Source organism: Sander lucioperca, chromosome 23 (genome assembly GCF_008315115.2).
Source record: "Sander lucioperca isolate FBNREF2018 chromosome 23, SLUC_FBN_1.2, whole genome shotgun sequence".
In the NCBI taxonomy this organism is placed as follows: domain Eukaryota; kingdom Metazoa; phylum Chordata; class Actinopteri; order Perciformes; family Percidae; genus Sander; species Sander lucioperca.
In genome coordinates this window covers 9,689,606-9,761,694 of record NC_050195.1, presented here as the reverse complement: position 1 = coordinate 9,761,694, position 72,089 = coordinate 9,689,606, and the positions used below count along the sequence as shown (strand labels likewise).

General features: G+C 39.1%; 1 protein-coding gene across 1 annotated transcript; it reads left to right on the top strand.

Annotated features, from left to right (window-relative positions):
- Positions 1 to 19,537: 19,537 nt before the first annotated feature.
- cdh10a (cadherin 10, type 2a (T2-cadherin)) lies at positions 19,538 to 50,649 on the top strand. Its single transcript, XM_031285287.2, has 12 exons — positions 19,538 to 19,811; positions 25,413 to 25,754; positions 32,601 to 32,895; positions 35,622 to 35,741; positions 38,797 to 38,964; positions 39,128 to 39,309; positions 40,228 to 40,481; positions 41,554 to 41,690; positions 41,806 to 41,927; positions 43,940 to 44,048; positions 45,135 to 45,386; positions 48,376 to 50,649. Exons 2-12 carry the CDS (start codon positions 25,545 to 25,547, stop codon positions 48,864 to 48,866), a joined length of 2,340 nt encoding a protein of 779 aa, XP_031141147.1. The 5' UTR covers positions 19,538 to 19,811; positions 25,413 to 25,544; the 3' UTR covers positions 48,867 to 50,649.
- The last annotated feature ends 21,440 nt before the right edge of the window (positions 50,650 to 72,089 follow it).

Sequence of the window (72,089 nt, the reverse complement as noted above, 5' to 3'; positions counted from 1 at the left end):
TTCTACACATTTTCTTCAGCTAACCAATGCAGCAATTTTAGGTAGGTCTTGCACCTTGCCTTGCTTCTACAATGACTCTAAGTGCTCTATTTTTCAGACACACGTTGCTCCTAGAAATCAAAATCACAAATGTATGAATCTCATCCAGCCAAATCATTGACTTCAATATGAATAATGCAATTTTACCATGTATTTTGGTGTTAAGTAGAATGTATCATAATACTGCCTTTGTTGTCCTTGTGTCTTTCCCAACATAGCAGAGGAAGTGCAGTTTGACCTTAAACTACTACTACTACTACTAACTTAACTTAACACCTTAATCGCAATGCGAGGACCGAGCATAAGGCGTACATTTTTTTTTAATCGCATGCCGCCATTTATTTATTTACACACACACATTAACAGGCTACTATTTTGACCCTTTGGACACCTTTACTTATCATCAAGCTGCCATACTTCGTCGTAACACATCCTGCTGCTGCAGGCATGATGGAGAAAGACAGCAGAAAACACAATTCTGAATGGTGCTTTTTATTTTCCAAAACTCCCAGACGGCTCATTAGACAAGCCGAAAGCCATATGCACATTGTGTAAAGCCGAATTAAAATATCACTGAAGCACTTCAAGCTTGAGCTAGCACCTACGAGCTAATTAACGTGACTCAGGTTTATGCTAGTGGGCTCAGGCAAAGCACTATTTTGGAAAGTGCTACTCGCTGACCTGTTGATGAAACCAAATCCAAAAAACATTACTACAGCTCTTGCGAAATGGGTGGCAACTAACTGCAGACCTGTCAGCATCGTAGAAGACTTGAGTCTTAAAGACGTACTACGGTTGGCATGTTCTGTCTTATACATTGCCGTCGAGGGGGACAGTAGTTTCACGCATACACAGCCTGTACGACACGGAGAAAGCAGCCCAACTGGAACTGCTGCAAAATGCAAACTGCACACTATATTGACTCTGGTTAGGATAGGGATTTTTAGTTTTTTAGTTAGGTATTTGGAGGAATTGTGCAATAATGACATAAAGTAACTTTCTTTGCATTCATTTGATTCCCAATCAAGATACACTGGTAAGAATTGCTTTCCATTGTTAATATGTACTTAAAAACTGTTCTGAAATGCAAAATAATAGAATTTTAATCATGTGATAAAACATGCGATTAATCGCTTTTAACTATAGAAATTTAGCGATTAATCACTTTTAAAAAAAATGTATCGTTTGACAGCCCTAGTTGTACTTTCAGCTTGTATTTTGGAGGAGGCTGCAAAAAAGATTGTTGATGTTGCTGTCCAACTAGAAGAGCATGACATTCTGCACAAGCCAATATCTTTGCAACGTTGATAGGTCTTCTTTGCAACAATCTCTTTTGCATTATCTGCACTGATTCCCATTAAGCAGCTGCAGAATCACCATTAGTCTGTGAATGATGTGGAAGATGATTATAATTAACATTGCCCTGAGCAACTGCTCTGCTCTATGTTATGGATTTCTATGCATTTCAATCAATGTTACACCTGTTGGAATAATGCATCCTTATTTCAAGCCAATATGCTATGATTACTTCACTTTCATTTGTTAGATAAACAAGGATCAATACAGATTTGTCTGTTTCAGTGTAGGGTCAACATTAAAATAGTTTGTAACCAGGGGTGCCCAAATAGTTCAGAGAGAGGCGCCCATATATGGAGGTTTACTCCTTGACGCAGCGGGCCCGGGTTCAACTCCGACTTCTGCCCTTTGCTGCATGTCATCCCCCCCTCTCTCTCCCTCCTTTCATGTGTTCAGCTGTCCTGTCAAAATAAAGGCCTAAAATGGCCAAAAATAATCTTAACCTAACTAATTTCCCCCCCCCAAAACATTGATTTTCTTTTTAAAACTCAAACAACATGACAGTGACTTTACAGTGTGATGGTGGTACTTTGTACGAACATTTTTACCTCCTAATTAGAGCGTGAATGTACTCTATTGCATTACTGATCTATGACTTAGAGCAACCTGATGCTGAAATACTAACATCCCAGCTGTCATCTTAATTACACTTCAGTGTAATTTCTCTGCTTCAGCTGTGTAATGATATGTTTTCCTATTTTGTCAGCAATGGGTCTTTTTTTGTCACTTTCCCACCAAAATAAATGTCAGTTCTTGTTTGATGTCAGTTACATTTCTCCCGTTTTTAATCATCGAGTTCTCAAGGGTTTTTCTTTAACTCAAAATTATAATGAAATGAATACATTTAAAAAAAAATTACTTTCCCAGACTGTGCATCATTATGGTGAACTGTGCTAACACACCAGGCGCATCGCCACCAAAATTGCCCTTGAAAATTAGATGTTCTGTAATTTATCCTAAAAGAAAAGTCATGTAACAGGCTAAAACCCCTTGCCTGAAGAGTATCTACCCTAGGAATACTCCAGAGCCAGGAAAGCATCTGGTTGAGGAGTTAAATCCATCCAGCAGCCACTGTCAGTGCCGGTCCCAGGTGGGCCATGTGGAAGCCAGTGAGAGACATCCACAACTTGAAAACACCTGGGTTCTTCCTGTCATTATTCACAAATTTACCCAAAATCAAATTTTGCTAAAATTAATTAAAAAAACAATTTGGTTATTAAAGTAAACAAAAAAACTGGATTACACTGGTCTGTCTTGTTTTCTAATCTGCTGAAAAGTTATTAGTACCAGCATGCTTATAATATTGTATTATAATTGCAAAACATGTACATTTATTTTGCTTCTACTGAACCTATGAGTTATAAAAGCATATGCTGAGTCAACGCTATTGTTTTTACTTCGTCATACTTTCACATTCACTTCCTAATTAACATTTGTCTTCCTTGATGAAGAGACCACCGTTACAAAACGCAACCAGGAAACATCTTCATTGCACCACATTGATTGTTGTTGTCAGAATGTCTTGTCCATTGTGTCATCAGAGGATACAGTATTTTATTACCTGTATTATTCAAATGTATGCATTTGAAATGCAGTCTCTGCTGCCTTGAATCTCTTTGAAAAATACTCAAAACAAACGATCCAGACAGATATCTTTTTTTTTTTTTCTTGTGGCATTTGTTTAAAACTTTATAAGCAATGGCCATAAATCTAAAAGCAGTGTAGCAGAGTGAATATATTTTTACACCTGAGCAGTCACTATAATGATTTTTTTTTTTCTTTGCTAGATAACAGGCAGCAACCACAAGTAACAATACACCATACCAGAGATCCAAAGTTGTCTCCAACGTTGTTAGAGAAGCCCACTATTTGAGAACAGTGCTGTCCGATACGTCATGATTTGATTTCTCTGAGTATGGCAAGTTTCAAAGAGAAATACTGAGACAGAGAAGAATGTTGGCAGCCTGGAGCAGAGAAATGTGAAACCTCCACCTTAATGGAGGAGGAAAGATCGACAGTTACTGTGTCACCACTTGTCAGAATAGAGGAGTGGAAGTATACCATGGAGCTTGAGTTGTTCTGAAAGTAGTTTTACATGGTACCTTCTGCTAGCTGTCGGAGGAATGCTTGGGGAAAGCGGGACTTCAATAAAGGATGTAGACTGTTGGCCACAGCAACTGATAAAGTCAGAAAACTGAGTTGCGGTGGTGTGTCAGACTAAAATTAATTATTTCAGCAGGAATTTATTTCCTATAGCTGCAATGAATGGACCACACTTAGATTAGTCTTTTGTTGACTCAAAACTGATATTTTGTACAGGATACAGGATCCAAACTTTTACATCAATGTGTCTCGGACTGCCATGACAATCATCACTCATTTGTATGTGGACCCACATAATTGTCACTCGGCTGTGCAGTTCCTGTCAGCTCTACGGGAGCTTTATAGTGTTTTTCAGCTCATTGTTTTGGTCTCCCACAACTAAACTGGTTTGGTTCACTCTCACTGCTCTTGGTTGCATTGTTTGCAATGAAAATGCTCCAAAAACCAACTGTATGCCTCCTGCCCAGCACCATAGGGCATCTGGTGAATATAGTAAAAATAAAAAAACCTTTTTATTTGGAGGCACTTTTCAAAACACCCAAGGTCACCTTCCATTAGATAAAAACATAATGAAACAGCAAGACAGGCAATGACAAAGAGAAGACACAACATAACATGTGAAAAATGTGACAATAGTTTAAAAAAAAAATAATAATAATAATAATAATTTGGTTGTGGAAAGGGAATCAATGCATTTCATAAATTATAAGTTATAGGCTTATATGTAAGCCAGTTTAAACAGGTGGGTTTTGAGGTAGGATTTGAATGATGTTATGGTGTCAGTCTGACAGATGTAGCACATTAAGCAGTAGCAGGGCCGTTTGAAGGAATTTGGGGGCCCCAAGCAAAATGGACATGGAGGCCCCCCCAACCCGCACGCACGCAAAGCCTACAGGAACCACAGCATAGCCATAACGTTTAAGTTCACCCACACTTTATATAAATAAAAAAAGGTTTACAGTGCATAAACAGCTGTTGCATAAACTGTGCATAAATAAAACATGTTTAAAGTGCAAATACTCGTGTTGCATATAATGTGCATAAAAGTTGAAAATGTTCAACAATTGAACATTTGCAAAAAACACCACTGTACCATAAATGTCCATGGGCAAAAGTGACTGGTATTTACACAGTTTGGTGGGAATTCAATAGTGATTTGCACTGTTTTTTTTTTCTAACAATATGACAGCACACACTTAGTTTAAACTCTGGGCTGTGCAGGATATCAGCTATAATTATAGAGCTTGTGGTGGTGGTACCTTGTGCTATAGAGGAAACATCAGCACTGAGAAGTGATGCATCTGTTGATGTTGAGGATGAAGTTGATGGTGTAGCTGGGAAAATAATTGAAAAAAAAATCTGAAATTAACTGTGAAGTACGTTTTACCATTTCACTGTTAGCATATTGAAAGAGGTCACTACTAACAGCTCAGCTCAGTGAGAGAAATTCACTCTACCTTCATCAGTGGAGGTATCCTTAGGAAGAGCCTGAGGGCTGAGAAATTTAAGCAAAGCACCTTGAAGGAGAAAGAAAAGATTGTAACACTTTATAATAACAATCATTAATAGATGGTAAATTGATAGTTAATTAATCTTTAGTTGATTGTCATTTAACTGTTAGCAAACAGTCTTTTTACTGTTAACAAACAATGAAATTATAATGAAATGTTTACTAATTATTAGTAGTGCTGTAAATTAACAGTTTATTGTAACACACATATCTATCTAATATATTAGGTATCGGGTAATGATTAAACATTTTTTGTAAACCTTTAAGAAACCATTTTTAAAACATCTATAAACATTACATAGCTAGACGGACCAGATATTCCTAACACTTTGTTAAGGGTTACTAATGCTTATAAACATCCCAAGCTAATGTTTGATGCACGGAATTTATTGTGTGGTTTTCCTAACCCCCATTTGGTAAATAGATTATCACGGTGGAATAGTTAGTATAGCATGCTAACGTTATGCCACTTTCATCAAAACCTATTACAAAGCTATAGCAATGTCATGTCATTAAATACGTTAAACAGTGATTCTGGAACAGATCTGCGTCTTCCTTATCCCGTTAAAAAACATATAACAGTAGTATGTAACCATATTCCGTCCGTTCGAAAAAAAAGTTGCACCAACTGTTCGTTACAAGCAGCATTTGCCGTCAGGCAGGTTACAGGTAACGTTAGCTAACAAACATATTTTTGCTAGCCTACCTGCTGCAAAATTACACCAAGACAAGTAGAGCTATTTTATCCAGTGTAATTTATCACTTACCACTATCTTGTTTTTTCTTATCCTCTTCTTCCTTTCTCTTCTTCCTTTTCTGGCTTCCTGAAGCATAATTCCGCTTCATGATGACTGCCGACCGAGGAGGTTTTGTATTTTGCCGGCAGCAGAGATCACAAGAGGGGCCCCTTGAGGGGGACCCCAACAACAGTGTCATTGCACTTTACTGACTATCAAAGGGGCGCTCACACAGTTTGTCGTTGCATTTTATTCTTAACCAGTCGTTGTCTTGGGGCCCCAGGCCAGCTTGGGGCCCCAAGCAATTGCTTGGTTTGCTTGCCTTGTCGCGACGGGCCTGAGCAGTAGGAGACCAAAAGCTGAGCTAAAAGGAAGGTGGATGTTGGACTTAAAATCACCAGGTGGCTAGCAACATAACTCCAAATTAAATATTGATCCATATCTGCTGCATGCGTAAATAGGCAACTCTTTGCAAACACCATATACACAAAATGTTGTGTTTGCACCTTATTTCTACTGCCCCCATGTAGCCAAAATAAACCAGTGTTTTATATTTTTAGTATTAATTGAGATGAACGTCTGGTAGAAGTTATGCTTCACAATGGTACACGAATAACTGGCTGACTCACTACAAACACTGACCTCTTTCATAAATTAAGTCAACTATAGATTTGATGGAACTTCTGCATTCATTTTCACTTGTAACTGTTGAAAAACCACACAGCAAAAATCTGCTACACTATAGTATATTTTGACAGATATTACTTGCACATCGCCCAATTTCTACTAGACTTCTATGACAGCAGCAAATGTGGTTACTAGCATATGTGTGTGTAATGCCTCAATACAATTGAAGAAACTATTTCACAGCATGACAATCTGTTTAGAATTCTACCATTCGTTACTAGGCTTCCTTTTTGCCTTATGTCCAGATATACAACCCAGTCTCAGGGCAGTTTGTGATACATGGCTTGACTGTGTACAAGTCCTACTGCATGTATACATGCTGAATGATGGTGTTGTTGTTCTGCCACATCCCGAGAGAAAATGTTGGACAAAAAGGGTAACTTTGCCATTTTTTTTTTTACTTCTAGAGGTTAAAAGGTGTCCCATAAGTGTAAAGTAATGTTAGTGGAAAGACATTGTCCCGGTATTTTACAATATATTCATTAGTTTTAGTGTTTACTGTCCTTTTATGGGAAAAATACATTCTGATGAGGTAACAGTGGCTTCTAAACAGACCGTTTTTGGTTTTTAATGGATCAAGGGTTTGAATTAGAAGATGTAACTGGCTGCTTACGGCATCATATTGTGGTGATGATCAAATTATGTGGGTTTTTTTTATCTTGCTCTATCTGGCAGAAGGCAAGGTTACCAAGGAAGGAAAGTGGATCTTTTGAAAGGTTGGACTGAAGGTCATCATCATTGAATTGCCTGGAGCTATAACAATTGTGCCCTTAAGTAATGTTAGGTTATCAAGCTTTATTATTCTGTTAAAAGCTTATATTCTTCAGGCAAAATCTGCATGCGCGTACGTATCTGTAGAATATGTTGTAAACAGTTACTTGTAAATTAGGACTGACATATGCGTGTACGGCCAAAAACAAAATCGACTATTTTTATTGTCCAAATAAGTTTTCCACCTATGTATGTCGTGAAATGTTAAGACACAAAAAGAAATCTAGATGTCAACATTTCACAGACAAATATCCCTACAGAACATTGTTTTTTCTTTTCAGTTGGTGAAATAGGATATGCTATTGCATGTCTTTGTTTTCCACAAAATACCAAAGGAATAGGCCTCAGAATCCATAATCATTTAATTTCATGTACTTTAACCTCTCCAAATTGTGCCATGGCAACACTGTTTCCATGTAATCCTCAAGGGAAAACGTGGAGCATAAAAAAAGCATAAAAACAGGTTGGATACTCTATAATGTTGGACCAGGGGTTCTTGTCATAATGTTATTTTGGATGTATAGTAACTGAACACATTAGTCCCTCATATCACCATGTGCATGTGGTGATTACGGTTCAACATTAAATTGGTTGAGGAGAATTACAGAATTAATTAGAAAATGAATAACCTGTAGAGGGAGAAATGTCTGTCACATGTTAGTGTCAAAGCCTTACATGTTAGACTCTTTTAGAGAATTGTGGGTAAACAAAAGGAACCAGCCACGTGTATGATGTCAAACCCAAAGAGTGATGCACACCGACTTCTGTAAAACAAATAATTGTTTGCTGAAAAAAAAAAAAAAGAAAGATGAATGGTTTTATTTATAATAGCCTCCCACCACATTTGCCGCATGCAGCCTGTCCATGCACACAGTTTTCCACAAAAAGAAGTTATGTAACGCAAAATCCACTTGATGAATAATAACAAATAAAACGATATGTGGGTCACCCAATGCAGAAAGCAAAGAAAGGGAAGAACACCAGTGTCCTCTATATTATGTATTCATACATGGACAAGCTAGGGCATAAAGCAAACAGACACATGGGTAGTCATAATGTTAGAAAAGGATATTTGCATCATTATTCAAGCCTGGAGCAATAGTTTTGTGAATTTAGTTAATATAAAGATGAAAACTTTGTAAGCCCAGTGAATTTGACACAACAGCTCTGTTTATCCATACATGTCAACATACATGTTCATATGTTGACATTAAAGGTTCAACCAACATGTTTTCTAAAACTATTGATAGGATAGTGGGCTGAGTCTTAAGTGTAAAATCAGAATGTGCGCCACAATGTCAACCACAAAAGTATAACACGATGTCTATACGACAAATGTGAAGCATACAATGTTGAATTGTTGATAAAAGCTATTGATTTCATCCATCCAACCATCCACTTTCCAGTGCTTATCCAGGACTGTGGTGTGCTTTCTCCCTAGGTAGAACCTGTAGCCCTTCTTAAAGATCCTGGTCTATTCCTGGCCTAGATGGGATATAAAATATAATCCATCCAGTGCTATGGGCTTTTAACAGCCTCTCTTCCCATTTGGACACTCAGGATACCTCCCAGTGGAGGATGAATACCTGAGAACCATCTGAACTGGCTCCTTTAAAGCGAAGGTGTAGCACTGAGGCCCTTGTAGATCTTGTTTAAAGACTGCAACAAATAATTATGTGTAAAATTGTTCAATTAGTTCTTAGAATTTCTATTCAAAAAGTACCAAAGGAAACTTTTATTTTTGTTCAGTTGAACTAGCTTACAATGTTTTACAGTTTACAAAGTTCATCTCAGTCATTGTCTAAATAATTGAAATATGTGATCCCTCACTGCAATCAGTGTGTATGTGAATTAGAGTGCGGATTGGGCCACATTTTTCTGTCCGAGCCCAACCCGTGTCCAACAGAGCGGTAACCAAACTCGACCCGAGCCCGACACAGTTAAAATCTCATTTTTTTCTCATACTAATGACACGTGTACATTTGTTTGTGTGGAAAGCCCGCTTTTATTAAGCATCTGTAGGAAGGCATTCGGAAATGTCAACAGATGAGCACATCAGCGCACACGGGGCAACAAGTGCATTGTTTCATGTATATGGTTGAAATGACAATAAAACAAACTTGAGTTGCGTTGAATGCTGCCTCACTGTCTGTCTGTCTGTAAACGGTAGGCGTGACTTGGGAGTGGGTTCTAAAACAGCGAAGCAAGTGCATTCTGGGATTTAGTGTCTTTCATCCATATTAGCCAAAAACACATTTTCTGGCTTATCTCAGCCTAGAAGGCACCTATTTCTATAATCTTTCCACATTTCTACTACATAAGTGACCCAATTTAAAGACGTATTCGTCTTTCCAACGGTGAAATATCCCTTTAATAAGCTGTTTAAATTAAAATGTTCAATGTGTTAACCTTTCCTGATTGCCTCGTTTCCGAGCGTGGTCAGAAAACTAGGGGAGACTCGTTACCTCGAGGGACGACGTTATAAAATAAATAACGTTGGGGTTAAAATCTCGTTTCTGGAGAGCAGATGAATGAACTTGGCTTTCAGTCTGGGGTTTATTTCGGACATCGCACACACTGTGTACAAAACTTAAACTTATTCCACCAACTCTGCTCCGGTCGCATCTACATGTCTGCTTCCTCTATCTCTCTTCTGCCCACTTTCCAAACACACACACACACCCCGTCCCAGCTGGACGTGCCTGGAACACCTCCCTATGGAGGCGCCCAGGGGCATCCTTACCAGATGCCCGAACCACCTCAACTGGCTCCTTTTGACGCGAAGGAGCAGCGGCTCTACTCCGAGCTCCTCACGGATAACTGAGCTTCTCACCCTATCTCTAAGGGAGACGCCAGCCACCCTCCTGAGGAAACCCATTTCGGCCGCTTGTACCCTGGATCTCGTTCTTTAGGACATGACCCAGCCTTCATGACCGGTGAGGGTAGGAACGAAAACTGACCGGTAGATCGAGAGCTTTGCCTTCTGGCTCAGCTCTCTTTGTGTCAAAACGGTGCGATAAATTGAATGTAATACCGCACCCGCTGTGCTGATTCTCCGACCAATCTACCACTCCATTGTCCCCTCACTCGCGAACAAGACCCCAAGGTACTTGAACTCCTTCACTTGGGGTAAGGACTCATTCCCTACCTGGAGACACACATAGTGCGTTTCACTATCCTTGTGGGGACCCATCATTGACATAATGCATTCCCTAGCCCCTTACCATAACCTTAACCATCACAACTAAATGCCTAACCTTAACCCTTACCCTCACCCTAACCATAACCTAATTCTAACCCTAATCCTAAAACCAAGTCTTAACCCTCAAACAGCCATTTAAAGTTGTGGGCAGCATTTTGGCCCGACTAAGCTGTCCGGACCCCACAAGTATACTGGACTCCCGGTTTTTGGACCCCACGAATATAGTTAAACAAGAACACACGCACGCACTGAGGTCTCTTAAAGGAGCCGCAGCAACATTTTACAACAAATGCCTTATTGCATGTGTGTGCGTCTTATGCATGTGACTGAGCCCGACACAAACCCGAACATCATTTCTAAATATCTGTCCGAACCCGGCCCGACCCGTCGTGACCCGTCGGGCTCGGGTCGGGTATCCATCCTCTAATGTGAATGAAGGAGATTCTATACATAATGTTGAAGCTTATTGTATGTATTGCAGCACTTGGAACGTTATTCTTAGTCAACATGGAGTAGAGAGGAAGGCATCCATGGCGAGACCTCCAGGAACATAAAAGTGTTTGTAATAGTGACTCAAATGCACCATGTACATATGTTCAGATAACACACTGCAATGTAAGTCATCCTTTCTACCGCCAACTGATTGGTGATCAAAAACCTTTAGGGGCACTTGGGGCTCTCCACTGGGGTGGTAAAGACTGCAATTCTTTCTGAGTTTACCCCTAAGGCCTGCAACAATTTGCAGTCCACAACCATTTGCAGCTTGTATATTATTTGGATGTCTGTCTTTCTGGCATGTGAACCTGTAACTGACAATATAGTCTGACAGTGATGCAGTGGGAAGAAAATAATCATATTGGTTTTTGAAGTTGTTCTTTTCCCACTTGTTTAGACCACTTTCCAGTTACATAATGTGTCTTCAAACTTGGGCTGAATTAAGATACAGTCAAATATGCCTATGATTTACTCATGATGAGAATAAAGTATGCCAGCCACAATTATTTGAGCTAACCGTGATCATTTTGCATAATCGTTTCCACAATCAACAGATTTAAAGACAATGTTACCAATGTGGCAACAAATAGAAAGTGAATTAGGTGCATTTCTATCAGCTGGGTAAATATGCTGTCTACCTGAGCACAATGTTCCAATGTCATGGCAAAAAAAACATTGAAAAGAGAGAGCTTGGCTGCTAGATTGTACTGCTGTCTGATCTGTTGTATTTGTTGCTTTCTGAAGCAAGATGATGGCAGAGATGTGTCAATATTGGATCTCTTAGTTTATATTGGAGAGCCCTTACCCTAGCACTGCATTTGGCAGCTCTGGGGAAAGTTATGCTGGAGCGGTCACTTCCACCCAGCTTTTTTAATTATATGACTCACGTAAAAATGTTTTGATGGAAACACGGTGTTATAAGAGTTGAAAGATTTGTGTTTCCCCATCGCATAAGCCATGAAGTCTTGCACCACTTTTTATTTTACATTAAGTCGGCCTACACAACTGTTTCAGAACAAGCTATTTAAAATAAAGTAAAAATAATAAGCAGAGGGAGAGGTGAAACAGTGTTTCAGCAAACTTTTCAAAGATGAATTGACTCCCCAAAAATTGCATAATTTCGATGACCATTAAAGTTAATAACAAAGATTTAGGCCTAGTTTCAAAGCCAAACAGAACAGCACCGATGTGTGGCATAACATGAACAGAAAAATGCAATGAAATCATTTTTTAAAACAATTAATTGCTTAACTTAAATTTCATAATTGAAATGCTTTACTTAGAACATACAATTTACTTGTCATTTGTCAGATCAAGTTTTGTATGCGGTTATGTTGTCCTGATCAGAAAAAAACAAAAAAAAACTGTCTATGTGCAGATCTCAGTAGGAACAGGGGCGCAAACAAGACGTCAGTGAAACATAATTATCACAATTGAGACAATTTTACTTGCAGTGTTAATGGAGCCTGATTCCCCTTAGGCTTAGGACTGATGCACACAGCTCGCAGCTCAGAGTCCGGTCAAGAGGTGTGTGGTGTAATGGCAGCACAGTTGGAGACAGTGAGGTGGAACACATGACTAGTGGCAGTTATAGAGGCAAGTATCAGTCATGACTCATCAAATTGCTTCTTTCCTTCCCTTTAAAAGCAGTCCTTAGGGCTCCAACAATTTGAGTCAATTTTGATGGAGAAAATGGTCTTGAGTAGATCTGCCAAAAAGGTGTCTTCAAAGATGAAAACGATGTCTGTGGTGGGAGGTGTAAAATCCCCAGAATGATTGCAAAGCGCATTTAATTCAATTTTGTTGGAAATCAATTAACACATTTGTTTACCATTGGTCCAAGGAGATTCTCTGCCCAACACACAGAATAATTCATGAAATAGGGCTAACAGCCCATAAAGAACTTGTGGCGGTCTCCATGGACAGTTTTGACCAGTCCTCACATCTATATAGTTTAGGATACAACCTCCTCCATAGTTCACACTTAATCCTTCTCCTACACTTAATACTTCTACTACAAACAACTAACAACTCTCAAACTGTAACAACATAAGTAATCCCACACACAGACACACACACACACACACACACACACAAACACACTCTGCTTTATTATTGGTTTTCTACACCTTAGCAAAGCTTAAACACCACAACAGAAAGTTGAAAGCATGTCTTTAGAAAAGAGTGTTGGTTTTAATGGATATGGACAAATCAAGTTACGCCAGGGAGTTGTGCTCACAGAGTAAACATTGTTTAACCTTGTTAAAATCACAATTTCTTTTTTCAATTTCTTATAGCAGCTGCAAAAACGGATCTCGATTTGTCTTACAATATGCAGTAAACAAAGACAGATATACTGAATAAGAGATTGCATTGAAATAGTGAGGTCACTAGTGGAACGGATGCTAGCCTAGAGATGGCTAGGGTTGGCCATCGTTTGGATTCCGATTCCAATTCCGATGGAATCGTAATTTCTGGAAGGATTACAAGTAGGAATCAGTTCTTGATGCCCAATCCTAGAGATGGCGCCATGACTTCGGCCCTCTAAAGAATTCTATTCTCTAAATCTCTATCTTGGATTGATCTTTGGACTTAAAATAGCCTATTCTCCTAAATTACAAACTGCATGGGGGATTTAAATGAGGTGGGCTTAAAGTAGAACTCCGGGCAATTTTTACGTTAATCTTGATCGCTATAAGTATGTGAGTACTGTCGATAGCAAAAACAACGAGCCGAATCGGTGCTAGCAACATGGAGCTGCTGCAGCTAATGCTGAGAGCTCCCACTTAGCTAAGACGGCAGTTTTGGGGGCATATCATAAAGAGTGCCTTTGTGCCTCTTAACAGACACAAAATGCAATTAAAATGTCTGTACAACATGAACAGGGCCCTTACATGACAACAAGATGCGTTTTCAACTCAGACATTGTTTAAATTTACCTACCCTGTTAGCTGCTAGCTGCCGTCTGGGATGAGTGAGTGTGTTCAGCCAGGCTTTGGTAATAATCATCAAGCAGCAGTTCTGTGTGTATTTGTAGCATATATATCCATTTTGTGTGCAATCCATCTGGCGTTGGTGAATAGTAGTCTCTGCAGTGGCGAACTGTGTGTTAGTTGCCTTAGCCAGGCTAGCATCCTTCTACTTTACTACTCTACCTTCCTCACCTGCCGCGGCCGACAACAATCCACGGGCGCCCGCTGGTCTGGTGGATGTCCTCCAGAGGACAGTTCATGCTTTCGTGGTGAAATTTTTGTGGTGAAAAAAGTGTATTTCCCCCTCAAAAATAGGTAATTGAGCACTGTAGTGGTTATGATCATATCAGTGACTATGTAACTACATGGAAACGGGCCAAATGATGCCTGTTTCTTGTAAAATAACAGCGTTACAGAAGGCTGGCTGTAGTCTTGCACTTAAGTCCTGTGGGAATTCAGTTGTAGCAGGCAAAGCAGTGTGCAGATCGGAGCGTAGTGTGTGAAGAGCGGAGGTGTGCACAAGGGAAGAAGCTTGGAGTAACGTAACTATGGAGCTAGAGCTAGCCTTCAGTAACGCTATTACTGTACAAGAAACAGGCATCAATGTCGTAACTCAAATTCTCTTTTATTCTCAGTCTGCTTCTTTTGCTGCAGTATGTTCACATAACAGTTTAAGAATGACCTTGTACACAAAATCTGATTTGTGTATTTAGACAGGGAGCCATTTTATTCTCTCTTGCAATGACAATGGTTGTCATAGCAAGGTACTGTAAGTTCAATCAAACAGATTTTTTTGCATTGGGTGCTGCAGTGAACTAGTAGCATAAGAGTTTTACTATTGATTCTCACAGTTTAAATGACTGCATTTTCCAGTACAGAACATATTTGTAGTAATAGCTAGCATGTATACTCACATTTTTCTCAATACTTTTGACATGAAATATGTTGCATATGGGAAGTCATAACATTGCCAAAATCGTATTGTTCTTCTTGTTTCTGCATTCTTTTAGCTTCAACTACATGTTGTTATTTTCTTACTCACAAGAACAAGAAACAAAAATGACGTAAAAATGCATTAAAATTAAGAGATATTACGCAAAGAGACACTTAGCATAATTATTTCTATAGTAATAAATTAATTATTTCACCAGCTGAGCACTGCACTACAAACTCTGGTTAATGCCTACGAGGGGGGATAGGACTGTGAAATTTTTTATGATAGTGGCAATTTAGTCAATAAAAGCAGATGTACCGCCTGCTGAGCACTTCCATGAGTAAGTGTTCACAGTCTGAGTGAAGTGTCATCACTTTGGCTGGGACAGGAGCATCCTCAGGGCTTTTCTTGTGAAACCGTCATCAAGCACTTCTTCCTACACACCAGCTCACTCCACACGATTGTCACTGTACATTAGTGGGGATTTGTGCACACCAGTGATGGAAGTTTCTCTCCAAAAGTAACATGAAACACATTTTGTGAACTTAAATCAATTGCTCTGAGTTACATTATATTTAAACAATATTTGCTAGTTGGTTTTATGTAGCCTACAAACACATTTGGCTGAAATTAATTAATTTGGTCACTGGAACACAATAATATATTAATGTAGGTAACATTGTAGCTGTAAAGAACAGATGCTCAAAAATAGAAACATGTAAAGAGTCATTTTTGTTGGCGGCTAACCTAGATTAAAAAAAAGAAAGTTTTATCCAATGTAATAATGAAAGATTCACTAACTGGAGAGCATAGCAGCGAGCAACTATAGGGTTTAAAATGAATCTATTATATATATATATATATATATGACTATGCCTTATTAATAGGAAGCCTACAGACACCCGAAGAAATTGCCATTGCTAAAAAAAAAAGAAAAATACAGCAATGTTTGTGAAGTTAGTGAAGAATAACTGTAAGCTAAAGAGAACATGCAATTTATCGAATTGGGAATTATTTTTTAAATCAGAGCCCAGGTCATAATGAAATACTAATCAGAATAAGAAATGCAGATGACTTCTGAATAACCTTTGATTTAAAAAAAGAAAGCATTGCTCAAGCTCCAGGCTGGGCCAGTGATCATACTGTAGAACCAATATGTTCACAGGTTCAGTCCCTCTAATAGCCAACATGTGTCCATTAACAGATGTGTAAACTGTCAAAGTGTCCTTGAGTGAGGAACTGAACCTTACCCTGTACCCTCTCACCCAGTGTTAGTTGGTCTGGGGTAAGAGCTTCAGCTGCAGTAAATCTGTAAAATGTATGCAAATGTAAGTCATAATGGATCAGACTCTACCCTCCAATTCTGCCAACCTTGGGGGTGTAATTACAGTATGGCGTAATTTTCGGAAAGTCTTATGAAGAGAAGGGTACAGGTACTGGCCAATGCCTGACACCTTTGATGTGGACGGAGTCACACTGAACGACTCTCGGTTTTGGATGACATTTCTTCATCTTTATCGGGAAAACTGCTGAGAAATCTACTTTGGTGAGGATCACACCGTGTGTGCTGAATCAAACGATGGTATAGGGTATGGTGTTTACGTGCTCCACAATATGTAATCAGAGAGAAAGGATTCCCTATATAATAGCCCCGCACTGCAACATGGACAATCTTCTGAAAAAGATGTAGCGCCGTCAAATGAATGAATTTAATTATTCAATTAAATGTTATTTATAGTATCAAATCATAAGTTATCTCAAGACACTTTACAGATAGAGTAGGTCTAGACCACACTCTATAAACCCAACAATTGCAGTAATTCCCCCAAGAGTAAGCATTCAGTTGCGAGGAAAAACTCCCTTTTAGGGTGAAAACACGTGGCATTATTAAAGTACTGCTGTGTTTTCTACTGCAGCAACGGTTTTGTTAAAGTATTCCTGCAGCTATGAAATGGGAGGAATTGAAATACCCACTGCACTCAACAACAATTAAGAATCCCCTAGAAACAAGCAAATGTCACTTTGTAAGACTTTTTTTTTTTTTTTTTTTTCGCAGATGTTATACCAATACTAGCTGTATTTTCGAAAGCTAAAGTATTTACTCACTCAGTTCTGGCCTTGACAAAACTTTTTTTTTTTTCGACTGACAGTCAATCTTGTATTTGATTCAGCTATTCCAACACTATACAGTTCTCACTGCAAACAATTCAGTCAGAGATGAAGCCAACCCCAAAATCCCAATGCACAGCTGTACATATGGCAGCTAAGTATAATTTATGTAAAGGAATATTGACTTAAATAAACCATACTGTACTGTTTTTCTTAATGTGGTTTATTTAGCAAAGTGAATGACCATCCTTCGAAAGATTGACATATTTTCACCATGTGATCTATCATCAATGAAACTCTGGCACTCACAGATAAGTAGTCTTCTTAAGTAATATAGGCAAAAACAAACATGTTTCAGCTAAAAGCCATCATCAGTGTAAGTGATGACGCTGATGATGGCTTCCAGCTAAAAATATGTTCATTTTTTTATGCCTACCTGTACAGCCTTTGTTAGTTTGTAAGGGATCTTGTGGCTGCGTACAATGCTAAAAGCAGCAACAGGAGACAGGATTTGAGTTTTCATTGCTCAGCTAATGTGGTCTTGTCATTGCCATACAGAGAGCTATATCAATAACCTGCCAGCACCTGCGGTTGTTATGCTAGCACAGAAAACAGTGGGTAGACATCCGCACTTGAGCGTTCCTTTGAGAAGGCAAGGGAAATCAGAGAGCTAATCAGCGGCAGCTAGGACTGTGGAGGTGAATACAAGTGCAACAAGAAAGTGATGCTGATGGGAGCCGACACACAGAATTGGGAGAGGATCAGGAGACACCCTTACTTAAGGAAGCTGTTTCCTCAGCCTGGAAAACTTTGATTTAATGTAATGGAGTCCTAATCATGAGGGTAGTAAGAAAGCAATGGGAATTTGGAATTTTTTTGCCCAGAAAACGTGTGAAATAAAAATGAGAAAATTGGAATTTTTGTGTGTATAAAGTATTTGAGAATGCTGCCTCTGACAGATAAAATGTTTCTATATATTTCCTGATACAGTTGTGTACAATGCTCGTTCTCGTTTTCTGTCGAGTTGTTTGGGCTGCGTAACAACAGAGTTATTAATGTCCCAGGGGTGTAGATAGCAGGTAAATTAATACTAATTCTATGCAGAGATGTACAAATTAGCCTGTTTTTTTCCCAGTGGCTTGTTAGTAAGGAACCACACACACACACACACACACACACACACACACACACACACACACACACACACACACACACACAAACAAACAAACAAACATCCCGTACACACATGGGTATAAGTGAACATGATAAACCTCCCCTCCTAAAGTCATACATACAAACACAGTACACAAGCCAACATATGCACACATGAAAAAAAAAAAAAAAATAGAAACACACACCTACTTCTTAATCTCCCAGCACCATAAACACAAAGAGGGAGCAAATTATGGTGTGTGAGGACTTGGCTTGGTATCAGAGGGAGGCTACCTCGCCGCTTGTTTGGATGTTAATTAGTTTGGCCTGTTTGCATTTTTGTTTATCTGGTGCAGAGAGCTTGAGCTGATAATCTATTCACAGTGATATTGAGAGATAAAACTTGAGAGAGATGAGGTTGGCCAGTGAAACTGCTGCTTTTCTTAAATTATTCATCAACAGCGCAGCTCTTAGTGGCATCCCATGCATTTCAAAGTCACTTCCAGCGACCGTTTATCTGCTCAAGGTACATGTTGAGGACGTATATCGGCATCTAAGGACGCATCGCGGCCCGTCCCTCTCCGTCTCACCCCTCAGCATCTCCATGATAAATTATGCCCCACTCCATTCCCTTCAGTTGAATTAAAATGCTGTATCACTCAATAGGCACGTACTATATGGAGACCTATTGATATGCATCCAACATGGAGCATGTAATGAGACGAGATGACAGAGTGCCTGGACTACATGTGCACCTGTCACACACTGCCGGCCAAGTCAGCGGGGTAAAAGACGAAGATGAAGATGAACAGAGCAACACACACATACACACACACATCTCCCTCGCTGTGTGGCTGATTTACAAGTTATGGCCTTTTTCTCCTTCATTCCACTGTCATTGAAAGAAGATTAGATGGGGAAGATTGCTTTAGACATCAAACGTCATACGGTCGATCCGTCATAGCAGTCGCTTTCAGCGCAGCCTCTTATAGAGAGCTTTCTGGATGCATTCACAGTATGAAAAAAAGGAAAACACTCTGCGCCTTCCCAGTGTCCAACCTCGCCTTCAGCGTCTCTAACCTCCCCTGTTTCTCCATTCCACAGTCAACTGATGCTCACTGGGATGTAAGGGCACTATTTTCTCCCCTTACCCCACCCCCACTTTTTCCTTCCCTTTTCTTCCTGTTTTCTCTCTCCCTTTTCTTTATCGCCAACTTGTGAATGGCAGCCAATCAGGGGCAAAGTCGCCTCAGCTTCAGACTCGGTGACATCCACCGCCAGAAGTGATGCACTGCTAGAGAAAGAGAGAGGAGGGGATACAGAGAAGGGAGGGGGGGGGAGGGAGAAACAGAGAAAGACAGAGAAAGACAGAGAGAGAGAGAGAGAGAGAGAGAGAGAGAGAGAGAGAGAGAGATGATAGAAAGTAAGTGTAGAGGAGGAAAGGGAGAGAAGCCAGAGAGCGGGGAGAAGAAATGGGGCGAGGGAGGGCAGAGAGAAAGAGAGAAGCATAGAGCAAGTGAGGGAAGCAGGCAAGTGACTCTCTCTCTCTCTCTTTCGCTCTCTCTTGCACAGACACACACACACTCCCATACACATTCGCACCAGCTGTGCTGTTGTCAGTCTTGGAATGTAAGCACTGCCGTGAGGAGTCAGATTCTCCATCGCTAAGCACTGCTAAGGAGTAGGAACACAGCACTGTGCACTCAGTGACACAGATGGATGCTAAGCTGTAAAACTCAAAAAGGTAAGGGCTTTTTTCTGGTGAATGTTAAAGGGCATATTTGTATTTTGTCTGGCATATTTGTATTTTGTCTGCCTCCAGACTCCAGGGGATGATCTGCTTTTTTTGCGCTGTGACGATGCCCGACTAATGCAGCACTGTGGCTCTCTCATGAAAAGAAGTGTTGCAACTTCAAAGAGGTCGATAACAGCTAAATTGACTGAAGTGGGGAATGTTTAGATCTGCTGTCCAATGCTCTAATCTTGAAACTGTCTTCATAATCTATTTGTGTACAAGGTGTGCTTGAAAATGAAAAAAATAAATAAATAAATAAATAAAATGTACGTGGTAGTACCACAGTAGATTTTTGTTAAAAATCTGAACTTTAAGCGTATTAATGCCTGATAAAACAAACCTAAACATTACTACTAGGAAGTATTTTTTTAGCATATATCAATTCCCTTTAAATTAATTTAAAAAGATAAATGTGAGCCCATGACACCTGTCACACAGGGAATAACAATGCATATGTGCAACTTTGTCATACTATGCTTTTTTTTTTTAAGTATTAGTACTGACTTTGTCACCCAATCCAAAGTGGTTTTCGCAATCCATACTGTGCAATAGAGGATGCCCATACATCTTATCTACATGTGTAGATGCATGTGCTTGGCTATGTGTGTGTGTGTGTGTATATATATATATATATATATATATATATATATATATATATATATATATATATATATAAAAAACTACAATATATAACAATACAAGTATATGTGCATATGTGTTTGCACCTGTTCCAAGTGTCCATTCCAGGCTCTGTGTGTGTGTGTGTGTGTGTGTGTGTCTCTGTGTGTGAAGACGTATTTGTCTGCCATGAGCGTGAATCATACGTGTGATGTGCTCTGGGCAGATTTGATGGAGAGGCACTGTACCATTCATATCTCTAAAAACGCATGAAGGTGTTTATCGTGGTGTTCGAGCGGTGCAGCGAAAGCAGCCAACAGTGTTGCTGAGTATGTACATGTGCATATCCTCCACAGCACAAACTTAATCCTCCCCTTACTCTTCTTCGCTCTCTCTAACCGCCTAGTCCTCGGGTGTGCTGCCTCACACACCGACAGCTTTACAGTCACCAAAGTGATATATTAGGGTGTAGTAGTGTGCTGTGCACCGGGTCATCCATGTAACGCCATTACTGTTTAGTGCAAATTAGCCACTAACACGCTCCCTGAATTATTGTCAGATATGAAGTGACCTTTCGGTGTAGAAATGAAAAGAGGTGGAAATCCATTCTCCCACACATGTACAGAGGCTCTCATGAGCATTCACACAGCTGGTTTTAAAGGATAAAACATGAATATTCATTTGGAAAACACTATATACGTTAGTGAGGGATCAGGGAGACGGAAATCGGGCTATTCTCTGGACAAATTAATGGTATTAATACGGACATTTTAGGCAGTTCCAATTAAACCCCAGCATTTCAATATCCTTGCAATATCTTGCCAGAGTGTATTTTTTTGTGGTTTAGCTGTGCTAACCTAGAAAGCCTTTCCTTCACATACTTAGATCTATAGCGAGACATATGGGTAGGTTAATTGATTATTATTACCTTGTTAAAATGCATACTCTCTTCTGAAAGCCATCTCAATAAAAACATTATTTTAAATAATGCAGTGGACTTTATGTTACATTTTCAAAGTCAGCATACCCTTTTCAAGAAAAAAAGGCCCTCCCTCACTTTTAGAGTAGCTTTTCAACAAGGAAGTGTGCACTGTATCACAAAATTGCTTAGAGGATTTCAAAACATGAGTAAAGCTTGCTGAGGTTTGCCAAAGACTGCAGCCAGTGGAGGCAGACTTGGGAAGGTCTAGGGCTCCACCAAGTGGAGGATTGTACAGGTTCTGCGTCTTGGTACATCAACGCCCCTAATGCTAGATTTACATTTGTCTGTGCTGCTCTGTCAATACCAGCAAGAAATCACTCAAGCTACTCAAAGTGCCAATCACAAAACACTAGTGTCTTGCACCCATCTCACATGTGTGGTTAGTTTGTCGTTGCAAAAAATGCTGCATTTGCCAGCAGTAAATCATGCTATTGGATTAACGGTGCACATACAAATGATCAAGACTGGTCATGGCACCGGTTTTGTGACCTTGCAACTCTCCTTTGCTCTTCTTTGTCTTTGCCACTCCCAATTAATGTACCTCTGCCTGTGCTCATTTACGATTGTCATACAATATAGTCACTTGTTGAATTCCTCAAGAGAACAACATACGGCTAAAATCAAAATTGGTGTTTGAATGCCAGCAGTTTTAAATGTGGTTGATATTTGGTTTTGGATGGGAGATGTTTAATCATGTCGCCCCACCCTTATGCAACTCTGCATCTCCGTGTGTGTCTCGATTTGCTTGGTTTTAGAGATGTATGCTTCTATAAGAATGTGGAATATATTATGAGAAAATTTCATGAAATAAATGTTAATCAAAATGTGACCTTTAATTTTACGTTAAATCCATGCAAACGGCGTGGTATGTTTTCTCTGGGCCAAAGTTGAAGCAACTGTCTGTACAGCACAGATGGTCAATGTAGGTGTTATATTCCCCCATGTATGGAGGCTTATCAATTTATTATGCATGCAAGACCTCTTGAAAAGGTTTGCAAACTAGACTTCTGCTGCACATATTTATTGTCCTACTAAAGTCAGAGAAGGCATGAAAGTGCTTAGTTTTAATGTTTGTGGGTAAGCCTGCGTGTTCAATTTTGGGATGCATGTGCATACAGATTTATACAGACTAATGTGCGAGGCTGTGCTTTTCTGGGAAGAATATCCTGATGAACAGCTAGTTTATATCTGATCAAAGATATTCTTATTCAGTAAAACAAGAATGTATAATTTTGCAGATTACAGAAATGGAGCACAGCGGAGCTCTTGCCAGAATGTGTCTTAGCCACGATTAAGAAGAACAACCCTAGACTTTAACACTTTAAAAAGCATACTCAAACAATTCGGTCCCTTCACATCTCTGTTTTTAATGCCAAGCTGTATAAGCTGTCTACAACTTAATCTAATCATAAACATTTTTTTTTTTTTTTTTTCAAACTCCACTATTTAATAGGCCAAATGAGTTGAGATAATTCAGCTAGAGTCTATAGGATCTGGCATTGATTCAGTAAGCTCACTTATCCTTTAATGGAGTGTTTGGAAGAATTCTGAAAAGACACACTGGCCTAATGCTTAATAGGCCCACCACATCAAAGATTAATATCCAGAATGCTATTAAAACTCAAGGGCAGGCTGGAATGATAATTAGAAAATGCAATCACAAGCATCAGACTAGATTAATTGCAAGGCGGCGTTTCCTGATTTCGGGAACGCACGTGTCACACTCATGCCCCATCATGGGCATGCACAAGAAATTAAAAAAAAATGCAGCAGTGATCAGCAATTTACAACACTACCTATATATTATCTCTTCTACTGAAGCAGTACATTTACAAAATTAAAATTCCTGTCCTGGCATCAGAGAAAGACACAGTTGTAATTCATATTCTTGTAACATGTTTGTAGATTATTCAAAGGTTTAATAATAATAATGATTATACCTTTATTTGTATAGCACCTTTCATACAATTAAATGCAGCCTGAAGTGCTTTACAATGTGGTATTAAAACAAAACAATAATTAAAGAAAAAACAACATACACAGAAATGACAACATACATAAGAGTAGGTCATAAGGAGAGACAAAAAAATCAAAAGGCAAAGAGCTAAAAGTAGTAAAAGTGGCAGTAGAAAAAAAAAAAGCTAAAAATAAACCACATTAAATAAATGCCAGCCTGATTAGGTAGGAGTTTGGTCAAGTCTGCCATGCTGCTTTAGGTAGTGAGTACCAAGAGCTATTCCATTTTTTTTGGTGTGCTTTACTTAAGCCCTAATGACAGTGTTCATCCGTAACAAACTTTGATCAACTCAATCAAAAAGTATTCAGAAGACTTGGAAAGTATCGCTGATTTAACAGATAACTGAGCGAAGCTGGTCTGAGTGTCTAAGAAAGAGCCGAGTGAGCAATGTTTTAGGTTGAGATCTCATTAGCTTACTTATTTCATTTTCTATTCAAAGGATTACATTCATTTATATTCCGTACTTCACTTTCATCAATGGGACCTTAATACTAATTTGTCCATAGAGAGTAACAGGCCCTTTGTTCATGTGAATACTTCTACTGATAATACAGTCCTTATTTAAGAGCTCTGAACAAAAGCAGAGGGATTGCTAAAGTCGCATGTGCCCAACTTTATACAGCATACCCTGAGGTACACAGTGAATGCTTGTCAGGCTATCTCTGGTCCTCTGGCCCTCGTACGGGAACCCTACTAAATAGGCTCTTTTAGCAAGAGAGGCAAGATTTATTAGCATTAACTTCCAAAAGACCATGAATTATGCATGCACAGCCAAATTACCTATCAGGACGAGTCCTGGCAGTGACACAGCCTAAGTGACAAAGGAAGACTACCAATACCACAAAATACCTTATCACAGTCACAAAGCCTGACACATACTGTACCTGGGGGTCATTGTGGCGATTTCTTACATCCATGTAGATTTTCTCCTTTTAGAGTACATCATAACATATTGGGGGAGAATACAAATCCATGGAATTAACCATCAATATGCATATATGCCGAGACAGATTGGAGTTAAAACCTTGGAGAAAACGGCTAAGGGGGATGGAAAAGATATGCGTCTTTAGCAAGACAATTTATCTCTACACAGGGTTGTGCAGGTTGCTCTGTAGTGTTGTAAATGAATGAGTGCAAAGCAGGAGATACACATAAAAAGTTAGTGTCAGTTGAGTGTTTTACAGTGGTGCCTTTGGCTCATGGCAGAAATATTCTGCTCCTAGACAAGCCTGTATTTAGCTATTAAAATACACTCACTGTGCATCATCAGTAATGCAACTTAAGATTAGTGAAGTGCTGCTCACGCTTTTACTACGGAAATAAAAAAGAAACAAGGAAACATGCCAGGTAGCTGCAGTGAGTAACCTTAATTTAACAAATGTGCTGTGATGATTGCAGTCTCTTGTTGACACATTTAGATTGCAGTGGCTTTTATATTTTTTTTCAGTCATTAATCACTCCCTTAGAAGTTTGTCTAATGACCCCTACTGCATTAGTTTTGCATACTTTCACATCATTAGATTATTTAAATTTCATTAAACAAGTCTACCCGAATAGGTATCTAAATATGGGTTGAATAGTTTTAGAATAATGTTCATTAATTTGTACTTTTTCATTTAACAACCACTATATTTAAATGGTTTTTTTGAGTTTATTCATCTTAGACAAATCCAATCACGGAATTAGGACGGTGAAGCTCTCCTTCACTCGCACAATGCACATTTGGTGATTGCAGAACTAGCTGCTGCCCTGGTAAAGCCCAATTTGAAATAGATGAATGGCATACAGAGTTGTTGTATACATAAGTGTTGCCCAATGGTAGTCCACAATCTGCCTCAATGGATCTTAACTGGCTAGGGTTTGAAGCCTATTATAAAGGAGATACACGAGTGTCGTGAAAGTGCTCCTCCACTAAAGTGTCCTCTTTTCACAGGGATCCAAAGGACATCAAAGAGAGGAATACAATGTCTGTTCTGTTGACACTGCCTTCCAGTGTTCATCCTATCAGAAGCTCATTACCATAATTCAGAAGTCATCCAGGACATTTCCCAGCTGATTGGATACCATGATAACCAATCAGGTTCTGCTTCTCCTGATGCTCTCTATCCTGTGGCCCAGTACTGCCCTGCCTTTCACACCCGGGAATATTGGGAATCTGTTTGGGGTGCCAGAGAGTGATGGCAGGATTCTTCAGCGCTCCAAACGTGGATGGATGTGGAATCAATTCTTTCTGCTCGAGGAGTACGCAGGAAATGACCATCAATATGTCGGCAAGGTACCGTGTTTAAACACATTGTCTGCAGACTAATTATAGAAGGTTTGGCTTGTTGAAGTAGTGTTTGATGTAATTGGCTGAAGATGAATGGGCTGCCAGAAATCTGGCTGTTACAGGCACAGTTAACTGGAGCTATCAGATACACAGCGAGTGCACATAAACTCTCTTCCTGCAGTCTTGAACAGTCCTTTTTGTAAAGTACTTTTTATTGCATGGTTTGCTCAGTGAAAAAAAAACAAAAAAAAAAAACATATTACTGTAAATCTAAAATCAAAATGACATTGATTTATTGTTGTGCAGATGCGGATGCCATCAATGTAAAAAGGAATATTTCCTCAACACCCAAAACACAAGGTGTGGCATTTTTTTAACATTAAATATGAAATAATTTTTATCAGACGGGCTTCACACCACTGCTCAAATCAGTCAATAATACCAAGGGTACATGAGTCATGAGCTGAAGCTCCCTGTTGGCAAGCTCTATTCAAAAGAAAATCGCTTTTCTTTATTCCAAAATGTCCACATAAAGAGATACATAGTACTGGGTACCAAATTCAATACTTTTTTAGGCACCAACCGAATTGCCTCCTTAGTATCGAAAAATACCTCGTCACTCAATACCATATTTCAATACGTAAGGAGCAAATCTCATCAGCGTCAGTGAGCCAATTAGCATGCAGCATGCTTCTACGAAGATGTAATAATGCTGGTGATTGGCTGTCTAACATTACACGTCATAGAGACACGCAGGAAAAACTCTACGTTACACACAGAGATGGGACTCACGTAGTAGGAGCTGAAACAAGTAAAAATATTTGTGTCGTAACACTTAATGTGGTAATTTCCTTTTGTTAAAATTGATTTTATGAAATTGTTATCGAAAAAAGTATCAATCAGGAACCGGTATTGAAGTCACGGTATTGGTACCAGTATCAAATTCTTTTTAACGATACCCAGTCCTAGAGGTACATAGACATTGTAACATGGTGGAAAATAAACAGAAATAAAATTAGTAGAAAGCAATGCCCGTTGCTCTGTAACTGCAAATCACCAATAATCAAATTCTGACATTCTACATACTTTCACAAAGTGTTCACAAACATATCATGTTCCTGAGGGCCAAACATGCAACTGCATATGAAGGAGCTACTTTACTTTGTATACAAGTTTGACAAATACTGTAATTCAATGGGTGATTTAAAAAATAAACACAGATAAGGTACAAATGTAATCATCAATACCAGGGCAAGGCCCAGACAAATCAGACTCAAAACATGCATACATTTAAAACCAGTCTCGGATGTCAGAAAATATGTTTCAGGCCAAATTCTAAAAATGCGGCTCTCGCAAGACACTTTTCTCAGAAGAATCAGAGAGAAAAAAAGGAGAATTTTGGGACAATGCTCCTCCTCCCCACCCACCCAGATTAGAGAGGTTCTTGTCAGCTCACCCATGCTAGCACTATGAAGACAGGTGTGATGGGGAACGCTACAGTTATCAACTCGAGGGAGGGAAATGAGGTGACTGTCGACAGCCAATTTTCTCAGAGGAAGCTGGCTTTCATCACACACCTCATACTCCGGAGTAAACAAGTGTCTTGTGCAAGGTTGAGTAGGGGGATATGACAACTTCTTTTGCAAAAAAACATCATCCTGATGTGGTGAAAAGAATGGAACAGCAAAAATAAATGGAATATGGAGAGAAGGAGGAGGAAGAAGAAAACATATCAATCAAGAAGGCCAATGAAATCCACCTAGCTGTGTTATGTGATGAAGCAGCAAAGCAAATGCTAATAACTATAAATGGGGCCACTCCTTGATATGTCGTTGACTGGTGCGACTCTTTGATGCTCTCTGGCGCCCAGCTTCTGTGGCATGACAGCAATCACATCACCAGTTCCCTACTCTTCCTGTGTCCAATATCATTCACTATTAAACTGTCAGAAAAACACGCGGCTGTAATAAATTACTGAGGGGCATAGTGCAGACACATACTGCCATTCTGCTTTACAGAAGGAGCTGCAGTGATCCGTATCACTAATTCAATCAGTTTAACTTTAGAGTTTTAGATAGAGAGACAGACCGGGATGGTGACAGAGACAATATGGAGAACAAGTTTAAGGATAGATACATAAATATAGAGACCATATCAAAGGATGGATGGATAGAAAATAATAGAGAGAGAATAATCAAGCGATCATTTAATCAACAGTGAAATAATTGGCGCCTATTTTTTCCCCAAGCAAAAATGCCATATATTCTCAATTTGTCAATTTCCTTTGTCATATATGACAGTAAACGTAATATCTTAAGGTTTTACTGTAGACTATTAGACAGGCAAAAAAAGAACGTTGATGACATTGCCATGGCCTCTGAGAAATTGTGAATGTCATTTTCTTGCACCATTTCCTTAAAACTTCAGTTAATTGAGAAATAAGTGGGCACATTGATCAATAATGAAACTAATCGTTAGTTAAAGCCCTAAAAACAAGTTATAAGTTGGATGGATGGATAGAAAACAAGTTGATAAACAGATATTAGAGCTGCAATGATTCAAGTCCAGTCAATTCATCGATAAGTAAATACACAGAAAATGATTCCAAACGATTATTTTTTTACAAGTTATTAACAGTTTGTGTCATTTCATAAGCAAAAAGGCCAAACAAGATATGCTGCCTGCCATTGGTTTGCATAAGTGTTAATTGATTGTCTGGACTGTTAGACAAAAACAAGCAATTTCAAGACACTGCCTTAGGCTCTGGGAAATTATGGCCATTTTTTTTTTTCAATAGGAAAATGGGAGGATAATGACAATGGCAGACAGACAAACAAATAAGAGAGGTAGATGGACAGAGAGATAGAACGAGAGACCAAATGCAAAAACCACTTTCATGCCCGGCACAAAGCCATCACAGCCTTGATGTCCCTCCTCATAAAGATCATTTAATGGCCTTTGCAGTGTACTGTGGGAGACCTTGTTTATTTCACATTCAATCAAACCTCTCCAATCAACCCACACACACTCACTCACGGTCACTTGAGGTTGATTTCTTGATTATGCCAATCAAATCTGATGTAAAGAACAGCCACACTCTTGTCTAGCTCACTTTTTAACTGAAATGGAGGCAGTGCACCACTGGGACTGCACCATATAACAAATGCAGCTCATATTGCTTATCAAGGTGTTCAAAATGCATGCTGCTTTGAAGCCTACATTGTGAGTGGTGCTGACGGATACCTCACAGAATGATAAGAAAAATAACTGCATAGCAAGAGTAAGGTTTGGAGCACTTACTCAGCAGCTACTGTCAACACTGAAAAAAGAGCATTGTGTATTTAGTGATTGTAAATATACTATGCAGCGGCTGTGCATGTATCAAGCTTAAAACCCTTAAATCTCATTTTAACTGACTTTCACGGGGCCATTAATGAGTGTGAGCACTCAGTGTGTGCAGCTGTGGTGCCCTACTTCTTAAGCAGGGCTGTGAAGTGTGAACACTTGCAATGCTGAGCAATATAACCACAAACTTTGGATTTTGGAGCATTTGAGTGGCGTGCTTGAAGTGAACTAAATCCTATTAAACCCTGGATACACTGTATTGTCTTGTGCTTTGCAAAGGAAATGTGCTGCTCTAAATTAGCAAATTCAAGGTAGCTCACTTTGTTGTGTTAATATTTTTTGCCAATAAGTCTCCTTGAGATTTCGCAAGGCCTTGTTCGATCCATTTCTGAATGAATTTTGCAGAACTTGTATGAGCTCTGAAAACTACAAAGCACACTGGAGATATTGTAAGCTGCAACTTTAACCTGCATAATATACATTATAGTTTGGTGTCCCAATTGTAAAGAATGTTTGCCTATGTCTTAAGAGACAGAGGGAAAGAGGGAAGAAGAGTAATTATTCTGTATCCATTCTGCACTCTATTTTGCTATCTCCTCTTTGCAGCAGCGAGCAATGCTTACCAGAGACCTGACAAGAATTGCCAATGATTTTGCCGCTTTACTGACAATTCCTCAGTGTTTGTGCAAGGCGATTTAACTCATCAAGGCGCTCTTCTGTGCTTCTGTTGTAAGGCCTTGAAAAGGCTGTGTTTGTGCTGCAAGGCCTTGAAAGGAGAGCCACTAAATCTCTGCAAATATAGTGTGGTATAGTGTTAACATTTGATTTTGTTAAGGCTGTGTGGAAAACACTTTGTGGCACACTTTGTCAAGTGTATGAATATCATTTTTTTCTAGCTGTACTAGATGTAACAGATTTGCAATACATGTTAGGTGCAGAGTTTAGTTTACTTTAGCATGTAAAACTTGCCTCTGGTATATGTCAATCAAAATCAATTTAGCTCGGTTGCTACACTTTAAGTCACTGAATACTTTCTATTATTACCATTTCTATGAGACATCCCTGCAGAAATTAAATCTTAAAACGTCCGCGTTGCTGGTCTATTTAGATGTACAGGAGTGCAAGTATTTTTTAGATGGCATGTTATCTCATAATGTCTCAGTACACATTGCTTACTTCTGCAATATGTCTCCTTATTTGCACTATCATACACACTAGTAAGAAATCTATGGAAAGAAGAGCTGTTTACCCATATGATTAGGAAGTTGACAGCAGACATCCAATAATTAGCAAAAGTGCATGAGGTAAGGGCTTGGACGTCCCCAAGTATAGTGGAAATATGTAAATGCATACCACAAGGTTCTACAAAGACTGTACAATTCCTATTATCCTGTAGACAGCTTGGCTACATAGGGTGCAGGCTCCTTTGATGGCTCGTTGTTTGTTGCTTCTCAGGTTCCTTTTTACAGGATTAACAACCACGACTGGAAATATGGTAATAATCAGATGAAAACTACCGAAGAATACAATCAAAAGATTTGGAAGAGTGCAATTCTTGTGGTCTGTCTCGGAAATTGTATAGGCCTAATTATCACACAGGAAGCATAGAGGTGTCTTTGAATGGCAACAGTTCTGAATATTAGTAAGGATATTTGTCCAGCATTGCTTATAGGCCCTAGTCCTGCAGCCAATATACAGTACCACTACATAGACAATGAATTTCAAGGTAGAAAAAAAGGTGACTGTGGCACTATACAATATAGACTATACAGATTTTTTTTTTTGTTCTCTGGGAGTAAATGCACATACCACATATATAAAACCGATCTGAATAAATAAATTCATACAGACAGACACTCTACTGCTCACCATAATTAGCCTGCCATTCGTCAATAGCAGTAGCAGCCTTCACATCTATAACATCTCTGGTGTACAGCTCCGGAGAGAATTCATATCCACAAACAATGAATAGTCTGTCCCTTGAACACAAATATATGTGAAAATTCAGAATGACTGATATTCCTCTTTATAAACTTTGGATAACGGACGTACATGTGCATCAAAATATTTTCAAAAACAACGCCAAATACTGCACATATTGTTGATTTAAACTTGACAGCATCTTGTTTTCGCATGCGTCCCATTTGCCTGAGAATAGCTAGCAATAAATGTCTAATTTCCATTCAAAGTTGTACCGCTGACATCACTCTTCCAACTGTGGGGGAAAAAAATAATTAGTTTCCTCACAGCATGCCGACATTAATATTAATAAGTTGCTGACGTACATCTGTGTCCCTAACTTCATGTCATTTAAAATGTGAACCCATGAGATAGTGCTCTAAATATATCTGCTGACAGATCCAGTACAGTAATGAGCTTGAATCAAGTGTCTGTCACAGTATGCCGCCGTTACTTCTCCATGACATATGGAGCCACTTCAAGGTGATGGATAGGTCATAGGTGACTAATTTTAGCAATTGTTGCTGTAGGTCAGGTTTTCATCATTTTTCAAAGGCACAATTTGGAAGAGAAATCTAAGACTAATTTGATCTGAACAAATGGAGTATGTCACACTTGACACTGTGGGTGCCAAAGCAATGTTCTGTTCTGAGAGTGAAACAGATAGATCCCTGAGTGGGTTCAGGCCATCATTTCAGCATTCACAGGAGTGTCACAAGGTTTTCATACATCTAGATTATGGTGTAAATGTAGTGGAGCCCCCATTGGCCAAACAGTACAGCAGATTCAATGTATTCATTCCCAAGGAAGTCATGTAGCCTGCGCTGTTTATTTACTGCATGTTATGTAAATTAACTTGGGGATGAAAAATAAAAACTAACCTAAGTGTCGAGATACAGCCGCAACTAGAAAAAGAAGAAAAAAATTGCTAAAAGTTGCGTAAATTGGCCAACTTGAGAGGCGTGTGAGGACAGTAAGGAGTTAAAATTTCAAAATGTTACCTGAAACTGATGCATGCAATTGTTTTAAATACAAAATAAATAAAAAAAGAGAGAATTGGCAACCAGGGTATAAAGTTAGAATTGAAGATAATAATAATATAATAATAACTTTTTTTCTCAGTAATGCCTAAAGACAAAAACACCTTGGGAATACTCCTAAACTGGGAGACCCATGGCCAGACATTTATTTATCTTGTCTTATTATTATTTAAGTATCTTATTTCAAGCCACAGTAAAAAAAAAAACACCTCATTGCAAATAGACTTGATGTCAGCAACAAGGGAGGCAATTATTTGTTATTATGTAGAGAGGTGTTCAAGGGCAAGCATTAGGACTTGTAAATATTCTGGATAACAATTTTTCTCTCAGTTTAATTTCACTTTTAACAGCTAGCTATGCACCGTTTCCATTGGTTAAACAAAATGGCAACAGTGTGTCTTCTTGTCTGAAGTACACGCCAGAATATTGTGCAACTACAACCCCATACAACATTGCTATATTTTAAGTTTGACTCTATATGTATAAAATGTGTCTCTTTACTTTTCAGCTGCACTCCAACATGGACAAAGGTGATGGCAATGTGAGGTATGTTTTGACTGGAGAAGGGGCAGGCACCCTGTTCCTGATTGATGAGAAGTCTGGGGATATTCATGCCACCAAGAGGCTGGACAGGGAAGAGAAAGCTATGTACACGCTCATTGCAAAGGTCCTGGATAGGAAAACCAATGCAGAGCTGGAGCCTGACACTGAATTTAACATAAAAATCCACGATATTAATGACAATGAGCCAAGGTTTGCAAAGGAAATCTACTTCGCCAGTGTCCCTGAAATGTCTGAAGTTGGTAAGTTATGACTCGTTTTAGTTCTTTTAGAGATGGCTGGATTTTTACAGCACAAATGCCCAACATTTTCCGTTTTGGGATTTGCTGCTTTTCCATGTTTTATATTGTAAACTGTTGATTGGGCTGTTAGTTGGACAAAACATGTAATTTGAAGAAGTCCCCATCATTTTTTGTTGCATTTTATTATTCTTATTTCAGTAGAATAAACAATCTAGAAAATAACCCACAGATAAACCTATAAATTCAATAATCATAGGTTGCAGCCATACTTTATTTGTGTATGTATTTATGTATTCATAACTGAATGCCATTATATACTGTAATTAATACAAAGCTGCAATAAACACTGTTCAGGCAATGTAGAAAAACCACTGAACAGTGTTGTTCATCAGTCGGATGCACTGTCCCATTGTGACGCTGTATTCAGTTCTTCAAAGTTATTTACGGCTTTTGTTCTTGTTATTTGTTTGGTCAGGCTTATTGGGTATTCATAACTAGTAATGCCATTTTAATAGGCAGTAGAAATATTGAAAGTTTAGATTGTCTTTCCAATTAAGGATTTGCTTCATTGCGCTTCACTTCATTCTATTCAAGTCATATAAATAAAGCAATTGGCAAGAATATAAACAAAGCTTATGAAAATAATGCATGCAGCTTGAAATCAATCCTCAATTATGCAACCACAAATTAATACACAGGAGCAATCAAGGGTAAATCAAAACCCAATTGTCTTATATGACAATGGCCTATTTGAAATTCATAATGTACTGTTCTTAGATTTCTCGGCTGCATGGATACTGGCAAAAGGTGGGTCAGGGTCACCACTCGTCTCTGGACTGATAAACTGCCTTATATGTTCAGACTGAACACACAGGTTAATCAGCCCAGCCAGCCATGAAAAATCAGCAGCTCCCTTTTATGCTATCAGTGCTGGGACTAAGTGGGACAGATGTTCACGGGTTCATTAGTATGCACGGAGACAGTCCGACCCAAACAGGACACGGCAGAGGTCTCCTGAATGCCAAGGACATTATTTGCAATGTGGAGTTATTGAAACGCTTGGGTGGCTTATGCAGGACTTAATATGGAAGTGACTCAATGACAGAATATCTGAGAGGAAAATAGCTCCTACTAAGCTTACATATTTGTTAGTTTCATCATTTTTATTTACATAGCACACAAATGCCACGTATCCAAGCACCTATATCACTTGGTTGTGGAGGCTCATGAGGTTTGGGTTTTAGTGATATGATACAGTAGGTGATAATGTTTAATATTGCCAAAAATCTCTTTCAATATCGGTCGCTGGGTGTAATCCCAGCTGATAACACCAATACAGTGTCCCTGAGCACAGTCATTATATTCCAGTTGTCAGTATTTATCTAATGTTGCCACACCTCTGGCTCTGACAACAGAGGTCAGAAAGAGATGCATCAGTAATATGGCTTTGCTTAGCTAAAAGCAACACTGGCTGTTTGTATGTGCTACCAGTGTACTTTTAGCCAGGAGTCTGTAAAGCTACGTACTTTATGACTAGATTCGCTATTTCAGTGTTTCAATAATAAGTTGATTACAACTCAACATTACATTTAGTTGTAGGGATGTCCCGATCCCGGCATCGGAGCCGATTTTGGCTTTTTTTTTTTTTTTACTGATCGGGGATCGGCACTCACCCCATTTACCTTACCCTGATCATGTAATCAGCTTGTAGTGATCACAGCTTTTTGCTCCATACATGCACTGCACCATAGACGCACCGCCAGACTGCCTGGAATGCCGGCATTTTTAAACCAAAATGGGCGCGGCCACTCACCAGCGTCTTTCCAGAGAGTGTCTCGTAGTTCGCCAGCCCTTGGCAACAAGTAAAAAAAAGTCTGTCTTTCTTAGCATCTTTAGCATCAGCAGCAGTTTACTTTAATTCTCCACAGTTCTTCCGTATTATTATACTATTTTGGTGTTGAAAGAAAAGACTAATTTTTTGCAGTAAGTCAAAATGTATTAAGCTTAAGACACAATTTAGTTACTTTGTTTACATAGTTCTTTTTGTGTGCTATTATCTGAGCAACGACAAGTATCGAATCCTGACTCTGTTTCGGCAGATATTCAATATCTAAAAGATGGGGATGGGATCGGGAGTCAAAAAAGCTGATCGTGACATCCCTATTTAGTTGTGCAACAAATGTACTTGTTTATTAGTAGGGCATGGTAAAAGATTGATTTATCAAAACATCAGCAGCGCCCCGTGACATATAGTGTGGAAACCTTGATGACGTAGAACCTTTGAGTCACTGGCATTTAAGACACCCATCTACAAGGACACCAGGGTGTAATCAAAGCAATTACTTCCACTGAGGTGCCAGAAGAGAAGCAGTCTGCACGACTATCACTTTTGTTTCACAGTTCCGCCAGCTGCATCAACTACCTTGTTGTTTCTTACAAAAAAGAGAAGAGATGACTACTAATGTTCCTGATTGATTTTACTAAGACCTCACTGCCTTTTTATAGCCAACTAATTCGATTTTAAAACAGAGTCCTGCTATTTCACATGCCATTAGATATTTCTCAGTTTAATGGTTTGCATTGCTAAACAGTTCATTTGGGTTTACATCAAATCCTCTCCATATGAACAGAAAGTAAATACAAATACAGTGAGTTAGTTATTTGATAATGTTGTGCAGTATCACTGCATTGGCATTCAAATTGACTTTGCATGTTCTTTTTTTCAGGTACATCGGTTGTCACCGTGACTGCCAATGATGCTGATGATCAGACGTATGGGAACAGTGCCAAGCTTGTATATAGCATTCTACAGGGACAACCATATTTCTCTGTGGATTCTGAAAATGGTAAGCAGAACCTAGCAAGATCTCTTGGATGCAAGTCTGTAAACAGATCTTTCGCACTGCAAAGTCTTTCTGAGAATTAAATCATATAAAAAAAGATTGTACTCCACTAAACTAAAAAAGAATTACTTTTAGGAACACATCACTGAGATGTCTTGTTTCAGCTGAAATGTAAATGCTGTAGAAATTGTTTATTTTAAATAGTTGATTTCATTGTATCTTTCAACTTTCAATTAAGTATCATACTGTATATAGATCGGGATTGGTTTGCACCAGCTGTTTGGAGAAGAGAAGTTTTTGCATAATGTCCTTCCTACGTTAGTTTCAAACTAATGAGATTCTAAATTGGTTGCACCAGTCAAGTCAAGTAATGTCTTAGCTAGTACATTTTTCTGTAATGTGTATGTTATGTTTTTTAGTTTGGTTTGTTTCAGCAGGACTGTGGAAAAAAACTACTGGCCCCATTTTCATGAAACTTTGTGGAAGGGTGTAGCATGGTAGCCTGACAAGCCAGACCCACATCAAGATGTTGGGTCTGGGAACTCACTATTGGCAGGGCTCAATCCGAGGGGCGGGATAAACGGTTGTCTTTCAAATTCCCTCTACACGCAGTAGGATAGCGCTACAACCAACCAGAGCAACGCTAGTTGATAGATTCAATTTTTGCCGTATCCGGTCGGCAAAACTCCGAACACATCTCCCTTTTTTAAGAATGACTTCAGTGCCGTTCTTTGTTCTTCTCTCAAAGAAAAGCTTAACTCCAAGTCTTCCAGAGTCGCGGCTAAAGCCGATTCCAAAGACCGCTGTTCGCCAGCAGCAGCAGCCATCGTCTTTGTTTTCAAGTAGCAGGGAATTCACGCGGAACCACCGTAACTCTGCCATCATTATGTTAAGCCCGCCCACCGACTCTATACACATGTGATTGGCCTGGCTAGAGTTTGGCTTTTCCAGCTCGCAAGCCAACGGAGAGTTGCTAGACCCCCTGGCTGAAAATTACCTTTGCTGCTTCACTTGCAATCGACTTTGGTGGTCAAAGTGAATTGAAAGACCAATCATCAAGCTCTGAAGACCTTAACCCAACCAACTGTCAGACATCCAGACATCCAGCCAGCCTACCAGGCTGTCAGTCACTGTGTGTCTGTAATCCAGTCAAATGAATAGTCAAGATGCCAGCCCACAAGATAATCCTTCTCTGGGTGAGCAGGCTTATACAAGCACCTCCTCAGGCAGACGTTCTGTGAAGAGAGCAGCCTTAATGGAGGACTTTGAGACTCTGAGGTGCAAGCTTTTAAAGCAACTAAACGCTAAACTTTTTTTTAACTCAACCTTTAAAGTGCTCATATTATGCATTTTGGCTTTTTCCCTTTATTGTCTTATATATCTTTTTTGTGCATGTAATAGGTTTACAGTTTAAGTGAAAAAGTCCACCCCAAAGGGACTTACCATCTCCAACAGAAAACACTGTTCACAAACTGCTCCAAACAGCTCTATTGTAGTCCAGCCGGTACTTCCGTGACAAACGTGCGTCACTTTGTAACACACGTTATAATGCTCGCCTAGCTGCTAGCGTGGCACGCCCTCATACTCTGCTTCTGACTGGCTAGTAGTCCTTACCTAGCTACTGCACATGTGCGACTCCCAACAAAGATGGAACAGAAGTGAGATGTCTCACTCTGTAGCTAAAACAGAGAGCTCAACATACAGGGTGAAAAGAGGAGCTGCAGCAATGTGCAGTACAACAAAAATATGGTGTTTTTTGAAAATTAAACCATGTAAACCTATTCTGATATATCTCTGAATACAATTATGAACCTGAAAATGAGCATAATATGAGCACTTTAAAATCATGAAGCTACAACATTTAACATTGACAATATATTGCAACAGATTTGTTTCTATTCATGTATACTGTAGATTAAGATGTTACTGATGTGACTTTCTTTATTATGTCTGATTTATTACATCTTTACGCAAAATGTGCTTATTAACGTGCAACTTGAATTGTCGCCTAGTTGATCAAAGGACACCATATGTTGCATTTCTATCATTGTAGAAGACAAATTGGTCCATATGCTACTCAGATGTTACCTCTAGAAGTAACTAGGTGTAAATAATTAGAAACAACTGAGCCCTACAAAAGAACTACTCTGTTTGGTGCAACCCATTTTAAGTATGCCTACACTTTGACTTAATATACTGTACCTTTATTACTGTTATTACTACGCCCAGTTTGAACTTACATCAGCTGGTGCAACCGGCTCCTGCACCTTCCTTTCAATAAGACTGCACTGTTAGTAGTTATAACATTTCTTCAACCATTTTACTTTGGACTTCTTGTATAAGAAACCACTTGTCTGTGACTCAAAAAGCTTTAAAGGCAAAGCCTTTTTTAGCCTATACTTACATGATTTATTTGCAGCATGTCTTAAATTAGATGCAAGTAATGTCTGACATTTTGTGCTTACTTGCTGTCTAACTAATAGGTTGATGAGACAATGCCAGTTTCATCTGTGGGTGTTCGGTACAGAGTAAATAGCTCTGTGACATTGTTAGCTTGAAGCAGAGATAAATGGACGTTTACATGTTGGATGTGTTTATTTAACATGGACAATAAACATCATACAGCTTTAGGCAGTGGATCTGACCAAAAGCAGCTGGGCACAATTTACATGCAGCAACCCAGAAGTAATCTTTGACCGAAATGCTTTTGTTGTTTGACATCCTGAGTCCTGCATGTGGTTAGGTTCAAAGTCCTGCGCTTTTCAGGCACATCCATCCCAACCACCTCCTACGACTTGCATGTTGTACATAAACTTCTGATGCTACAAAAGCATTGCCAGAGAACATAATCCAGGCAGCAATTACATTTCCCCTCAAAACGTAATTGGCAAACCAAATTAGTAGTATATAAATGCAATTTTCTAGGAGACATGGTTGGGCACAGGAGTGGAATTGGTCTTAATATTATCTAATTTCCAGTAAGGCAGTGCATACATTTTCAAATGAAGTTTTCCTTTAAAATGGCAAAAGTGGTGGAAATAATGCTATTTTTCTCCAGGCACCATCAAGACAGCCCTGCCTGGCATGGACAGAGAAGTCAAGGAAAACTACCAGGTTGTTATCCAAGCTAAAGACATGGCTGGACAGATGGGTGGGCTTTCAGGGACAACTACAGTCAGCATCACCCTCTCCGACGTGAACGACAGTCCGCCACGCTTTGCTAACCGTAAGAGGCCTTTGGCCCTGTGCTGTAATGCTTTGTAACAGACTTTAAAACATGAGGGAACTTTAGTTACAAAGTAAAGACAAGTCTCTTACATGGACTATTGACACACTCACACACACAAACAAGTATGTAATTAAATTGTTTCATTCACTGCCATGTACAGATTCCTTCCGTGTGACGGCTGTGGAGTCGACAGAGATTGGAGGTGCCATTGGACGTATTAAGGCTGATGATCCAGATATCGGGCGGAATGCTGAGATGGAGTACAGTATCGTCGGTGGTCATGACACGTTCAACATTATCACTGACCAAACCACACAAGAGGGAGTCATCATAATCAAAAAGGTAACATTTGGTAATTTGCCTTTCCTTTTATGTGCTATATAGTCTTCTTTTATGTATTATACTGCTTCCTACTTTGTAGACTGCAACCGGCATCAAACTGTGAGCAGTCGTTTAACTATTTCTTAACTGATAATGGCTGTCCAATCAGGAAAAACACTTATTGCAAAAAGTGACATGTTTTCATACAGCTGCCACAAATTGCCTTCAACACATGCTGAAGTGTTTCAAGGAAAGCCTTTCAACAAAAAACATTCTTACTAATACATGGAAAATACCACCTGCACAGAAACTATGTCTCTTGAACTCAAGGCAAAATTCAGATATGCATCCAGTTTTTTTCTTTTCTTCTTTTTTTCTATGTAAACATGTTTCTTTCTGAATGAAATACCAGCTAATACCATATTTGACAAACCTGCCATCATAATTTATTTAGTAGTTGTCTTTAATCTTTACATTAGGAGTTTCTCACAGGAAATTCACAATTTAGTATGTTTTAATTGCAACAACTGTAAATTTGAGCTGTCTTTTTTTAATCTTGTCTCAATATGTACATTTAACTTTAATGGAAAGACAAAGTAGTACTGTTTCAGATTAGAAAAAAGCCACGTGATAACGTTTATTCATGTAAGGAAGACATATGACAGAATTTATTTTTGAACTGCGGCGTAAAATCAGATACCCTAAGTCTGTGAAATGAATAATATAAAAGTGGTAATTTGCAAGAAACTCTTTTTAGTTCTCCCCCTGAGATCTTGCAAGATCGGTATTCCTCACTTGGATTTGTAACTTCGAATTTAGAGTATGAATAAGATAAAGGCAGACAAAGGAAATGCAATGAATTGCTTATCAAAATCCTGGAGACGGACTGTTTTTATGGAACGGTCTACAGCTTGACTTCTGATGCTCTTTCATCTCCAGGCACTGGATTACGAAAATAAGAGGGACTATGAGTTCAGAGTGGAGGTGAAAAACACCTACTTAGACGCAAGGTTCATCCACGGTTTGCAATTCAAAGACTATGCCACAGTCAAGGTAACAGTAGAGGATGTGGACGAGCCTCCTGTTTTCACCAGGAACCCTTACATCATCGAGGTGCATGAGGACACAGCTGCTGGCAGCTTCGTCGGTGTGGTGTCGGCCAGGGACCCTGATGCTGACAACAAGCCAGTCAAGTATGCTACAAGACACAGCCAGAAGTGTTTAGACCTTAAACAGTGCCAGACTCCCTCCCACATGCCAAATCCCTTCCCTACCTTTGTCACACCAAAGTCATTCTCCTTGGGAATTATCTCCTCGCTATTTAGTAAACTTAGGAATTAATCAATGACCTGTTAAGCAGAGATTTCCTCACCGACCAAGTGGACGTAATTCGTTATTGTGGTAATGTGATTGTTTCAAAACTCACTGTCCCAGCTGTAATTATGGTAGTATAAAATCAATAAGAAAACAAGCAACACATGGTAGAAATAAAAAGTCTCCTCTTATCAGCTCTTTCAGCAAGATGATGAAATTGTGCCCACTTGGCTAAATCTAATCCATCAGCCTGACCATGTGTCAGTGTGTGTGTGTGTGTGTGTGTGTGTGTGTGTGTGTGTGTGTGTGTGTGTGTGTGTGTGTGTGTGGTGGGGGGGGGGGGGGGTAGGGGGGTAGGGGGGGATATTATTCATAGGTCCCTCCTGGTTATTTCCCTGTGGAAGATGGCGGCGGCGGCGGCGGCGGCCCTGTGAAGTGAATACAAACACTGTTTATTTCCCAGAATTATGTAAGGCCTCAGTGGCACTGCACAAAGTCAAAGAGCCTAATTTGCTGTATCGATTCACACAGCTCAGTACCGTCTTTCAGAACATATGGCGCCTGCCCGATATGCCACTCTCGGCCCATGCCACATGGCGTATTGTGTTGCATATTCAAATTTCAGTGGAATATGAAAGTTGACTATGACAAATGAGCAGGCACGAGGAAAGATGTATCATTCTTTGACAATAGGGAGCGTGCAATAAATATTTATTTTGGATTCAACTTGATGTACTGTGTAAAGTACATTTTGTATTGTATGAAGTAAAGAGGTATGTTTGTCTTGTGAAGAGAGATCTGTGCAAGCAGAAAACATAACTGCACTTTTTATGAGCAACATTACAGGTATGCAAATGTCATAGAGATACACAAGTTGCTACATGTTCACAGGTCAAGGTGTGATATTTTTATTTATTGTAGTAATTACGTGTCTGCACCTTAATCTTTCAGATACTCCATTGATCGGCATACAGATCTGGAGAGGCTGTTCAACATTGATTCTGTGAACGGCACCATCACAACACTGAAAGCATTGGACAGAGAAATGTCAAAATGGCACAACATCTCTGTGGTGGCCACTGAAATAAGTAAGTTTTGTATTTTATGTTGCAATACCTAACATATGGCCTTCACTGACTTTTGCCAGGCCTTTTTTCTTCAAAAAACATGGTTAATTTATTTATTTTAATCTATTTGTTTCAGATAACCCACGTCAGACAACTCGAGTGCCTGTGTTCATCAAGGTGTTAGATGTCAATGACAACGCCCCTGAGTTTGCAATGTCCTATGACACATTTGTCTGTGAGAATGTCAAAGCAGGACAGGTGCTGAAAATTCATGACCTTATATATGACGTATTGAAAGAAGGATATGTTGGGCTAACATTATCATTTAAATAAAGGTTCAGGTTTATTATCAGTTATAGGTATTGTGATCTACTTACACTGTTATACATAATGTTGCTGAATTATCACCCATATCATTAGGACTGGGTACCGAATGTAATACTTTTTAGGCACAGACCAAAATGCCTCCTTAGTATCGAGTATTGAAAAATGCCTCCTCATTTAATACCAAATTTCAATACCTAAGGAGAAAAGCTCATCAGCGTCAGTGAGCCAATAAGCATGCAGCATGCTTCTACCAAGATCTAATAATGCTGGTGATTGGCTGTCTAACGTTACACGTCGTAGAGACACGCAGGAAAAACTCCACGTTACACACAGAGATGGGACTCACGTAGTAGGAGCTGAAAATAAAGGATTTGGGCTGTAATGTAATTTTTTTTTTTCGTTCAGGAACCGGTATCAAATTCACGATATTGGTATCGAAATTTTTGGAACGATACCCAGCCCTATACCTATAACCTATATTATCATTTTATATAGGTCCAGGTTTATTATAAGTTATTAGTATTGTGGTCTACTTAGACTGTTATACATAATGTTGCTGAACTATAAGTCATATGATATTGTGCGCGTGTGTGCATGTGATCATATTTTATTAGATGTGTGTGTCAGATAGGGCTGGGACAGTATGGATTTTTTCTTACCGCGGCTGAAAAGCAAGAAATTCCTGCGGTAGAGCGGTATACCGCAACCCCCTTACGAGAGTAGCATAAGTTAGAGCGAGAATGGCAGGGTGCCTTAAGTGAGTGACGTCAGTGCCCGTGTGGTCGCGCAAAGAGAGGAAAAAGAGATAGCAAAGTTGATGTAAAGTGAGTTATAAGTGAACAATAAAACAACAAGCTAGAGCTTCTCAAGACACGGTGGCTTTATCTATTGTCAATACTGCCGGTAAAGTGAATGGCGTTACCCCCGACAAAACATCGGCTTAAACCTTACAACATGTTGCAGCCCGAGTGCAGTCCATCTAGCAGCTGAGCAGACAGAGAGCAGAGAGAGCGACTCGGCAGTCAGCTAACTTGTTGCCCTCTCTAATATAACCAATACAAGCCGCTCTTATTTAGGCTACGAAACGTACATGCAGGCTGAAATTCAACCGTGCCGTTTTATCAGGATAAAGCTATAAACAGAAGGAAACTCTGCTAGCTGCTAGGCTAATGTGCAATGGTAAACACTGCAGCTGTAACGTTAATGTGTCTACCTCAGCTGAGAACGGAGAAATGTCTTTGCCTTTCCTACCGTAATACACGGTGATGCCGGTGACAAGCTCAGGCCAGCGGTAGGCGTCACGTGACCGCGGTATTGCGGTAACCGTCCCAGCCCTAGTGTCAGAGGTGCTTAGCCACCAGAATATGCATGGATACACACATGACCTTCAATTAAATTAACTTGGAAGCAGGTAACACATGTGGTTATTGTGATGCTGTGGTCTTAGGAGAACCATTTCCTATGTGAGGAAACCGTTTTCAGTCTTATTGGGCAAAATGCCAAATAGAAGTTGGCAGTGATCATCTATCAGTCACTTCCTGACATTTACAGAGGAAGTGTCTGCATCCACAATGCTCACTCCTTGATGCGTATGGTGCATACTGACAGATCTGTGTTGGGGCACAGTCATTCACACTAAAGCCGCATGTGTTTATAGCTTTGGAGTTTCGAGAGACATCAAATCCCTTAATTGTCTAAACACTCCTCACTAATTGCAGATTAGTCTACAGTGTATCCGATTTGCCCCAGTTTACTCTGTGAATGTTTTTTTTTTTTTTTTCTTTTTAGCATCTAGACACAACCCTGGCAATAACCTATAATACATAACAATTTATAAGTTTTGAATATGATCATGTGTTTAAGATTAGATGCTTTCAGATTTACCTTCTAAGGTGAAGATTTACAAGCTTCCATGTGTTTTCTTATACTTTGTTTCTCCGCAGCTGATTCAGACCATAAGTGCTGTTGACACAGACGAACCCCTTGTTGGACACAAGTTTGTCTTTAGCATAAGTTCCACCAATCCAAACTTCACAATTGTTGACAGGGAAGGTAAGATACACATTTGTGCGTGTTTACTGAAAAACCAAACATATTTAAAGGCTTCTCATTGTACGTTCAAATAAAATGTTAAAATTGTAAATTGTTCGATTTCAGTCTTGGTTGATTGATTGATCAGTGAAATGGGGTTTGATATGATGAAAATCTTAAGGGCCATAACTTTATATAAATCATAAATTAGAACAGTATATAAACACTTTATTTGACAAGAATGTATTACACATTTCCAATGTGCGATTGCAGTCTTTTGATGGTCTTTGTCATGTTGGTGCCCTTTACTGAAAAAAATCCTTAAATTTCCAGAGTTGTGGCAACATTTAATTTACAGAAGATACATTATGAAAATCAGCCTTCGGACAGTCAACCCACATCTATCCTGCCTTGTGTTACAGACAGTTCCTTGGGTCATACAATGAAAAATATGTGAATGAAAAAAAGTAGTTATGCTCACAACCCTTCTTAGAGAGAAAGAAATGTAGAAGTCATTAAGCAAGCTTGCAGTAACATATTGGACAACTTCAAATGCTGGATATGCGTATTCCCTTTCCATTTAGTAACTGATTCAGTATGCCTAGTCATTCAGAATGAATATTAACTCAAGATCTGCTCAACTACTGGGGTGTATCGCAGTAGACAAAATAAAAAGACTGCAGCAGAAGCTTAAAATAGAGACTGGAAATTCTACCCCAAATGGAATTTTACAAACAAACTTTGGACTTTAATTAGTTTTTCAAGAGAATGTGGCCATGCATAACCACTTTTCTTACGTCCTTATAGAATGAAGACTACCATATGATTACTCATTAAGCTGTGTTTACTCAAAAACGTAATTCTTCAAAAATAAGGTCACATATCACAAGTTGTTACTAATATGCTAAGTGTTTGTTTTAATTACTATTGAGAGATCTTTACTCACGACCCCAGTAATTCTAAATGGCCACTGAAAGTTATCACGAGCCGTCTGTCACATGATACAAAGAAAAGGAAATAAAGTTTGCAATTCTTCCCTATATGATCACTTAAGTGAGGGAAACATTTTATTAGTGACAAGCTTTACCCATTTGCATGGTTCCACAGATAACACTGCCAATATCCTGACGCGGAGGGGAGGTTTCAGCCGGCGTGAGATGAGCATGTACTTCCTGCCTGTAGTGATCTCAGACAATGACTACCCGATTCAAAGCAGCACCAGTACACTGATCGTACGCGTGTGTGCTTGTGACAGCCGTGGAAACATGCAGTCGTGTAACCCCGAGGTCCTGCCCTTCTCAGATGGTCTCACAACTGGAGCTCTAGTGGCCATCCTGCTCTGTGTCATTATTCTCCTCAGTAAGTCCCCCCCCCGTGTATGAGCATGTGTATGTGCATGTGTGTGTGACAATGCATATTTGAACCCTCTTGACCATCCTGTGATATTTGTTTCTTTGTTCAGCCATGGTTGCAATTGCTGCTTGTTGCAAAAAACTCAGTTATTTCATGTAGGTCAAGTCAATTTGATTTATATCGCCCAGAATCAAAAATCACATACTGTGTTCACGGGGCTTTTCAATCAGTACAACATACATCCTTTTATACTCTCAAATGATCCTTTGCTTTACGCCACCCCCGTTACTTACTGTTGCTATGCATGTTAAGCTGTCTATTTAGGCATAGCACATTATGCATTTTATACTAATAATGATGGCCGATTTTGAAATATATCGTCCTTTCGTAAACAATGGGTCTATAATTTCACACGGAAGTTAACAAAAGCAGGCATCTCATTTCTAGCTAGCCACCTTTGTTTTTGATGGCTGGAATGAGAACTTTTACTAATTAACATTGTCTTCTTGAGTTGGTTGAAAACTGTCTCCAGCTGACGTTTTATGTTTCGAGCCGACTCTTTAAAGGATATATGATGAGGAACCCCGTATAAAAGATCCTACGCATCCACTTGTCCCAGGCCAAAGAGTCAGCATCCTTACCAGTCGATGCTCCATGTAGTAGACACCTAAATACTGAGTTTTGTTCTTGTTTGGTAGGGTAGCAAGTCAGCCTTAGAAGCACAGAGCGTGTGAATACCTCTGCTATAACAAGGTCTATCATTGCAAACCCGACATTGATTGAAAGCTGCCCCAACTCCCTGCAATCAATAAAATGTTGCTGAAAATATGCATTCATGCCAGCAGTCCCCACTCTGGTTGGCACCAGCGTAGCATCTAAGTGTATTAAAACAATTATTGTGACATGAAATACTTGCAATTGTTGATGCAAGGAGATGTTGCTCTTAAACAGTTCTATCTCAAAGTGTTAAAATAATGCACAGGAATGACACCTCATACCTAAATGACAAAGTAAGTTGTTTGTCAGTGCCTTCCAAAATGACTCATGTGATCAATAGAATAATGACTCATATGAATGAGCATGCAACCTACTTAGATAAGCTTGGATCTTTAATCGTAGTCATCTTTAATCTCAGGAATACTGCATTGATTTTTGGCAGATACAAACCGTACGCCCCACCCATCTACCCTGATGGTTTCCTTGGGCGCTTTAAACACGTCATGCTACGGTACTTCCACATTTGCTTCTGAGAGAGGACAGTAATTATTAACAGGACCACAAGAGGTTAACTGTCAAGAAAACACGAAAAATAATATAAGGCATTTAAACAAACAACCAATGCAGTTGGTATGTCAGCCCAGCAGTATCAAGGACACTGCAGTAATATTCAACATTTCTGTCACCTGCTGCAAAGAGCTACAGGAGGTTGTGTGTTAGGGTCCTTTGAACATGTAAGCAATCATTAGCAATTCAAGCAGGTCCAATCAAAGACAGGTCACTTTGCATATTCTGTTATACACGACAGTTCTCCCTCAGAATAGTACTTTGGTCCTTAGCTCCATTTATTTGCAAATAAATTCACTTAACAAAAAGGTCTGTTTATTTCCCTGGTAGGTTGCATGTTACTTCCTGACACCCTAAAGCACCACTTTAGCCCTCCTCGTGATCTAATGCAGTATGTAACCACATACAGGGCACAACAGTGCCTATCATTTTACCCAGCAAAAAACAGAAATGTGTAGTGCTGATTGTCAAGGGCATATCAATAAGTAATGGGTTTTCAACTGTCATTGAACTTTACCCCATTGGCTAAGTTTAGTGCTTGACAGGAGCAGTTATGACATGGGGACTGTAATTCCTTGCATACTGTTGAACTGTTCAATAAAACTGTCCTCGTGTGTGTGTGTGTGTGTGTGTGTGTGTGTGTGTGTGTGTGTGTGTGTGTGTGTGTGTGTGTGTGTGTGTGTGGTCCTGTATATGAGCCTCTAACCCTTTCCATGTGTCAAAACTGAACCCCCTTCCTCCTGTCACAATCTCTTTTTTTTGGAGTTTGCCATTTGATCTGCACCCTGACTTAATTTAGTAAAAGCAAATTGGTATTGACCAGCTTTCCTTCCATCTGCTTGTTTTAACTGCAAATTTTAAATTGGGTGTCTGGCGGTGGGCAGATCTTCTCTCACATATCGAGTGTACTGAAGGTTAAACGCAATGCTCTCCTCTTGAGCAAAATATCATGACATCTGCTCATTATCTGACACTTTTCGCGCTTCAACCCCCCTGACAGACTGTCTCATTCACCTCTGCTTGACTCCGACAGGCAGGCGCTGAGCTAGAACGGCTCTCCCTATCTGGTCCTTCTCATTGCAGCCCTCTGCTCTGTCTAAAATTGTGGCACTGGTCAGTTTATAAGAACCTTAGAAACAGCCACCTCCACCCCCATACAACCCATGTTGAAGGCACTGTAATTAACACTCAGGCGGGAGGCAAGTATATAACTACAGTGCCTGCTGTTAGTACAAAAAAGGTAAAGGAAGGAGGAGGAAAGGAGCACATGTGAAGCAGGGTTTATGCTTGTCCTAAATGAGAGATTGCTTCCGCTTTTTCTGAAGAATTATGGGTTTATTTAGAAACTTGCTACCACACAGTGCCACTCTCTGGAAACATGCTCACTCTGCAATATCTGATTGTCTTTAGCTGCTGAAAAAAAATGGAGATGAGATAAGGCTGTGTGCTGGAGAGAGAAAAAAAAGGATCCTCTAACCACCGCACAGTGAACGTTCCATTCAAGGGAAAAAGAAAGTGAAAGCTTTTTCACTGAATCTTTAATAATGGGAGGTGAATGCCTGAGGCAGTGTGGAGGATTTGTCACTGGTAGCAAATGTGTCTCTCCTCTGAGCTTCGGCTCCCCTGTGCTCTTTAATGCATGACACATGTTAGGAGGCACACATCTTATGCTGAGCTTTCTCTCCCTGTATTTCCCACTGTTTTTGTGTAGTGATCGTGGTGATGTTTGCTGCCCTGAGGAGACAGAGGAAGAAGGAGCCTCTGATCATCTCCAAAGAGGATGTCAGAGACAACGTTGTCAGCTACAACGATGAAGGGGGCGGAGAGGAGGACACTCAGGCCTTTGATATCGGCACGCTGCGCAACCCAGAGGTGATGGATGCTAACAAGCTGCGCAGGGACATCATACCCGAAATGCTGTTTCCCTTTCGGAGGACATCACCTATAAAGGATAACACGGATGTCAGAGACTTCATTAGCGGGAGGCTTCAGGAGAACGATTCTGATCCAACAGCGCCCCCCTATGACTCCCTGGCCACGTATGCGTATGAGGGCAGTGGGTCACTGGCAGAATCCCTCAGTTCACTGGAGTCTGCTGCCACTGAGGGGGACCATGATTACGATTACCTCAGCAACTGGGGACCACAGTTCAAAAAGTTGGCAGAGATGTACATAGGGAAGAGCCCCGACAGAGAGAACTAGACAGAGACTTGATGGTCTCTCTTTTTCCATTCCCATTTTTTTTCCTATCTGTTTATCTAGCTAGCTAGCTAGCCACGCAGCTATTTGTCTAGTTAGTTAGTTAGCTAGCCAGCTAGTTGACCGTCTGTCTACCTATCTATCTATCTATCCAGCTATCTATCTGTTTATCCGTCTAGTTTGCTAGCTAGCTAGTTCGCTAGTTAACTAGTAGTCTGTTTGAATCTCACACACGTGCGTGCGCACGCAAAGACACACAAAGACAGCAATTCCTGCAATCCACTTGTGGATGCTAAAAGGGAAATTAACACTTGAACTGAGTTGAGCTTTCTCATTAATGGAGATAGAGTATACTTCTCAAAGTTTTACTGTTTTTGGTCATAATCAGTGAAGATGCCTTTGACTTGTAGGATTTTTTGTGAACTATGGTGTGGACAATGTGTTTTGTAATTGACCTGAGAGATAGTAGTATTGTATACTATCAATGTTTAATAGCATTGGACTGGTTTTGGGTGGGTGAGAGAAGGAGTCAAGTGGTTTTTCCAGCCACCTCCATTAAATACTGTAAATCTACAAAGTGTTTTTAATGATGGACATCCTATATGCTATTTGCTATCTTTGTTTGACAAGCAATGTTCATGTGAGTGGTTGGTGCAGTTTATTTGTCAAACTGTGAATTCATTTAATCATATAGGTGTAATATGTAATGGAAAGTATGTTGTAGGAGAACTGTCATACATTGACAATTCATACTGTTTGAATGCTGAGTCATATTGTTTATATTTATATTTTTATACTTATTTTCTTAATAAAATGATGTAAAAAAAATAATCAGCTACAGTTTCAGTCCATTGTCTTAATGTGTGGTTTTTAAAAGGCTGTTGCTGTAGATGTTGTATAGACATATTAAGGACAAACACAATGACAGTTTCCTGAAGAAAAGCAAGTATCCAAATGTCATGCAGTTTGCGTGTTGGGAAAACTGTTCCACCCACTGTAAATATCAATGGAGATGTGGTTGATCAAAACATTTACAGAATTCTCTAGGTACGCAGTGGGATGATACAGGCCATTTTGAGATGTATTAAAACTGTTAGGCCTAGGTCAGTGTACATGGCGGGGATTACATAACAGCATTGCATTTTCAGTTGCTTTTTTTGTATCTGGGTTAGTATTGTTACAATTTATAGTTTTCAGAATAAAACACAGAGGGTAAAACATGTATAGAGACCCAGAAAAAAGAAAAGTAAGACCTCTAATCTTTATTTATTTATCTATGGTATATCAACATTGCAATAACTAATTTCCCTTGACTGAAAACATCAAATTAATTAGAGAATCTAGCTGTCTTGTTAGCATAACCATTTCCTCCTGAAGTTGACAAGCTGCCTGAATTCAGCAAAGATGTAAGAGGTGCTAACTTGGGTTTTGACAGACGAATATCCCTACAGAGGTGGAATGTAGTAAGTAATGCAGTGCTCTGTATACTTGTGGGATGTATTTTGTATGCAGATTTAAGATGAATCTAATCTGTATTTGTAGCAACATTTAAGGCCCAGGACATGGTGCATTGCCCTCTACAGTGCATCTCATTTTGACTGGAGTTGGACTTGGATATTCTCTCTTCTTCAAAAACTGACTTTAAGAAGAAGGGTTTCTTGTTAGCTATACCCACTGAGACATCACGAATGATACTTGAGGAGCAAGAGTCATTGTGTGGTACATCAATGATAAATTATCTCTCAACTGTGTGCTTAATGGTGGCCGGGTTGGCTCAGTGGTAGAGCAGGCACACATATACTGAGAGGTTTATGCCTTGACGCAGAGATCCTGCATGTCTTCCCCCTCTCTCTCCCCCCTTTCTCAACTAGCTGTTCTGTCAAAAATTAAAAAGGCAGAAAAGCCCAAAAAAGAATCTTAAAAAAAACCTGTGTGCTTAATGTTTACCGGGAAACCTAGCACAATACTCAGTTCATTAAAAAAACCAAAGCCAAACAGAACTAAAATCCAGAAGAAAATTATGTTTCCCAACTTAAAGTACAATGAACTCTGCTTGGTTAACTACACACTCATCTGCAAATGTTCTGTTATTCAAAACAGTACTTGCTGATTAGTGGGCAGCTGTGGAGATGACAATACCTCCAATCAATGCCCTTCTCACGTCGTTTCACTTGATTTCATATCTTAACAGCTGCCAGCTTACCGTTGCGGTGCCACACATGTACTGTAGCTGCCGTCCTATTTTTTTTTAATGTATGATTCCTGAAGTAGTTCCAAACAGTGGTGTAGTCTATGTGATACGCAGGTATACGCAGTATACCCACTAAGAAAGCTCCAGGATTTCCATATACCCACTTAAAAATGCCCAATGACACGCAACAACATACTTTCCATTATAGTTTTGATATATTTTGAATTGTTGTCATCTGTGTTTTTCTTCTTCACATAGGCTAAATAAAGGTATTTCCACTGTAAATTGGTGCATAAAAGTGTATCAGAATACAGGAAATGAAGTCATTGACACTCCAAACTTCCCTGGGGGAGGACAGCCAGACTTCCCCACTATGATATGCCCCCCTCCCTCCCCCAAAGGCAGATTCTGGCCAATATACAGTACAGTATACCCACTACAATACATTAGACTACACCACTGGTTCCAACATGTGTGCCATACTCAGAGGAATCAAAGTCAAACTGTTGTTCTGTTGTGAAATGTGTGTCAGTCTACTCAGAAATAGATTTTACTGAGTCTATGAACACTTTTATTTTAGATGTTTGGATTTTAATCACAGCATTCATCGCTACGATAGTAAGTTACTTAAAACAGAACAACAGAAATAGCACTTTTTTCTATTGCTGAACAAAGAGGTACTACAACAGCAACTGAAACCACCATGGCACTGGCCAGTTTTGATTATTTTGATCATTTGTAAATTACGCCTATGACAGAGAGCATTTGACTGAACACTGTACATTTTGAGGCCTTTGCTAGTGTTTGTGTTGCAATGGACTGCAATACATGGATAGGAGTTTCTATTGTTTTGGCCACACCTACTAGAATCACCTTTCCAATAATGCAGTCAAATACAATACTCACCAAGGCCTCAAAAAAGTCAAATTAACACCTCTCTGACATGGTGTGTTTTTAATTATTTGCAGGGCTGAATTGTATTTTATTGTACATGTGTAAAAAAAAACATTATTGAATTGTATTTAGATAGATTAGACAGACTTTTATTGATCCCAAATTGGGAAATTTCGGTGCTACAGCAGCAAAATATCAGACACCCACAGCACAGATACAGAATATACAAGAAACAATACATAGGATAGAATACAAGAACACATATTCAAAAAATTAAAATTAAAACAATACAAAGGAAAGAATGCACAAACGTTGCATTCAAAGTTGGGAATACAAATGTACCACTACTTAAATGGTATTTATAAAGATGTAAGTAAAATAACACTCAGTGATGAAGTGTTAAAAAGTGTTATTGCCTGTGGTAGGAATGATTTCTTGTAGCGGTCAGTCGACGCCGAAGCTGGCGGAGCCTCTTAGAAAAGGTGCTCCTCTGTTGTACCAGTGTATTTAATGCACATTCCAAGACGTGCACCGACAGGAGGGAGCAGTGACCGTGCTTCTGTCCGTGGTAGTGATTATTCTAGAAGTGAGGTACGGCAGGAAAGGCTAGATATTGACAATCCTGCTCTCTGTCATCTGCCACTGCTTGCAGACTCCACAGAGCATACCTTGTGAACACATGGGAGATTCTAGCGTTTCCCATATTGATCATCTTTCTGCTACTAATGATGATGCAAGTAATAGCACCAAAATACTTCAACATCTTATTGTGTTATGCTATAACAGCTAGCTAGTGAATTAACCGGATAAGGGACGTTTTGAGAATCTTATGTTGTAAAATTGGTTGAATAAAGAGTATACTCTGCTGTTTTTGTTGTGTTTTTTTCTCACATATTTAGTCTATTGTTGAGCACTAGCGACAGGCATACTCTTCTTACAGATGAATTATGAAAACTTGTGTCAGGGGTTCGTCAATGTTGTTTTGGTTGATGTAGCACATGTACAAATCCCCAGCCACACCATTTAGCTGTAGATCTATTTTTCATTGTGGATACGGTAGGATCTGTCTTTAATTAACCAAAACACTGAAATATGGATATTGTGACTTTTGTACAAAAAAACAATGAGATTATAATCAATATACTTGCATTGGAACAAATCAGTTAATACTAAAAACTGCATACAGTCCATAGAGTTTGCCCATATAATTGTGTATGCAGAATTAGTTTGCTTTGTTTTATTGCGTAACTGTTTGCAAGAGTCATACAGTACATTTTGAACATTTACTGTATTCGTGAATGTGAAACACTACTGTGATATGATTTTGCTTGTCATAAAATAATTTAGTTTTCTGTGCAGTGGGATGAATCAAAGGAAATGCTCTAAATTTGAACTGCTGTGCAGGGACGCAAAGGCCCAGTGAGAAGTGATTATTATTCCATCATTTCATTAATGGTGTATCCCATTATGTTTCATGTCTTGCCACTAATTTGACCACAGTGACCTGCTTTGAGCCCGGCCTTTTTTCTCTTTAAGGTCTCTATTGGATTTCTAGGCAGAAAGAGATCATTTTCGCTGCTCACCATGCTCACACAACTGCATGATGAGAGCTTAAGTAGAACATATCCTGTTTGATGTAAGAAAGGCATTTGCATGCCACATGGAATAATACATGATACTTAACCCCTGATGGTAAACCAACTTTGGGCTACTGCATCTTTATTAGTTCAAGTGAGGATCATAAAAGGAGAAAAGAACTGCTGATATTTTTCTCTGATGGACTGCAGAATGTGACTGAAGCCAGGCGTACGGGTTGTAAATTATTAGTATGCTATTTCCATTGATTACTGAGATAAGCAACTCACAAACAAAATGGTTTTCCTACTGCAAAGAGGGCACATCCACGACATACATTTCAGCACCAATCTACAAAAAGCTTTATTGTTTGCAGATTGTTTATGCACAGCTGCTCTAACATTGTCACAGACAGACTTCAGACAGCAGGTTGATGCCACAACTTCAAGACTTTCATTTTTTTTTAGGATGTTTGTGTGCCCCCTGCCAGGCTCATGAGAAGCGGGCCTATTGTCAGGATTCATAATGCATAATGTTTCATATGGGTGTACTGTGGCTGGAAAAGACTAAACGATGCAAAGTACCACAATCAATAATGCAGGTGAAATATTGGTATGCAGACCAGATGTGACAGCACAGACGGGCCACCTGAGGCTTTGTTTCTTGTTCTGTGCTTGGACTATTTAAAATAGTCCTTTCTAGCATAACATTTCCCCAAAACAAGTTACAAGCAGTTACCCATGATACCCAATTTTCTAACATGCCATGCATCAGCTTAATGTGGCTAAAATGTAACTGAAAGGGTATTATTTTTAACACATATTGATTACATAAATGTCCATTTGGCCACTTGTAAAGCCTCAGCTACCCAGCTTGAGTGCATAATTGATTTTTCCATTAACTGACCTTTAGAAACTAAAACTCGCATTTGCCAATCGGTAGACTTCAGGAATGTGCTGTAAAATAAAGTCTGCTAAAAATAAATCATGGAGAGCGTTGTTACCAAAAGCTACTACTGGAAATATAGATATTGATGTTGTTTTGAGCCTAAAGCAAAAAGTATGTTAGAAGTAAGTTAAAAGTTATGTTTTTGTGTTGTCTAAGCACTCACCATCCATCCGTTTCATATTGTGTAAACACTTTATATTAGGACTGACTACGGTGTGTTCAGGGTAGGCATGGCCCGGCCAGTTTTAGCCAGGTTGTACACCTTAGGACAGATTGTCACTTGTTTGTGAGCCAGAAAAGTCACAGCATGGCCAGGCAATAGCCAGTGAAGAGAACAGAAGACTGTGAAGCTTAGTTGAACCCCGGAGTCTTGACATGTGGTGACACCTGCTTTGTCTCACACACCTTCCATGAGACTCTTGCTTTTAAGACAATGGACAAATCACAAAATGTGTATTTTTAAGAAGAACAAAAAACCAAAACATAACACATGGTAATCAGTGACTGCCTTGGTTCCAATCCACTCTGAACTAGCACATTTCATCAATCCAGCTACACTCAAAATTGCAACTTAGACTGAGAAGGTCTCAACTGACCGTTTTATTTATGTCCAACGGCATTCATCATTTCAGAGGATGGTCGTGTCAGTCCATAACATTATGAACTCAAACCAGATTTCCAAAACTCCCTTCAAGAAGGAAAAAAAGAAACTAAAAAGGTTACCAAAGCCATTGCAGAACACTCAAAAACTGCAAGCAAAAAAATGGCAGTTTGGGTCCACATCAAAATCAAAACCCAAATTCAAACTCAGTGCTCAGAAAGAGCCTATTTCTATCAAAAGTCAAGAATCAACCCCTTGAGATATTTTCTTATTTTATTTATTTTTGTACAGTCGAAGGTATATGAAGTTATGATTATATTGTAGGTCATTGAGATACATGTAAAAATGGGTAGCTTACTAAAAAAAAATTTTTATAAAAAAAATAATTTATTTTGTTATTACTACTGTATATGTGCGCTAAAAGGTACATGCTTGATGAACAAGATTTTATTAAAAGCAGAACACTCAGGCGCCTGCGTAGCTCACCTGGTGGAGCGCGCTTCCATATACAGAGGTTTAGTCCTTGACGCAGCGGCCGCAGCTTCGACTCCAACCTGTGGCCCTTTGCTGCATGTCATTCCCCCCCGATAGCAATCAGAACTCCACATGGAAATTTCATAACAAACATTCTGCATTGACCATTTTTTTTTGGTAGCAGTTGCAATTTCGGAGTCACTCTTCCAGGTTTTAAGCGATTTCAGTGCTCTACTGGCTAGTAGTTATGGATGTGGGCTGAACATTAAAAAAAACACAAGGCAGCTTTTTTCCCTTAGGAAAAGAAAATTGCTTCTGAGCACAAAGGGAATGCATCAGTGGCATGGCATACTGCCTAGTTTGTTATAATTACAAGCAAAAGCAGTTCTGAATAGGCATCTTAATGACTAAACAAATTGTTGCATATTTCAAACCCATCTGGATAATTTTCTTAGGGGAAATGTAATTGCTGTTCAAAAATGTTGAATGCTATCTTTGTTGTGGTGAGCAACACAGCATCAGAGATGATGCGTAATGGCACTTCCTTTGCTGCCAATGAATTGTTATTCTGTCAGGTTTCATGCAATGCAGGTGCTGCCTTCTGCCTACCTGTCAATTAAGCCTGTAATAAGTCTATTAAAGCTTGGTTTGAGAGCTGCTTTTACTTGTGTGTGGTATTCCACTTTAACAGCGGACATGATGCAATTTGCCATATTGAACGTAACAACATGGAATCTATCACAAAATGTACGTTCAACTTAAATTGGACTTTTTAGCTGCCTACTTCCAACTTGGTAATGCCATAGTGTGCTTTAAGAATGTAGTTTCTTACCACTTCAACGGTAGATTTATTTCATTAGTATTTGGCTCCATCTCCTGGAAGCCTAAAGTCACAGCACATAGATGCTGCAATTCTTCCAATAGTTGCCATTATTCTCACCGATAATCTTTCAAAAACTATTAGAGACAAGTTTTCCAGATCATGAAAGAATATGGACATGGCAAGAATATAGAAATGTATAGATGTCCACTTTTAAGTTCAGTACCAGTCAAACTGAATCTAACAAATTTGACGAACAGCAGTATTATTTGCAGGAAATCGTACTAGATATTATTGGGAATAAATTAAATGATTTGGTATATATTTAACTGGACAGTTAGCTCTTTATTAAGTACACAATGTTTACAGTATTAAAGTCTGTTTTGCACCTATAGTGTGTTACATAGACACTCTGTATGGGCTGTTTGGTTTGATGTCCTTGGATGGCCATCAACAGAGGGCAGCAGAGATCTTTGAACAGGTAGTTGAAAGCCGTACTAAATGTTTTGCTGCAACACTCACGCTCCCATGCACTAACCTATAGCAACTTCAAAGATTTAAATGATATTTTAATGGAATGCATTTTTCATCCAAATCTTGCACCCCCAGAAATTCATCACAGCACAGATATGAAAGTATCAGTGAAAGTGACTGATGAGTTGTTCCTATACGCAATCAGGTAGTAAAGATGTAAATTAGTTATTTGTGTATGCAAAACTCCTCAATCATCTGGCTATAATTTAAAAAAGCTGAACAACTGTACAGATTGAGACTTTGCGCTTCTTCAGTGGCAGTTACAGTACATTGCGTGAGGAATGATATAACATTCATTTACCTAAAATAATTCCATAATCTAAACCCACATCTAAAAGTAAATGTTTTGTTTTACTGTATTTCCCAATTGTTTAGACATTCAATTATGTAGGTCTTACCACAAGAAAAGACCCATCTTTTTTTTTTTTCTTGAAGACAAGCATATGCAGAATAATAGATGGAAGTTCTAATACATTACTTATTCAAACTGGGTAAGTTGACAATGGGTGTTGACACTGGGTTATGACTAGGCGACATGTAATGAGAAAGGTGTCACTGATAACTCACATAAAACCATAGCCCTTCTCATTTGGTTTTGGAACCCACAACAATTTCTAGGCCTGGATCTTTTGTCTTGCAACCAGCGGCTACAGGTACATACATTTTGTTTTTACATGTATGTTCTTATCTAAGTTGGCAATAAAGCAACTAAGCATATTTCCATAAGTGTCTAACTAGTCCTTTAACGGATGGCAGCTCTTTGTCAGCTTTAGGTAAATGATGCATACATAGGTGTAACAGTTCACCAAAAAGTCATTTAGTGTAATTTAGAATCAGGGTATTCATGAGACCATAACTTCCACTGATCTAACCTATACCTCCATGAATTCACAATCCACTAGGGGAATGCTTCCATAACCAATCTATGATAAAACATTCATCATAAAAGATGCATTGTTGAAATTGCTGCGACAGTTCTGGATGCCATTTCATTAGTTGTGTTATACGAGCTGCACCATTGAGTGTTTATGATCATGGACGTTCTATGTCCATGTTACACAGATGAGATGCTGCCAAAACCGTACACGCTTTGTACAGATGATTACATTTTCTGATTTTGCCTTGTCCTTGCTTTCACCCTGCGTACAATGAAAATAATCTGAAGACAGTGAGTGCCTCCTGTCAAAGAAATATGTGCATGAAACCTCTGTGATGCATTAACCAATCCCAATTTATTTAACACCTTATTAACCAAATTAAATGCGCTCACATGTGGAATCCTTCCATCCTTTCCAAGCCTGAAAACTTTGCTATGTAACAAAATCTTGAAAAATGCAGTCGTTCTGCAAATAAAAAAGCATATTTGCAATGGTCATTGGGTTGTTCTTATGTCTATTTTGCAGTGCCAGCATTTGAAAGATTACAACATGTTCATACCACCCCTTTTATATAAGCTATGTGACTGCAGCCTCTAGCTTTTGTGTATGGAGTGTGTTCCAGAGGTCAGCTCTGATCCCATCTTTTATTTTCTACGTTCGTTAAGCTCCATTCTGCTAAGCGTGTCCAAATAGGGTAATTCTGTGTTCAATTAAGCAGGGCAGACACAGGACATTCAACACAATGTCAATGAGATGCCACTATGAGTGAGCTATCAATTTGATAGACAGTCAGAGAGGAGGATAATAAGCTGTTGTATGTCCCCTGATTCTGCAGCACCCAAGGCCATCCCTACAATTGAATTGCACCGGTGCCTTGGTAAGTCACAGCTGATAGGGCCTCACACATTGCAAAAAGCCACCTTGCAGTGACTGACTGTGTTGTATAAATGTGCAGTTGTCTGTAGCTATCATGGCACTGTCATCCTACCAGCCATGGCCATGAAGCCAGTATAAAGAGACCCACTAGGCCACACAAAGCACTGCAGTTTTCCTTAGGCAAGTGGCCAGTGAGAGAGAGAGCGAGAGAGAGAGAGAGAGAGAGAGAGAGAGAGAGAGAGAGAGAGAGAGAGAGAGTGTAAAGTAGGGAATTAGGGGGATGGGATGATTCTGCTATGCACAGCAGGCCAAATATCCCTGGGCCACAAGCCAAGTGGCCAGTCACAAGGATGGCGTGCCAAGAGAATGCCATCCGGCCAGGTTGCACAGCCAGATAAAAAGCTCCGCGGGTTGCCTGTAGCTCAACACAGACATCCCATAATACAGCAGTCCCTTCTCACTAACTAGCATATTGCCATAGTGCAGTTCACAGCAATGCGTATGCACTGCAATCGCTGAAAAGAAAACCAAACCAAGAACAGAACACTGCTATGATCTTCAGATAACTCTGTCCAGGTGTGAAAATACGAGTTTATCCCAGGGTTGGCAAAAAAGAGAGACAAGACTCAAAGCTTTGATTTTGTTTAGTCACAAAGCCTGAAGCCGATGCACTGACATTTCTTTTGTTGGGCTTAGCTAGTAAGCCTCTGAACAAAAGTTCCTCAGGTGTTCGGTATCTACCTATTGTATCTCAAAAGATACAATAGAGAGATGGATGCAATACTTTGGAAAAACTTTCAATAGTGCTCAAGGTTCATGACTCAATAGGCTGATGGCTGTAGACTACAAGGTTAGAAAGTTCTGGTATCTTATCCAACATCCCGATAGACCAAAGTAACTAATAAGACTGCAACTACCGAGTGTTTTCATTATGGATTACTCTGACAATCATTTTGCTGATTATTTGAATAATAATTTAGTCTATAAAAAACTAACAAAAATTTTATTTTTTTCCCAGAACACAAGATGACATCTTCAAATTGCTCGTTTTGGCTGACCAATAGCCCAACACAAAAATATTCCCAAAGTTTTCACCACTAAACATGTTTCTTCTTTCAGTCACATAATACATAGATATGAGCTACACTAAACCCCAAGAATAGATTGGGCAGCATCCCACAAGTCTGACTAATTGGTCAATCTTTACACAGTACTAGCAATCTTAAAGTACAGAATAAAATATGCATTCATACTCATGCGCCTGTGTGTTAATACTTGTGTACTCATTAAATTACGTTCAGTGTGCAGCAGGCATTTCCAGAGGGTATGGTTATTTTTAATATAATTGCATTTTATTTACAGAGTAAGCAATGAGACAGCAGGTCACACAGTTAAATTAAACTAAATATAATACAATTGAAAAAAACAATATGAAGGTGGTAGGGTTTGTGTTGCATGAAAACAACTGCCAGCTTCCCACACACAAGTAGCAACTAAGGGGAGTATGCATCTCTTATATGTTAATACGTACATCTATTCAGCCTTATTATGACACTGTGTATTAATAAATGGTCTGTACTTATTTCCATCTACTTACTTCAAACATTTTGTCCACAGTTGTCACCTCCAGTGTTCACAAGAGTGAAATGGAATGAATAGTAAAAAAAGATATGAATGAAATAAAAAAAGAGTCCTGAAAGGCGGTCAGTTACAGTTCACTTCAAAATATGTTTTCTTTTTGTATTGCTGTTACACTGTCAAAATGGCAAACAAGTTTAAACCTTAAGCACCACTGATCTATAGTGATGTGCCTTTAGGCAGGATATTGACAAAAGTAAATTTTCTTTTTTGGCTTTCTTGGAGTGAGAAAAAAAGGTGGCAGACGAGTGCCAGGGTGATGTCGAGAAAGCAGCTCGAGGATGGCAGGGGAGGGGCAGGAGGATGTAATGACAACATTGGGAAAGACAGAAAAGTGACAAAAGTGAGACAGCAGGGTGTCAGAATTGGGAAAGACCAGAGGAACCCACCTTTTTTTCCCCCCAATATACAAAACCACCATTTCTGCTCATGAGACTAGTCTTCTGAGTCACAGTACACGTATTGTAGGCGAAGCGAGAACAACACATTTCCCCAATCACAAAAGGGATTATGCAAAATAGATATGACTAAAACAGGTGAAAGCTGAATCGAGTAGCATCCTGTAAGTAAGGGGATAGATGTTTGCATCAGCCTGTTCAATTCCTGACTAAAGTCTTTTTATGCATTTATTAATTTTTAGCATATTTCCAGTCAGTCATATGGGAGATCATTACAACAACTAAACCAGATGTGCAAGTCAATATTTTGACACGGGATATCTTGTATGTCATGTAGATACGCGGTTTACCACGTATAACTGAAAATAGATTGGGTTTGTAGGCAGAAGGAAACAAAGACATTATTGCAGTGTCATCCCCCCAAAAAAGGAAAGGATTTGACTTTTTAACTGATTTTGACCAGCTTTAGCCAAAAAAACTGCATAACCCTATCCAAAACTTAAAGCTTTAGTGCGTAACTAAAGCTCGAGTGAAGATAATGACCTCTTCTCAAGAGTCCATCATGTTTTTTTAATCTTCCGTGTCCTCCTTGGCTACTAGCAACTGTGTGGAGGAGGGGTGACGGTGCCTGCGCAATCACGTAGGCCTAATGCTTGTACCATGTGGACGCGCTGACAATTTTGTTGTCATTATTTAGAATTCCTCACGGGGGCGACAGAATCTACGCACTATTGCTTTAAAGCAGCCATATTATGCTCATTTTCAGGTTCATAATTGTATTTTAAGGTTGTACCAGAATAGGTTTACATGGTTTAATTTTCAAAAAACACCATATTTGTGTTGTACTGCAGTGCTCTCTCTCACTGCTGCAGCTCCTCTTTTCAGCTGGTCTCTGTTTTAGCTACAGAGTGAGACCTCTTTTCTTCTTCTTCTTCTGTACTATCTTTGATTGCACTGCACATGCCCAGTAGCTCAGATGTAGATCATGTCAGCTAGCTAGCTCCATAGACAGTAAAAGAAAGGCTGTTTCTACAACTTCGGTCAGTTACAAGGCAGGATTAGCTGGGAGACTTCTAAATGAGGGCGCACATGTAAGTAGTTCTTTTGTAGATTATGGTGAACTTGTGTGTGTTGTAGCAGTGCTTTGCTATTGAGAACGAGGTAGCATGCTAGCGTTAGCATGCTAGCGTTAGCATGCTAGCATTAGCCATAGCGTTAGCATGCTAACGCTACGAGCTAATGGTTGCGGTTAGCCTGCTTGTTACGGCTTGTGACGTCACAAGCCGTGCCGATTTTGAACAGCTCACCCAGAGACTGAAGGCAGGACACATTCAGAAACTGTATCTCACTCTAAACAGCATGGATGGATTTTTTTCAAAGTTTGTATGTGTGTGGAAGCACCAGAGACACAAAATAACACCCCAAATCCCAGAAAAAGTGTTTTTTTCATAATATGGGCACTTTAAGCATGTCAAATCATAAAACCCTTGGTTTTTTTTCCCCAGCAGTGTTGTGTAAAGCATAGACAAATCATAACATTCTGTGTGTAGGGGTGTTATAAGTTAACACTTATGTACGTCGATGTCATCAACTTCTACTATCAGCCTGCAGATATCTTAATATCTGGGTACTATTGTTTTTTTACAGATGGAATTCCACATTGTGTTTCCAATTTGTAATATATCGTGCAAGTTTAACGATTTAAACCAACAACTAATAGCAGCTTGGGTTGGTCCAAATTCAAACATATTGAATGTTTTGTTTTTTGTTGAACTATACTACCATTGTCCTCTTTAGCCCAATTATGTTTCAGTACCAGATTAAGAATAAGATAGTTTATGCATACAGAATTCAGTGAAATGCTCTAGATCGTTGTTTAAGATTGTTATTTGTAATTTACCACAGGTTTTTTATTCATGGGAATGGCAGTTATTTTCGTTCAGGGGTTACATGCACTGAACTCTGTAGCTAGAGGTGGTTTGTTGGCTATTAATCTGGCTTTACATGTACCCCCATGAGTAAAGCAACTCTTTGCCACTGTAACTGGTCAGAAATCAATCTGGCCTGAGTAATGAAATCATCGATCCAGGTAACAATTATCTCTTGAAGATAGCTCAAAATTAATGGCAGCTCTTTGAATTGAAATAAAGAGTCCTATCCCCTTTCCAATGAAATCATATGAAACAAATGTCTAAGGTTCTCTTTTCTTTTTTAAGTATGCAAGTCAGGATAAGACAAAAATAGTAGACTGCATTAGGCTGGTGCTGTTGTTTATTAAAACGAAATAGACACATGGATAAAATCTGTCCAGAAAATCCATATATCTTATTGCTGAGGGCGTTCTGTGATAGCCATTATGGAGAAAGCATGAAGTCCATCGCTCAATATGTCCAAAACTTACTGACATTTTTGTTGTTTGCTTGTTTTATTTTATTTTATAAAAACAAAACAAAGAAAGACAGAATGAAAGAATCCAATCCATTTACAGTAATTATGGTAAGTTGTATTTGGCAAAAGCCCAACATCAGCAGATTTCACCTTCCCAAGATATGTGTACAAAAGTGACCTCCAGGAGGTCCAATAAAGGGCAGAGATGATAAAGGACACGTGTCTGTTGTTTCACTGGAAGCTCTCCTGCTGATGACGGGTGCCAGCTTGGCTAGGCCGTGTCAATACAACTCATATGTTTCATATTTATTACCTCCTCTCCTTTTTACCCTAAGAGCCTGTAATGCATTATTTATGCTGCCAAGACGATATATTGAATTTTACTTTGACACTTTAATACAATATAGTCTGTCCAACTTCGGACGGCTATGGGAAATCATAACATCTGATTAGGAACATCAAGCCAATGGATTTGTTTTAAGTTCAGCAAAGTATCAACATGTTATATACTGTAATAAACCTGTTTCTTTAAAGTGTCTTTACAATAGTTTCCAACACATGTCCAAAAACTGTATTGACTCATTTCCAGTCCTTTGTCATGTTTAACATTAAAGGTCCATGCATTTTTAATCATCAACATGGTAACAGATGGGCTTCTGTATTGGCAAAGTGCTATATTTAGCGCTCAACTCAGTCAGAGAGGCAGAAAGGTTGGAGGAATGTAATATGACCTTAATGTGTCAGGCCCAAAGACCTCGCCTGGCTCAGGGCCTGTCAATATTACATCGGGATCAGCACTTCTGAAACATCATACAGTAGATCCTCCCCACCTGCATCTCTGCAGCAGGAGGCGGAGAGCTGTCTTCCTTCACTGTTTACAAGTGGTAGGGTGTATTTGCCCCTGATGTGATGCAGCTCATCACAAGAGTCTTTCAAGAACAGCATGCGTGTTTCAAGTTGGACACGATAAGACTATGTAAATATAAGATTTATTGGAAACAGGATATAAAAAGGTGGTGAAGCACAGAAGTCAGATGATGACACTATACATCATGTCTCAGTTATCTCTAACCACGCTCTGTGGTGCATATTTAATGTGTGACCTTGGTTTCAGTTTGATCAAGTTTCAGGTATGTTCATTTAATGGATATGTTATCTCTTAAAGTAATCAGAATATGAGTAATCTGGTCACCTTTATAATATATATATATATATATATATATATATATATATATATATATATATATATATATATATATATATATATATATATGTGTGTGTAGATTAGATGTACCTAAGCTGGAGCAGTGTATTCATTTGAACACCAAGTGACATACATGAACAGATTTTGAATGCTAATGGTCTTTTAGCCGGGGTCTCAGACATGTACTGCACTTCCTTGTGCTCCTATCAATCTAATATCTTGTTTTTAGCAAGCATAAAAAAAATGCCAGAGATATAAATCTAAAAATATTTATGTGCACACAAAATGTTTGAAGATTTATACAGTGCCTACTGCAATATTGCTTGTGATGTACCTAAAAGATAAGGGTGCTCTTGATTCAGGGTTTCAATGCTCCTTGACCAACTGAAAGGACAGATGTTGATTTGTAAACCCCAGCTTAAAGAGATCTGAATAAAAATAAACACATTGTCTTTTGAAGGATTTAATGTAGGAATGAACATTCCAAATAGATAATGAAATAGATCATACTGTACATCTAGAGGTAATGATAACTGACTTCACTCAAAGAATGACAAAAGCCCTTCCATTTGGGAAAATGTTAGGTTAGGGTTAGAATTAGTAGGGTTAAGGTTATTATTATTATTTTTTAAGATTATTGTTTGGGCATGTTATGCCTTTATTTTTTTATAGGACAGATGAAGACATGAAAGGGGAGAGAGAGGGGGAATGGCATGTAGCAAAGGGCTGCAGGTCGGAGTCAAACCCACGGCCGCTGCATCGAGGAGTAAACCTCTACATATGGGCGCGTGCTCTACCAGGTGAGCTACCCAGATGACCGGGTTAAGGTTATTATTTGACAAGCCGCCACTTAGTTAGCTCATTTGAGAACAGCGGTAGATGCTATGGGCCATTCAGAATGAAATATTGTGTCTATTGCCTGACAGGATGTGCTTACTTATTTATTTGCAAAACAATATAAACACATAAAAAAATGGGACCTTTAAGAGACTAGTCTATGTAATAAACAAATACTGTATTTCAAGGCTGTACTTCAGAAACATATGTTTACCAAGACAATTTATTTATAGAGATATAAAGGTTGTTCTGGAATAAAACAATGTGCCTCAGGCGAAGATGCCTTTGGTAGCAACACCCCCTCCTCACTAAGTATTAAAACAAATAGCATCTGCTTCTGTTAACACCACCTTCACTGCAGCTGTGTTGATTCCTCATAATCCCCAAAGAATATAAACCCACTCCGGTAATGCTTCCTCAACTGTCAGAACTGTTTCATCAACACAAAAAGCATTTGTTTACGCTCAGCCCATCTTTTTTATTACAAATGACATCAGACATGCTTTATAGTTTGCATTGTGGCAACAAGTTACTGGCCTTTAAAAATTCTTACAATGTTGTGAAAAATGTACCATGCAGCTGTTGTTCCATAATTACACTGGCAGACTAAAGTGTTGTCTATTCTACAGTTGATAAACACATTTTTGTTGTCTGTGTTTTTGTCAGCGTATACACAATGAGAGTGCAATGTGACTAATGTAATGACACGTGATTGGCCAAGATCATCACCACAAGTTGCATGCATATTTATGGATAGGATAACTGTTCCTTAATTGTCTGACTATAAGTATAAGTACTTATTTGTGTTACTGTGTGGAAATGCAATTTCATTCCCATGCACAATGAACCTTGCATATCAAGAGAATGACAATAAAGTATACCTAAAATTTCAAGCAACCGGTAATACATTCAAAAGTCAACAATACAGCAGTTAATCGGAGAAGATCGTTAAACATACTTTTAAGTTGAAATTAAGCGTAAACTGTTGAGGAGAGAATAAAAATGATGCTTGTGTCGTTTATTATCTGACTCTGAGACTTGGTCCATGGTCAAGACTTTCATTGGTAGACATTGTTTAATTTTTAAGTCAATAAAACGTAAAGGCCATTTGTCACAACCAAGAGTAGCCTTTCCGTGTCATCCAAATGACATCACATACGATTATATTATGCTGCTTCACATTATTGCTTAAATTAACTATCTAAAGCATTTTCTGTATTGGTCATTTCTTTTAACGTGAAAAAAAAGGCTTTTACTTTTTGATGTGATGTAAAACTCAATATTAAAATGTCTACTGCAAGAAATGTACCGGCTTTATAAGCATTCACATTTAAACCATAGGTCTGCATGTATGTTATGCTGATCTTGACAGGTTAACTTGTACCAAATGTGTGACAGTATGGAAGTGTCTACTTCTGTGAGTAGATGACACATCAGAAGTACATACTGCATGAATGTTATCCGAAGGCATCGGGTTACTCTTAGTCATTCTTAAACTCAATCTTGGTTTACTTACCTGAGCCACCAAGGCTACACGACTCTGACCTCCATTTCAACAATCTCGAAAGCATTTTTTCCACTTCCAGCATCTGGCCAAAATAGCTTTCTTTGGAATTCACTGTCACCAATGCTGAACACTGAAATAATTTAATGTGTGGGAATCCGGGCAAAGCTAATCTCTGATAAACTCACCTTGTCCATACTGCCCTGTTAGGTGTGAAATATACTGGGCATCAGATATCATATCCTATACAGGCATCCTGCAACATCTAACCTCAGAATACCATAAGGCAATGCTCAAAGAGAAAGGTACCAAATGGCACTGTGTTGTAATACCCACTGCTGATTGCACCTCACTGAGCATTCACCTCATATTTGTGATGCACTTCTGTGCCTCAACAAGCAGTGAGATCCCAGAGCACTCTGTAAATTGGACAATCAGTAATGGTATTTGATGGCATTAAGAGTGTAGATGAAAGGAAGGACACTTCAGTTATAAACAGGATAATGGGGCCGCTGCCTTGCACTGTGTGCCCAATGAAATGGGACTCAGTTAATTATCCCTGCCATTAATTAGGCCATCCTATCAAGGAGAAAGGGGTTACTCTTCATTCACAATATACCATATTATATTGAATTATACGCCTCTATAAATGTGGGTTATTTTGTTTGTTTCTACATTTGAAATAGGTGTGCAGGGACCACATCTCACATGAGTCACCACACAAATAAAACCAAAAAAAAAAACCCTGTTTTTTCATTTATTGTGAATGAAAGCAGCAGCAGCAGCCTTCCTGTAAGACTGCAGGAAAACGTGATGGATGTGTCTGCTGACCGTGGGCTTAAGATGGCACATGCTGAAAAGTCACTAACAGAGTTTTGGTGTGATGTTGAAAAGGAACATCTTGAACTGGGAAAACGTGCATTAAATGAGCGTTTGCCTTTTGGATCTACTTATACTGTATGCGTGAAGTTACCTTCTCAGCTTTGACTCACATCAAAACCAAGCAGAGGAACAGACTAAATGTGGAGAACAGCCTGGTTACAGCTGTTGCCACGCTGCCCCCAGAACTATCAAAAAAAAAAAATATATATATATATATATTACTTTTTTTACTCACAATAAGTGTATATGTATTGTGTTGAGGTGGTGTCTTTCAAATTATTTTAATTTGATTTCATTTTAATAATCAGTAGCATTAGGTACTAAAAGTTTAATATGAGTTTATTAAACCAATTTAAGAGAATCATTAACATGCATTCATTAGGCTGGGGGTACTACTGGCCCGGCAACACAGCTCAAGGGGTACACAAGACAAAAAAGGTTGGGAACCACTGCTCTATACAACTGTCTGTAATGCTGAGAAAGGGGCTGTGGTTGGCCTGCAATGCACTAAGGAGTGGCACAGTGAATCTCTGGTTATCGCTGTCACCTGCTTTTGTAGGTTTGGTATTTGGTAGCCAATTTCCAATATACATTTTGTCTTAACAAGCAGCCTTGCAATGACTCTCCTGCAGAGCTTCCTCTTGAGGGCCATAATCAGCGCACACAACATATAACACAAAGTAAACATCAAAATGTCATTAAAACTTTTTGACTTTTTGATGTTGCCTTTGAAAGACATATTGTAAAAATATGAGCAGGTCAGTAAATGCATAAAACCAAGTTGTGGAAAGGTTGCAGTGATGCATGCATGAACATGAGTATGTAACTTATGTTTAATTATGTGCTGTAGATCTAAGTGTATCAGGTTATTACACAAAGCAAAGTGAAAATCATTTTTCAACAATTGTGCAACTACATTAGCTAAAAAAAATTAAAAAACGTACTTCAATTGATACACTGTCTTGTCAGTTAAACCCAACATGGACTACACCGAAGCTGAATGTTGAATTTGAGTTGAGTGAATTTCCAGCATAATGTGACTAGTGCTTCAAATTGAAATGTGCATATTTCCCATGTTAAGTCTCATATAGTTGTACAATGTGAGATCATTTTTCATTTGGGAGTGCCTTTGTGATGGACAGACATGGAAATTAGAATAATGAATGGGTCTTGGAGGACTTCAGGTCCTCCATTCTGAGTCCACTGACGTGCAGATACGTAATCCCAAGTGGGCTGCCAAACATGGGAGAATAATTTGTTTTTATTATCAGCTACCAAAAGGGGGTACTAAAGGTGTGTGCTTCAAAGCCTCCCTTTATGTCTTTGTTTTATGAGATAGCACCACTGGCACAAAGCTTAATGAAGAAAAATGCCAAGGAAATGAAAGATAAGTACTGAAGTAACTTCAGATTGCACAGTGCACAATGATGAATTATTTGACAAGTTTTAACACTGAAGTTATACCAAATCAACAACAGAGTTGCTAAACAATGTGTCACATTTAACAGCACAAGGACTATGCTAATTTAAATCAACACTTAAATATGCCTCAAGAAACATCATAGATTGTTTTTCTAATCTGTTCTGCAACAAGCCATTCTGCCAACCCCAGGTCACATGATTTCTTAATTTGGCAGAATCATATTATTACTAAGGAAGACAAGAACAGCTAGAGGCAAAAGGAAGGAAGACAGATTTAAGATTTTCCATTATATGTCAAGTTTATGATCTATTTTGCTAGCTAAAAGGATGGCTCAAAGGCATATTCCATCCATGATTGCATTTATGTAAACTTATTATTATTTGTTTTTACAGCCTACAGTGATGTAATGGTAATGAAAGTTGCATATCTTAAGTACCACAATAAGCAAATTATGTGGTCTTTGTAATCTAATAGAAAAGGAAAACGATGATTGCACCAATGTACTATGGCTCCATATAGTGCTTTACAGAGAACCTAAGTATGAGCAAAATTGAAAAACAAAAAGTGTATAAGCAAAAGCGTTCCACAAGTCATACAGTATATTCAGTTAAATCAGTCACTGATGTGAGGAAAGAGATGCGTATTCATCCGAAGACAGTACTGTAATTTTAGAGAACAATTACACCTGTGCAAATAAAATGTGTTTTGTGTTGATGTGATATGTGCATTTATGAGCATAATTTCAGAGCATTGGCCATTGAGCAAACATGGACAATACCTTTAGAAAACCAAAAAAATGAATCTAACAAATGGACATTTGCAATTTTGTTATATATAATATGTGTGCCACATTTGCACAGCTGCAAATGCCTTTAATGACTGGCATGAAACTGAATAAAACCCAGATACACAGAACTAAAAATAATCAGCTGCCAAAGTAACAGTGGAAGCCAACATACACAAGAATGGAGTACACTATTTCCTGCACTTACGGATTTCAAATGAAGTCAACCTTTTCTAACTTTCATAACTGACAGCAAGAAATGAGCGTTCATTGTTTGAAACAGAGACATTACCATTCCTCATGATAGTAATTAATTAGCTGTTTGCTTGAAGGTGATCTCAGCTCTCTGTCTCCCTAGTTGATCCGCTGGAGATGGAACTACGGAGTCATTCTTTATAAAGAATGCAGTGATATTGATTTGTGATTTGCTAGTTAATATTATCCAATCAACCACAAATATAACTTGCCATTAAAAAAAAAATAATTAAAAAAATGCCAATGTCTCGTTGACCTCCTGGTTTTGTGCTGATTTAATGGCCTTTTTTAATGACATAGGGGGGGCGGCTGTGGCTCAGGAGGTAGATAGGGGTCGCCCACTAATCACTGACGGTTAGCGGTTCGGTCATCCGCTCATCCTGCCCACGTGTCGAAGTGTCCTTGGGCAAGACTCTGAACCCCAGATTGCTCCTGACGGTCACGCCAGCACCTTGCGCGGTAGCTTGATACCGTCTGACTTGGCATCAGCAGATTCTCGATATTAAAAGACATGGATCGGGAACATAAAACCTGATATAACTACATGCTGAAGGGCATTCAGAGAACATGTATGCCTGTATGAAGACAAAAAAAAATGTGTGACCTTTCCATTTTAGAACAGTTTCTCTAATTATTAAACCTTCCAACTGTACTAACCCGTCCGGCATGGGTCACTGTACCTGACTATTCTCATGGCTCAAACTTTTGCAGCTGCAGACTGCTGGCATCACATTATCTTCTGGGTCTGAATAGATCCTTGGGGCAACATATCAGTATTTTTCTTTTTTTAACTGGTGCGGTTCAGCCAGTTCTAGCATGGTTTTGTTACTGCTGCTCTTGTCAAAAGCATTGAAATGTGAAATGTGTCAAGCTGACCCCTCTGTCAGTTCAGCAACTACATTTATTCCACTAAATGGTGGTGAATAAATACACCCTACCGCATTGTCTTGCCTTTTCGGTACTATTCCCGTGTCTTTAAAAGAACTCTGTGCCAATGGGGTGAAATAGTTGAAAGTGTCCTAGTTGTGCTGTACACTGTGCAGCCTTAAACCCACACTGTGTGTGTACCTGAGCAACATCTGCCACTGTGTATATAAAAAAATAATGTCACATTTGACACCCAAAATGCTCCACCATACCCCCATGGTGTAAACTTATTTGCTTTATCTCCCAGGGACAGGTCTATAACCACTGTATACCTAACATCACTATTTTTAGAGTGGTTGAAATTGATGATATAGGCTATTATCTGATATAGACCACAATAAGGTATAGGTTTTTGCTAAACCTCTGAGTCGAGTCCTAGAAAGAGAAACTGAATATTTCAAAAATGAATTTGACTGCAGTCCTGCCCATCCCTCTACAGCCGTGTGTGTGTGTGTGTGTGTGTGTGTGTGTGTGTATGTATAGGTGTGTGTAATCATCCAGCAACTTGCAAGGCCCTCTCATTTGCAACAAGCTATTTATGAAATACAATGGCAGAGCGGGATGTGAAGTGGAGAAGCTAAGTGCATGGATAACCAGGCTTTTGTGAACGAAATAGTGCATAACTGCATGCTATGTTTTAGTATTGTTTTTTTGTAAATTGTTTTTCAATTTGGATAATTTGGATCAATGTTACCTCTTTTGGTGGCATTTCAAAGATGCAAACATGTGGTGCCATCAGCGCCATGAAAATGATGCAGGACTCACCAAAATATGTTGGTAATTGTAGCTGAAATTCGAAGCAAATACATTTAATACTTCTATTTGTCACAGTGACAAAGTTAGACGGAGTTAGTACTTTCGGTTGCACACACCGAGCAAAGGTAAGGCCTCTAGTGTTGTGCTCTTGTGAATTTGTTCCACCTAATTGTTGTTGATATGCAGTGAAAAAGCCATTTAAAGAACTGGCAACATGGATATATTATTTGATAGAGAGATGAAATTAAATGGTACTGGCATTTGGAACTGTGCCGTCAAGGTGATAAACATTACTTAACAGCAGACTGTGCTTGCAAGTTTGTTCAACAGATCGTTGATCGTTAATTGGTTCAGCTACAAACCAGTGTGTACTGCAGAATTTAAAGGTCCTATGACATGCTGCTTTTTGGATGCTTTTATATAGGCCTTAGTGGTCCCC

Excerpts from the sequence above, each read along its gene's own strand:
- cdh10a (XM_031285287.2), top strand. The coding sequence starts at position 25,545 with ATGATAACCAATCAGGTTCTGCTTCTCCTGATGCTCTCTATCCTGTGG. Across the intron at positions 25,755-32,600 it reads ACCATCAATATGTCGGCAAG|CTGCACTCCAACATGGACAA; the intron begins GTACCGTGTTTA and ends TTTACTTTTCAG. Across the intron at positions 41,691-41,805 it reads TGTGGTGGCCACTGAAATAA|ATAACCCACGTCAGACAACT; the intron begins GTAAGTTTTGTA and ends TATTTGTTTCAG.